The following is a 71828-nucleotide window of genomic DNA, read 5'->3' as shown; positions in this document are numbered from 1 at the left end:
GTACACTAACGACCAGCAGCTCTAGTCCAGTGGCTTCCACTGCAAGACGTTCCCGGGCCCTCCGTGGAAAACACGGCCCCCGAAGAGCAGGCGGGCGCTAACGGCTTGGACGAGCCTGGATGAGTTTGAGGCGGGTCGGGACCAGGACTAGTCTCTTTCCCCTGCTCAGCTTTTCCACCCACATTGGCTGCTCCTGCTGCTGGCTGCCATGAACCGTACTTCTCTTCCTAGTGATCACACACTTGGACTTCAAGGCTCAGGCCGAGCAAAGGCGGAGTGAGGTTGAGGTGAGGGGAGGTGTTCGGAATAGGTGACCTGAGCGGGAATGCTGAATCTCCACTGACCGGCTCTCCAGCAAGCTACTTGACTCAGTTTCTCCATCTGTCCAATGAGGTGTGTAAAAGTCAATACCTCTGAGTTAATATAAGGAGGAAACATGCTTAGGACAATGGTTGGCATGTTGTGAATATTCTACAAATGGAAACATCTATTATTTTTACTTTTTATTGCTGTACTGGGAATGGAACCCAGGGGCATTTTACCTCCGAGCTACAACCTGAGCCCTAGTTTTTAGTCTTTTATTTTTGAAACAGGGTCTCACTGAGTTGTAAAGGGTCTCACTAAGTAGCTGAGGCTGTCCGAGAACTGCAATCCTCCAGTCTCCACCTCCTGAATGCTGGGATTACAGGCATGCACAACTATGCCCGGATTATTTTTATTTTTATTTTTTATTATTTTTTATAAACTTTTTTTTTGATGGGAGTTGAACCCAAGGGCATTCTTTTTTTAATTTTTTTTTTTATTTTGGTGGTACTGGGGTTTTATTTTTATTTTAAAAATGAAGTGTTACAGCCAGGTGTGGTGGCGCATGCTTGTAATCCCAGCATTTGGGAGGCTGAGACCTGGAGGATCGAGGTTCGCGGACAGCTTCAGCTGCTTAGTGAGATCCTCTGAAACTCAGTGAGACCCGGTTTCAAAATAAAGGATAAAAAAAAAAAATTGGGAAAGGGGTGTAGCTCGGAGGTAGAATGCCCCTGGGTTCCATCCCCAGACCTGAAAAAAAAAAAAAAAAAAAAAAAAAGTGTTACGTCCTTTGTGGAGACCTTCCCAAAGCTGGTAAAGTTAACAAGGCAATTTTAATTGTTCATTTCTTATATGTATTTCTTGTTTATACAGGGGAATATAGGGGTTGAAGATATAGCCCAGTGGTAGCATAATTGCCTGGCATGTGCAAGACCCTGGGTTTCATCCCCAAAACCTCAAAAGAGGGGTAGCATGGTTTGATTCCTACTATAGCCAGGCATGAGATGCTTTTCACTTTCTATAATTGACCCGGCCACCAGGGTTGTATATTCTCATTTTCACAACAGAGGCTCAGAGAGGTTAATAACTGGGCTAAGATCACACAGCTAGTGAACATCAGGAGATCAGCCAGACTTTGAACTTAAAGCCAACACCCAAACCCAAACTTCTTCCAGTGTCCAATGTTTCCTATAATTTCTATATTATAACTATTTGTCCATATGTCTTTTCCTTGGGGAAAAACAAGAAGATGCCTTTGATTCATTTTTATAAGTATCTAAAACACACCCGTAGCTGGGCGTGATGGCGCACGCTTGTAATCCTAACATTTGGGAGGCTGAGACAGGAGGATCATGGTTTGCAGAGAGCTTCAGCTACTTAGCCTGTTTCAAAATAACAACAGGGATAGGGGTTTGGCTCAAAGGTAGAATGCCCCTGGGTTCAATCCCCAGTCACACACACACACACACACACACACACACACACACACACACACACACTCCATAATGCACCAATAAAAGTATACATTTATTTATTTATTTATTTATTTATTTATTTATTTATTTATTTATTTATTTGTGGTACTGGGGTTCCTGGAAGCCCTTCTACCTCCAGGCTACACTCTCAGACCTATTTTTTTTTTATATTCGGAAACAGGGTCTCTTAAGCTAGCATGGCTGGCTTTGAACCTGCGCGATTCTCCTGTCTCCACCTCCCAAGCACAGGGATTACAAGCGTGCGCCACCACGCCCATCAAAAGTATATTTTTAAAAAAGAATTGACATATAAATTTAAGACACCTTAGTTAAGTTTGAATTTTAGATAAACAGTACTCTTTTTAGTATTAGTATCCCACAAACACTATTTTACTTATAGTAAATATTATCTCTCTTTTATACTGATGATTGAACTCAGGGGCATTCTACTTCCAAGCTTTCCTTCCTGCCCCTTTTACTTTTATTTTTTTAATTAATTAATTTATTTATTTATTTATTTATTGCGGCACTAGGGATGGAACCCAGGGGCAGTCTACCTCCAAGTTACATCCTTAGCCCTATTTTTCATTCTTTATTTTGAAACAGTGTCTCACAAAGTTGCCAAGGGCCTAAGTAGCTAAGACTGGCCACGAGCCTGATCCTCCTGTTTCAGCCTCTCAAGACTGGGATTACAAGCATTCACCACCATGCCCAGCTATTTTTTTTTTTTAAATTTTGAAACAGGGTCTTGCTAAGTTGCTGTGATTTGCCTCGAACCTGCAATCCTCCTACCTCAGCCTCCTAAGTACTGGTTAAAATTATTTTTATATGAAAATTTTGTGGTACTGAGGATTAAACTCAAGACATTCTACCTCTGAGCTATACCCCCAGCCCTATTTTTATTGTTTATTTTTGAAACAGGGTCTCACTAAGTTGCAGAGGGCCTTCCTAAGTAGCTGAACCTGTGATCATCTTGTCTCAACCTCCCAAGTACTGGGATTACAAGCTTGAACCACATGCCAGAAATCCCCCCCCCCCACTGGGGATGGAACACAGGGGACTTCTACCTCCAGGCTACACTCCCAGACCTATTTTATTTCTTATTTGAAAACAGGGTCTTGCTAAATTGCTGAAAGCCTCCTGTCTCAGCCTCCCAAGTACTGGGATTAAAGGTGTGGGCCACCACGCTCAATTTAGGAAATTCAAATTTAAGTGTGAATTCTGCATTTTTTTTTTTTTTTTTTTGTGGTACTGGGGGTGGAACCCAGGGGCTTTCTACCTCCAGGCTATACTCCCAGACCTATTTTATATTTTATTTGGAAACAGGGTCTCACTACATTGCTGAGAGCCTCACTAAGTAGCTGAGGCTGGCTTTGAACCTGTGCGATCCTCCTGTCTCAGCCTCCCAAGCGCGGGGATTACAAGCATGCGCCACCACGCCCGGCTTGAATTCTGCATTTTTATTTGCTAAATTTGACAACCATATTCTATACAGATTTGCCTCGAAAGAGACAGCTTCCCCAAGGAAATTCCAGATTCCAGAAAGGCAGCTAAGGTGCCTCCCTCACAGACAACTGCTCTGATGCTGAGTTGTCCTGGTTAGGCTGGGAGTGGGGTTGGGGACTAAGATGGTACCCTCGCCATCTGCCATTAGCTGAGCCTTATTCAATTAGATTAGCACTGGTACCTTTAAGCCAAAGATGCAGCCACTGATGATCTTAAAGCGCCATCTGGTGGTCTTTTTGGGTAGTGTCCAGCGGCCTTGGCAGGGGAGCAGAAAAAAGCTAAACCAGGCAGGGATGAGTTAAAAGTGGAAGCTGGCCTAGAAGCCAACGGGACAGGGGAACACAACCCTTCCTGGCATTTCCAATGTGGTGCTGCTGTTCTGGACGCCTGGGAGCTGATGGCACTCTCCAAAGACCTTTCCTGCCACGGGCTTCTTTCCCAGGATCCTCTGGTTTCTAGCGGCTTCCTGATCTTCCCCAGGCAGAAGTCCTACCTGCTGCCTTAAGGAGAAAGGGCTGAGACCATTATGGCTCATTGCTTTTTGTTCTTAGGGCTGGAGCGAGACCTACGGCCTCATGCTGGATAAGCGTTCTACCACTAAGCTCTCTTCTCAGAGGCTTATCTGACATCATTATCCTCCTGGGGAGAACAAAATCTTTGGGGCAAATGATAAAGGGGTTTTCTGCTACACTACAACACATTCCAAGAACCTATGCTGGAGCTGGGTGTGGTGGGGACACGCCTGTAATCCTAGTACTTGGGAGACCAAGACAGGAAGATCGCAGGTTTGAGGCCAGCCTCAGCAACTTAGCGAGACTCTCAACAACTTAGTGAGACCTGTTTTAAAATAAAATATAATAAAATGAGGCTGGGGGTGTAGCTCAGTGGCGGAATGCCCCAGGTTCATCTCTCTCCCTCCCTCCCTCCCTCTCTCTCTCTCTCTCTCTCTCTCTCTCTCTCTCTCTCTCTCTCACACACACACACACACACACACATGCAGGCATGGTGGCGCACATCCCTGTAATCTCAATATGTAAGATGCTGAGACAGGAGAATTGTGGGTTTGAGGTCAGCCTCAGCAATTAAGTGAGGCTCTCAGCGAGCTGGCGAAACCCTGTTTCAAAACAAAAAATAAAAAGAGCCGGGGGTGTAGCTCTGAGGTAGAATGCCCCTGGGTTCAGTCTCCAGAATCACACACACACACACACACACACGAACCCATAAAGTCTGTGGCAAATACTCAACATATAGCAGGTGCTTAATAAGGTTATTTCCCACCATGCCTGGCTTTACTTCTGCTTTCTTCTAAGACTTTTCTAGATTTGGCCCTTAGATTTAAATATTTCGTCCATTTTGAGTTATTTTGTACACGGCCTGAGGCCAAGTTCCAATTTCATTCTCGTTTGCACACGTATATGGTTGTCTAGGCACCTCGTTTCCCCCCATTGACACCTTGCGATAGCTTGGAGATGGCTTGAATGTGTCCCCCAAAAGCGAGCACACTGGGAGCGTGGTCCCCAGAGCTGTGGTGTTGAGGAGGGAAGGCCTAGTGGAAGGTAATTAGGTCACTGGGAGCCCCATCCTCATGAATGGATCCATGTTGGTCTCAGCGTAGGGTGGGTCTCAAGAGTGAGTTCCAAGAGTGGGTTGTTATATAGAGAGTGCGAGCCTGGTTGCTGGCTTCCTTTCTCGTTGTTAGGTTGAAAATAGAGCTAGGGTGTTTAGGAGGGAGGCAAAAACACCAACCGGGTTATCAGAGGCCGCTGTTTTATTCGGACCGGCACCCTCTGGAGAGTCAGCCGGCCATGGGGGAAGGGACCGACGGGCCACACGTCTGGAGAGTTGCGCATAGTCCTGATCTGCTGGCTGAGTCACGTGGCGGATCGGAGGCACTGATGTTTTATAGGCGTGCCGATTCTCTCACGACATCCTGAGTCTCGCGATGTTTGGAGTCTTGAGGCACCTGGAGTCTCGCGACCGCTCCTGGCTTCCGGGGTTCCGCTGCGAGATCATGTGGGGGAGGGACCCGACTTATCACTCACCATGTGCTCTCTCTCTGTCTCTCTCTCCCCCTCGCTCTTCCCTCCTCCCATAATGTCTTCCGTCATGTTGTGATGTAGTCAGAGGCCGTCACAAAGCTGAGCGGATGGCGGTGCCATGCCCTTGGACCATTGGAACTGTGAGCCAGGAAAACCTCTTTTCTTTAAAAGTACTCAGCCTCAAGGTATTTTGGTTTAGCAATACAGAATGCACTGGTATAGTATCTTGTTCAAAAAGCAGTTGATTATGGACTTTCCCCCCCTTGAACTCTCAATTCTGTTCAACTGATCTATTCCTCTCTCCTTATGTCAATACCTCACTGTCTGGATTACCGTTGTTTTGTAGCAGCTTTTGAAATCAGGTAACATGAACCCTTTAGCTTTAGTCGCCTTTCCCAAGCATCTCTTTGTTTGCTCTTCTGGGTCCCTTGCAGTTCCAAATGAATTTCAAAAGGTCCCAGCTGGGATCTGAGAGGGATTATATTAAAACTGTAGATCAATTTGGGAGCATTATGCTCTCAATAATATTAAATCTTCTGACTCACAAACATGCAATGTTTTTTCCTTTATTTATTATTTTTAAAATTTCTTTTAACATTTTTTGTACTTTTCAGAGTATGTGTTGCGTTCATTTTGTTAGTTATTGCTAAATACTTTATTCTTTTTGATGTTATTTTAAATGAAAAAAATTCCTTAATTTAACTTTATAATTATTTCTGGTTAGTAGGTAGAAATATAATTGAATGTCGTATATCATATTGAATCCTGTAACCTTGCTGCACTTAATTCTACTAGCATTTTAGTGGATTTCTTGTGATTTTCTGTATAAAAGATAATGTCATCTGCAAACAGTTTAATTTCTTTCTTTTTTTTTTTTTGGTGGTACTGGGGTTTCTGGAAACCCTTCTACCTCCAGGCTACACTCCCAGACATATTTTTTTTAATATTTTTATTTGGAAATAGGGTCTCCTAAGCCAGCGAGCCTGGTTATGAAACTGCGCGATCCTCCTGTCTCTGCCTCCCAAGCATGGGGATTACAAGCGCACGCCACCACACCCTGGCATAATTTCTTCCTTTCTAATTTGGATGTTTCTTATTTCTCTTTCTTGCTTAATTGTCTGGCTAGGAGCTCTAGTACATTGTTGAACAGAAGTGGCAAGGGTGGGTACCTTTGACTCATTCCTGACCTTTGGGAGTATGCATTTATTTATTCACCAGTAAGTATGTTAACTGTGGGTTTTTTTTTTTTTTTTTTTTTTTTGGTGGTACTGGGGTTCCTGGAAACTCTTCTTCCTCCGGGCTACACTACCAGACCTATTTTTATATTTTTATTTGGAAACAGGGTTTCTTAAGCCAGGGGGGCTGGCTCCGAACCTGCGTGATCCTCCTGTCTCCGCCTCCCAAGAGCGGGGATTACAAGCGTGCGCCACCACGCCCGGCCTAACTGTGGGTTTTTAATAGATGGGTTTTAAAACCCATCTTTATTGGGTTGAGGAAGATACTTTATACTCCTGGTGTGTGTGTGTGTGTACATGTGCGTGTGTGTATGTACGCATGTGCACGTGCATGCACTTAATCATGATGTTGGATTTTTCAAATGTTTTTCTTTATTGAGATGATGCTGTGGTTTTTCATTCTATTGGGATGGTGTATTATATTAATTGATTTTCAGGTTAAAGGTTGGCAGTAATGCCCCTTCTATTTCTAATTCTTGTCATTTGAGTCTTTTTTTCTTTCTTGGTCTAGATTGATCAAGAAAATTAGATTGGTAGCCGGGCGTGGTGGCGCACACTTGTAGTTCCAGCATCTGGGAGACTGAGACTGGAGGATCACGGTTCGCGGACAGCCTCAGCTACATAGTGAGGCCCTCTGCAACTCAGTGAGACCCTGTTTCAAAATAAAGAATACAAAATAGGGCAGGGGTGTAGCTCGGAGGTAAATGTCTCTGGGTCCCATTCCCCAGACCCAAAATAAATAAATAAATAAATAAATAAAAATAAAAAAATTAAATTGGTAAATGTTTGTGAATTTTGTTGACTTTTTAAGGAACCAACTTTCGGTTTCACTGATTTTTCCCCTATTGGTTTTCTATTTTCTTTTTATTTCTCTAATTCTTCTTCTTCTTTTTATTTTTGGTGGAACTGGGATTCCTAGAAGCCCTTATACGCCCGGGCTACACTCCCAGACCTATTTTTTATATATTTTTTTATTTGGAAACAGGGTCTCATAAGCCAGCGAGGCTTGCTCTGAACCAGCATTATCATCCTGTCTCCTCTTCCCAAGCATGGGGATTATAAGTGTGCGCCACCACTCCCGGCTAACCTCTGACTTGTGATTAGATTGTTTAACCCATTTTTATTTTTGGTAAAACTGGGACTTGAACTCAAGGGTATTCTACCCCTGAGCTACACCCTTAGCCCAATATTATTTTATTATTTTGAGACAGTGTCTTACTAAGTTGCTGAGGTTGGCCTTGAACCTGCAATCCTCCTGTATCAGCTTTCTAAGTACTGAGATTACATGCATGTGCCACCATGCTCAGCTTCCATTCACATTTAATGTTATTAATATAGTTGGATTTACATTTGCTGTTTTTTTTTTTGTTTTCAATGTGCTTTATGTCTTTTATTTTTGGTACTGGGGATTGAACCCATGGAACTACACTGCCGGCCTTCTCCTCTTCTTCCTCATCCTCTTCGTCCTCCTCATTGTCTCCTCCTCATTATTTGGTGGTACTGGAGATTTTCCGGGCTTGTTCTACCTCTGAGATAGATCCCCAGCCCTATTTTTAATTTTTTTGGTGGTACTGGGGTTCCTGGAAACCCTTCTACCTCCAGGATACACTCCCAGACTTATTTTTTATTTTTAATATTTTTATTTGGAAACAGGGTCTCTTAAACCAGTGAGGCTGGCTTTGAACCTGTGCGATCCTCCTATCTCTGCCTCCCAAGCACAGGGATTACAAGCGTGCGCCACCACGCCCGGCTACTTAAAAATTTTTTAATTTTAAAATAGGTCTCACTAGGTTGCTGAGGCTGTCTTCAAATCTGTGATTCTCCTGTCTCAGCCTCCCAAGTGCTGGGATTATGGGCGTTTACCTCCCTGCCCGGCTTATTTTTAAATTTTGAAATAGTGTCTAGGTAAGTTGCTGAGGCTGGCCTTAAACCTGCCCGTCTTGGCTTCCCAAGTATTGGGATTACAGGCATGCACCACCACACCTGGCTGAAAGTGTGTACTTTTTTTGTGTTTGTGGTGCTGGGGCTTGAAACCAGGGGCATTCTACCCCTGAGCACACACCCCGAGCCCAGTTTTGAAATTTTTTTTTTTTTTTTTTTTTGGTGGTACTGGGGTTCCTGGAAGCCCTTCTACCTCCGGGCTACACTCCCACGGGCTACACTCCCAGACCTATTTTTTAACATTTTTATGTGGAAACAGAGTCTCTTAAGCCATCAAGGCTGGCTTCGAACCAGCGTGATCCTCCTGTCTCCGCCTCCCAAGCGTGGGGATTACAAGCGTGCGCCACCACGCCCGGCCTTGTTTTGAAATTTTGAAACAGGGCCTCCATACATTGCTGAGACTCACCACAAACCTGCAGTCCTCCCGTCTCAGTCTCTCAAGTGCTGGGATTCCAGGTGTGCACCACCAGGCCTGGGTGAAAGCCTGTCCTCCTGATGCTTAAGGACTTAAGCTGGGACAGCCATCAGGCTTAGCCTCCTCCCTCTGCAGGCAGAGTCTCTATTAGATTCTGCCCCGTGGTCTTTTGTGTTCTACAACATTGTAATGTGGTCATGGCAGAATCTGGCCCAACATGGCACCTTTTCCTGGACAAAGCCCCAGAGGAAAACAAGGTGAGGCCTGTCAGAGTCGACTGGACAGCATCTCCCTTGCTTTCTTTATCCTCTGCTGCCTGGGATGCTGTGTTTAGGCTCCATTATTGTGGAATTTTAGTTCAAAATGTTTTGCCACATAAGGTTGCATCGTAAACTCAGCTACCAGCCTGGCGTGGTGGCGCACGCTTGTAATCCCAGCATTTGGGCGACTGAGGCAGGAGGATCGTGGTTCGCGGACAGCCTCAGCTACTTAGTGAGGTCCTTTGCAACTCAGTGAGACCCTGTTTCAAAAATAAAGAATAAGGCTGGGCGTGGCGGCACACGCTTGTAATCCCTGCGCTTGGGAGGCAGAGACAGGAGGATCGCACAGGTTTGAAGCCAACCTCAGCTACTTAGGCTCTCAGCAACTTAGTGAGACCCTGTTTCCAAATAAAATATAAAATAGGTCTGGGAGTATAGCCCGGAGGTAGAAAGCCTCTGGGTTCCACCCCCAGTACCACCAAAAAAATAGGTCTGGGAGTGTAGCCCTACTGGGAGTGTAGCCTGGAGGTAGAAGGGTTTCCAGGATTCCCCAGTACCACCAAAAAATAAAAAATAAAAAATAAAAAATAATAAAAAATAAAAATAGGGCTGGGGGTGTAGCTTGGGGGCAAATGCCCCTGGGTTCCATCCCTAGTGCTGCAAACAAACAAGCAAAAATAAAATAAACGGAGCTATCTCTCCCTCTTTTCCTATCTGACTTTCTAACGTGATTGAATGTCTTACTTCACCCTGAAGGTGGACTGGGGCTTCTCAAGCTTCGTGATAGTAACATTTGGGGTCTGCTAGCAGTTTACTGTGGAGGCTGCCCTGTGCATTGCAGACGGTCCAGCAGCAGCCCTGCTTGTTACCAATTGGATTCCAGTAGCCCTTTCTCCTAAGAGGTGATGACCAAAAATGTGTTCAGACATTTTCAGATGTCTCCTGAAGGACAAAGTTGCCCCTGGTTGAGAACCACTCGGCTAAACTGACTCACGGGCTAGTTCAGCCCCAGAGCCTGAAAGCTCCACTCCTGCGTGGATCATGGTAAATCAGTATGACTCCCGAGGTACTGGGTTTGTTAAAGAGTGGAACTCGGTTAGCAGAGATGTCCAAAGTGGCCATCTTATCTTGATAGCTGTCATGACCACGATGCCAGGTGAAAGTGTGTTACCTGTGAAGTCCTTCAGGATACCATAGGAGACTTCTAGAAGAAAGACAGACTCCTCTCATTGCTTCCCATGCTGGAGGAAGTTACAAAACCACACTGTAATCAGGTAGGAACTACAGAGCGCTCTCAAAACACAAGCTCAACCCCTACAATTTAGGAAAGAGACGGTCACCAGGTCACACCGGGGACAATTCACCCATGAAAGTCTGGTTGCTGGAAAACTTACTGTCCAAATCCACCTCTACAGTTCTCACAAGTGGCACCAACACCCTTGGAGACTCCAGATATCTATCATCTATCTCTACCTATCTATCCATCCATCCATCTTTCTTTCTTTCTTTCTTTCTTTCTTTCTTTCTTTCTTTCTTTCTTTCTCTTTCCTTTCTTTATCCTTCCTTTTCTCTTTCTTTCTTTCTTTCTTTCTTTCTTTCTTTCTCTTTCCTTTCTTTATCCTTCCTTTTCTCTTTCTTTCTTTCTTTCTTTCTTTCTTTCTTTCTTTCTTCTTTTTTTCTGTGGGAATGAACCCAAGGGCATTCAACCCCAGCCCATATTTTATTCTTTGTTTTGAAACAGGGTCTCACTAAGTTGCAGAGGGCCTCACTAAGTAGCTGAGGCTGGCTTTGAACCTGCGACCTTCCTGTCTCAGCCTCCTAAGTACTGGGATTACAAGTGTGTGCCACCACACCCAGCCTGAGACTGGGGACCCCAGGAATTCTGTCTGATGACCACTAAATAGGAGCAGGCCCTCGAGGCACCGCTGCTGAGGTCTCCTTCTCTATAGCATTCAAAATGTCCACAGTCCTCCCCAAGAAAAGTTGTTTTCCAGGGGCTTCTGCATCCTCAGCAGGGAATGGATCGGACTAGCCTGAGAAGCCTGTTATGACACCTTGGAACTGGGTGTCTCTGGTCAAAAGGGACTAAGTCCCTTCAGGGTTGATCTAGACTACAAAACTTTGGAGGACTGTCATCAAAGTCTAATGAAGCAAGAGGCACTGTCAGCAAGTTCTCAGTGTGAGGTGATTTACAGGGAGAGAACATTTTCCCCCAAAGGGGCTTAGAGGGCAATGATTCACATAACCGTATTGTCAGTCTATCCAGGAAAAAAAAAAAAAAAAGCCCAGAAATCTCAGGGTCTCACAGTGCTGGAACACAGGGGCATTTTACCTCTGAGCAACACCCTCAGCCCTATTTTTTATTCTTTATTTTGAATCAGGGTTTCACTGAGTTGCAAAGGGCCTCACTAAGTAGCTGAGGCTGGCGGTGAACTGCAATCTTCCTGTCTCAGTCTCCCAAGTACTAGGATTACAAGTGTGTGCCACCACGCCCAGCTTTATTTGCCTAAGTAGCTGAGGCTGGCTTCGAAACTGTGCGATCCTCCTGTCTCAGCCTTGCAAATGCTGGGACTACAAGCATGCACTACCATGCCTAGCCAGAACCCAGGGTTTTTATACATGCCAAGCAAGTAGTCTACCACTGAGCTATATCCCCAGCTTCTTTTAATGAAGAGACAGGGTCTCACTGAGTTGCCCAGATTGGACTGGAACATGCTGCAATCCTCCACCCTCAGCCTCCAGAGCATCTGGGATTACGGGCCTGAGTCACTGCACTTGGGAGATAGAGCCTTGTCTTAATCTGTGGTCTCTTACTTTTCGCCACACGCATATGAAAGTAGGCAGTGTCTTCTCAAGTACCTTTTCTTCTTTTCCTTCATAGACTGCCTGATAGCATGCACACGGGCTGTCACATGTGTGGCCATGCTTGTTCTCCAAGCACCTACTATGGATTTTAATAAAATTCCATTGTGCTCCCAAAGGCGGCGTGTAGGTTTTCCACACACCACCTAGAATTCTCTCATTAAAGTTTTACCTTTCGGGGTTAAGAAATAAGTAAAAGTGGCTCCACAGTACTAGAAACAATTTCTCACCCTCCTTCATGAGGAAAGAGTTTCGATAGCCCTTCCCAACAGCCGGCTGGGATGTGGAGAGAAAGTGGAAAGGTCTGGACGCCATGGAAGAGGATTTGAGGGTACGGTGGGCCGACCTCCGCTGTGGGTCCTGGAGAGCCAGAAAGCATCCGGAAGGCCCTCTGAGGACACGCTGGCCCAGGGACAGTTCTTTGTGATCTTGTGAGGCCCTGGTTCCGTCGGGCGAGGCTCCACGGAATGGAGAGGGGGTGAGCTTCCAACACAGAGTAGCCCAGAGAACACTCAACAGAGGGTGTGGGGAGCCGCGTCTCCCCCTTTGTATCTACTCCTCCAATTACTCCTGGTGTAGATAACTTGTCCTGGAAGTCTGGCACCAAAAACTTTGGCTTTGTTCCCAGCAGAAATTCTGGACTCATGGAGAGAAGGGACTGATCCCTCTTGTGTGTGTGTGTGTGTGATGCTGGGGATAGAACCCAGGGGCATTTTGCCTCCGAGTTATACTCCTAGCCCTGTTTTTTATTCATGACTTTGAAACAGGGTCTCACTGAGTTGCAAAGGGCCTAAGTAGTAGCTGTGGCTGTCTGTGAACCGTGATCCTCTTGTCTCAGCCCCCTAAATCCTGGATTATAAGCATGCATCACCACGCCTAGCTATTCTTTATTTTGAAACAGGGTCTCACTAAGTAGCTGAGGCTGGCTACGAACCTGCGATTCACCTGTCTCAGCCTCTCAGGTACTGGGATTACAAGCGTGCACCACCACACCTGGCTTTTTTTCCCCCCCTATTTATTTATTTATTTATTTATTTATTTATTTATTTATTTAGCAGGTCTGGGGATGGAACCTAGGGGCACTTGACCTCCGAGCTACACCCATTGCCCAATTTTTTATTCTTTATTTTGAAACAGGATCTCACTGAATTGCAGAGGGCCTCACTAAGTAGCTGAGGCTGTCCGCGAACTGCGATCCTCTGGTCTCAGCCTCCCAAATGCTGGGATTACAAGCGTGTGCCACCATGCCCGGCTTTTTTTCCCCTTTTTAAATCTCCAGGTTGCTCAGGCCTCCCAGTGACCTGTCACCCCACAGGAGTGATGGATCAAAGTTGAGTTTTCTTTTTCTTTTTTTGTAGTACTAGGGGTAGAACCCAGGGGCTTTTCTATCTCTGGGCTACACTCCCAGACCTATTTTTATATTTTATTTGGAAACAGGGTCTCACTAAGTTGCTGAGAGCCTCTCTAAGTAGCTGAGGCTGGCTTCGAACCTGTGCAATCCTCCTGTGTCAGCCTCCCAAGCGCGGGGATTACAAATGTGCGCCACCACGCCCGGCATCAAAGCTGAGTTTCCTTAGCAACTAGAGCCTCATCTCAGCCACTGCACGAGAGGTCCCCTGCCAAACTCCCTCTTCTATTTTCTTTTTCTTTTTTTTTTTTTTTTTGGAGGGGGATGGAACCCAGGTGTCTTCTACCTCTGGGCAACACCCCCAGTCCTATTTTATTTTTTATTTGGAAACGGTCTCACTAAGTTGCTGAGCGCCTCACTAACCTGTGATCCTCCTGTCTCAGCCTCCCAAGTACTTGGATTACAGGCTTGCACCACCACGCCCAGTTCCAAACTCCCTTTTCTTTGAATAAACACAACAGAGACCAAATGAGAAGTAGCTACAGTTTAATACAAACCTGCACCAGAACACAACGTGCCGGGCTGTTTTGTTTTTGCCTCATACGGTGGCCAGAGCACAGGATGGTGTGTCTCTTGGGGTTGACACTATCTTAGCACCATGACATTTACAGAGGAGTGAGGAACCCTTGGGTGCTGGGGTGCCAGAGGCCCCATCCTGACCCCAGGCTGTGCCTGCCGCCTGGGCAGCTGGACGGGGTTTGGGTTTCTGCGTGCTTCTGTGGTTTCTGGGTCAGTATGGGAAAAGCCCCCATGTGGCATTGGCTTGACAGAGGCCTACTGTGGACTCCTAGCACTACACACACACACGCACACACACACACACACACACAGTAGCACAATTTTCTGGTAATTTTACCCCACAAACCTAGAGAGCAGCTAAGGCAAGAACAACAGTATTTATTCAGTAAGTACAAGACCAGTTTGAGAGCTGCATTCGGAGCAACCAGAGACCCTTTCCACCCCAGCCAGGAGCCGCCGGGGCTGCTGAAGGAGCTGGCTGGAGTCTGCACGGGGCGGGGAGTGGGTGGTGGGGACGACTGTTCTCTTGGCTCCTCGCACCTCCTTCTGATTTCCATCTAGAAGCTCCTGGGCGAGGGCAGGTGCTATGGCAGGGTGGGGCGGATGAAGTGGAGGGTCTACGGTGGGTCCTTCCAAGATGTGGTCTCCCAGACCCCTGGGTCATGCGTCTCTTGGGCGGAGGCACTCAGAAGGTAAAGCTTTGCTGGCCCAAGCAGGGCCCTCTGCCTAGATGGCCCCACCACCGCTTGCTCTTTGGCATCTGCCCAGGACCCATGACCCAGCAAGGGCTGGAAGGGATAAAGATGAGCACTGTGGGGGTCAGGGTCATGCTTCCCCTGATCCGTGGTGGCGTTTCTGGGCCTGGGTCCCTACCTACTGTCCCCACAGCTGCTTCTGCTCCCTGGGTCACCACATTGTCCTCTCAGCCTCCACGTGGGTACAACAGGCGTGAAGGAAGATCGTGGATGCAGCTCAAACCACATGGGGAGCCCCCGATATCTGACCAGTCCTGGCTCAAACCGAGAGTGAGAAACTGAGAGTGTGCATTAGTTTGCTTACAATGAAGATGAGAAAAACCTATCTACTGTGCAAAACAAAACAGGGAGTATGTCTTCTAGTTGGTCGCACTCTCAGGGGGATGGACAACAGACATCACCCACATCTCCTCTCCACAGCTGTGCTAGACAGCCAAGGCCATAGGGCAGTCAGGAATACTTCTGAGACCAGAGGGCCTAAAGCTCTGGGGCCTCAGCTCCCTCATCTGTAAAATGGGGAGAATAATATGTGCATGTGGGCTCCACTGCCAAGAGGAGCAAGCGAGAGCCTGTATATGGAAGCGCCTTGATCCGCAAAAAGAACTCCAGAAATGCGCAGCGTGGGACCAAGAGTCCAGGGCTTCCTGCAAGTGTGGGGTGCTCAAACCAGAGGCGTGACATGGAATCACGTCCCCGAGGGAAGGCTGGGCCCCTTCCCAGGATGCTTGGGATGGACAGAGATCCCCCAGCCTCCAGGGTTCCCATGGGAACCTCTGCAGAGACACAGAGGGCCTGGCTGGACACAGGAGGGGGCGAGGCCACCAGCCCGCGAGGGCGGAGTGTGGACCGCAGCACCTGCGCAGTGATGCGGGTTTTGTGGGCAGATCCCATGGGCTGGAGTCTCCCTCCCAGGCCTCTGGTGTCTGGCCACCCCCTCTCCCACTCCCCCTCTCTCAGCAGGCATGAAGCCTCTTGCTAATCACACAGGAGGAGTGGCCAGGCCTTTGTCCAGCATAGGGAAGTTGCAGGACGGTGTGTGTGTGTGTGTGTGTGTGTGTGTGTGTGTGTGTGTGTGTGGTTAGTGCTGGGAGTGACCAGGGGCAGAGATGGAAGGGGCCATCCTGCTGCCTGAGGGCCCCCAGGGCGGCACCCAGGTCCCCTCTCGGGATGAAGGAGGGAGGGGGCGCCGACGCAGGGCCTCTGCCCTGTGCTCTGGTCGGTGGCGAGTGCAGCATCTCCTAAGGACCACATCTATTCCTGTTTCTATGCTATGCTAGTGACACGAAGCACCGTTATTTCCACAGGATGCACAAACAAGTCAAACCAAACCACTGCGCAAACCAAACGTGCAAAACAAAACCATTTACACGCGCCTGGCACCAGCCTCACGCCCCCTGCCCAGCTACCCTTCTGGGCCTGGGGCTCCCAGAGGGCGTGGGCCTGAGCGTAAGAGGCTGGCCAAGGGCACAGGGTGTCCAGCCACACCCAGGGTGCCCGGCTGCACCAGCGCAGGGCTGGGGAGTTAGAGACGGGGCGTCCTGGGCTTGGCTGGTGTCTGACTTGGGAAATGTCACCAAGAGGCCTAGGGGGCGGGGGAGGGAGGCCTGTACTTGACACTGGTGGGCGGCCAGGGGCAGGGCACGCAAGCCTGGGCCTCCCCAGGGCCAGCGCAGGAGGCAGTGGTGAGAGGAGGGGCTGGGCCGGCTACGCATGGCGTCGGCTCTGTGCATAGTGTGGCTTCCGGGGACCAGAGAAGCCCGCAGAAAGGAGCACAGCAGGAGGGACAGCTAAAAGTGCCTGTTAGGGGTGGCCGAGGCCCAGTGACCGTGTTCAGACGTGGGAGGGCTCCCCAGGTCCTGGGCCCCCGCAGGTGGTGCGTGCCAGCCCAGCCTCTCCTGCCCCCGCTGCTGCGGCCGGAAGGTGTGCTGGCGGCGGCCGTGGCGCGTCCTCACTTGGGGGGCTGGCCAGTGCCTTTACCATATGCCGCTCGACCTGCCTCCCGGGGGCGCGAGGATCCGAGCCGAGGCTCGCTTTGGAACGTGATCGTCGATCTGAGAACCTGTGGGGTGGAAGCACAGAGGGTGAGCGGCGGCTCCTGTGTGGGGAACAGGCCACAGACACCATTGACGGGAGCTCACTAAGCAAAGAGGTCGAATGTTATCCCACTGAATCCTCAACCACCCTATCCCATTTTGCAGATGAGGAAACTGAGGCTCACGTTACGCAGCGTGTAAGGGGTAGAGCCAGGACTCAGGTCTTCCTGACTCAGTACCTACTTTACTAACTGCCAGCCTCGCTGATCCCAAGCTGGGCCCACGGTCCTGTCATACACACAAGCCACAGATCAGGTTGGTGGCAGGCAGGCCTCTGTACCCGGGCCATGGTGAGCAGGGAAGGGAGAAAAGGGAGGGCATTCCAGTGCTTCGCCAAGTGACAGATCATACCCTCAAAGCCCCACCTCTTCAAATCTCAAGATTTACTTAGGAAGGGAGGGCCTAAACTCAGCGAGACCCTGTCTCAAAGTAAAAGTTGGGCTGGGGATGTAGCTTAGTGATAGAACACCCCTAGGTTCAGTCCCTACTACACTGCAGGGGGGAAATAGGGAAGGAAAAAAGGAAATAAGGAAAGACAGATGAATGGATGGAAGAAAAGGAAGGAAGGGCCTAGTTTCCAGGGCGCACAGTGGGCCTGAGTCTGGCCCACCTGGAACACACAAGGTGGGTGGGTCATAGGCTGCCTGGGGGTGGGGGGCAGAAAAGGCCACTGGCCAATCAGGCCCCACAGCCTTGGGTCTTTTTGATTTTGGGGCTGGCCACTGTAGGTAGCCATGCTAGGCAGCCCTGGGGATCCACACGTCCTGGACCCCAAGGCCTGGGCGTGCCTGACGAATCCTGCAGACACAGCGCCCTCCGGGTGTATGGGTGGAAGAGGACTCTTCCCCACAGGCCACCAGCGCCTCCAAGGGCACAAAGCTGGGCATGGAGACCTCGGCAGGCTGGCTCCCTACACAGCCCTCTGGTTCAGCCTCTGCCTCTCACATGGGGAGGTCTGTGTTTGATCTGAGCCCCCCGGGGAACTCGGTGCTCTGGTCTTGCTCCGCCCTATGTTCCCGCACCAGCATAACCCAAGCTGAGTGGATTCTCTCTGGGTTGGTCCTGAAGGCGATTCTGCTGTGATCAGGGAGACCCAGGTCGCCTGCCCCTTTCACATGGTGCTCAGTTTCCACTAAAGCCACCAGAAGCACTGAGGCAGCCCCAAGACCCTGCTCATTTTCCACTGATGTTACCACTGATGAGGCAAAGGCCCCCAAGAGCTGCACAGTGAGGTCCCTGGGCACAGACACCATGGCCCAGAGCCCACGCTCAGCTTCTGGTGTCAGTGGGAGATCTCGGCATTAAAAACAGGAGCCAGGCGTGGTGGCACGTGCCTGTAATCCTAGTACTCAGGAGGCTGAGATAGGAGGATCGCAGGTTTGCAGCCAGCCTCAGCAACTTAGTGAGGCCCTCCACAACTTAGTGACACCCTGTTTCAAAATAAAAAAATAAAGATAGGGCTGGGGGTGTAGCTTGGAGATAGAATGTCTCTGGGTTCCATCCCCAGCATCAAACACACACAAAAAAGAACGGGGGACAACATATGTCCAAGGAATTCAGAGATTCTGTGGACAATCTGGGTCCAGAACATGGCCCAAGGGACAGAGAGATCAGAAATAAAACTGGAGCCGGGTGTGGTGGTGCACGCTTGTAATCCCTGTGCTTGGGAGGCTGAGACAGGAGGATTGCACAGGTTGGAAGCCACCTTCAGCTACTCAGTGAGGCTCTCAGCAACTTAGTGAGACCCTGTTTCCAAATAAAATATAAAATAGGGCTGGGAGTATATCCCGGAGGTAGAAAGCCTCTGGGTTCCACCCCCAGTACCACCAAAATAAAATAAAATAAAATAAAACTGGGAGTCAGAGGTCAAGAGAAATATTTTACTTAGCATTAATGAACTACATAGAATACAATTCCTGGCTAAGAAGTGAGCACGGTCACAGTGAGGCTGGAGCAGCAAGACCAGAGGTGCTGATGGAAGGACAGGCCCTGTCCCTGCCAGAGGCTGGGGGAGGGGCAGTGGGGAGCAGGTCCTGAACCAGGGTGAGCTGACCCTTCTGGACCCAGATCATGCTCTGTGTGTGCAGCCCTCAAGATACTTTAAGGGGCCAGGTGTGGGGGACCTGTAATCCCAGTACTTGGGAGACTGAGGCAGGAGGATTATAGGTTTAAGGCCAATCTCAGCAACTTAGCAAGATCCTGTTTCAAATAAATAAAATGGGGCTGGGAGTGTAGATTGCAGGTAGAAATGCTCCTGGGTTCAATCTCAAATATATATATATAGTTTCAAAGAACAAAGGGGCGAGTTGTAGAGGGGCCATGACTGTAGCTGGTCAGCCTTCCTCTCCCTCCTAACACTTGAGAATCTCTGACAGATGACCCGGCACTCATCACTGAAAGCGGGAGGAGGCAGGGAAAGGATGTTGAGGACAAGCCGGCCGGCCGGCCACTGGGCCCCACCACGCCACGCCCTTACCAGAGAGACTGAAGCTGGATTCGTGAAGGTCGCGCATGCCCCCGTGCCGGGTGACCGGTCGCGTGGGAGTGTCTGCCAGTGGAGTCCCCATCTCTTTTTTCCCAGGATGCACAACAACAGCGACGTCCCCCAGGTAGGGAGTGCGGTCCACGCCCCTCACCTTTAAGGTCTGGTGGAGGGAGGGAAAGGACAGCGGCATCAGAGTGGAGTGAAGAGGCGGCAGCTTCAGACACTGCTCAGGACCCAGTCACCAGGCAACAAGGCTTCCTGTGCCTCCAGCCTGGAGCCTGGAGAGTTCCTTTCTTGTTCCTCCTAAATAGCACGTGTGTGTGTGTGTGTGTGTGTGTGTGCATGTGTGCACATGTGCAGAGTGTGAGAGTAGAGGGTAGAGACTCACTGACTCCTTACACAGTGGTGGAATCCTTATGGGCCAGTTTAGCTGGTAACTTCTGGGGTCTTCAGCCTTCAAGGGCACCCCTTACATTGGACGATGCTACCCCTTAATGTTAGGCTCCGAAGAGACTATACCTTTTACTGCAGTCTGACAACTTTGTGTGAATAGAGGCTAAATATAGTTGCTTTAGGGAGAGAGACCCCAGTAGCAAGTCTAGTTAATTCTAAACTCATACGACTGTAAGGGTTAAGAGGTAATATTCGGCTGCCTGTGTTCCAATCTCAATTCTGCCACTTGTAAACTGTGTGAACTTGTGCAAGTTACTTTTACTTAAATTCTCTGTGCCTGCTTCCTTTTTGGTAAAATTAGTTTTGTGTGTGTGTGTGTGTGTGTGTGTGTGTGTGTGTGTGTGTGTGGTACTGGGGATGGAACCCAGGGCAGTCTACCTCTGAGCTATATCCCCAGCCCTATTTTTTATTCTCTATTTTGAAACAGGGTCTCACTGAGTTGCAGAGAGCCTCCACAAACCGCGATCCTCCTGTCTCAGCCTCCCAAGTATTGGGATTACAAGCGTGCGCCAACACGCCCAGCTCCAAAATTAGTATATTTTAATTGTTATCTCCATCACAGAGTTGTTATGAGAGGTGATGAACTCTTAGAACCGCCCTGGCCTGGATCACTTATGGTCTTCACCGCGCTTAGTGCTGCAGCATGGGCTCATGGTCCACCTGTTTCGGGATGTAGCCGCAACTGTATCGGTGCTCAATGCTTATCGACAACTTCACTGGGAGAAATGACTGATGTGGGTAGATTTTTGAAGGCTGTTTTTACATGTTGCCCGACAGTGGATTTGTAGCTAAGATTCTCTCTCAAAGTGGAAAACCTGCTCAGAGCTGTTGGGCCTTTACTAGGCTGTACTGCGACCTCCTGGCATGGAGGCTGTGGCCTGGGCCTTGGCAGGGGCAGTTTCTGAGAGCCTTGCTTCCTCGACTCAGGACAGGCTACTCGCTTCCTGCAGGTCCTCACTCTAGGGGGCGCTCATTTGTAATTCTTGGGCAATGAAGGTTTTTTTTTTTTTTTTTGGTACTGGGGTTGAACTCAGGGGCATTCTACTTTTTTTTTTTTTGGTGGTACTGGGGTTCCTGGAAGCCCTTCTACCTCCGAGCTACACTCACAAACCTATTTTTACATTTTTATTTGGAAAGAGGGTCTCCTAAGCCAGTGCCCGTGGCTGGCTTCGAACCTGCGCGATCCTCCTGTCTCTGCCTCCCAAGCGCGGGGATTACAAGCGTGCGCCACCATGCCCGGGTAGGGGAATTCTACTTCTGAACCCCCCTCCAGCCCTTTTTATTTTGAAACAGGGTCTTGCTAAGTTGCTGAGGCTGGCCTTGAACCTGCAGTCCTCCTGTCTCCAAATACTGGGTTTACAGGTGTGCGCCATCATGTGTCCAGCCAGTGAAGGGCTTTTTTTTCCTTCTTGTGGTGCTGAGGATAAAACCCAGGGGTTTTTCTACCTCAGGGTTACACTCCCAGCCCTATTTTATATTTTGTTTGGAAACAGGGTCTCACTAAGTTACTGAGAGCCTCACTAAGCAGCTGAGGTTGGCTTTGAACCTGAGCGGTCCTCCTGTCCCAGCCTCCCATTGGGATTAAAGCATGTGCCACCACGCCCAGCAGTGAAGTGTTTTAAGTTTCTTTTTTCTGTATCCCTGTGTTCTGTTACCAAAGGCATAACACAGAATAGAACTACAACTGGCCCCTTTCTGGGGCCTTTCAGCTGTCAGTATAATAAATGCTTTAGAAAGGGCCTCTGGGTTGAATTAACAGTAACCCCAAGGAACTCATTAGAATGTTCTTCCCAGTTTTATCCCATCAACCTGTTTCCTTAGTGGGTCATATGCTAACTCTATAGTTAACTTTTTGGAAAACTGCCAAACTGCTTTCCATGGTGGCTGAACCATTTCCCGCTCCTTCTAGCAATGAGTGAGGGTTCTGATTTCTCCACGTCCTCGCCCCCACACACTTTCCTGCGTTTTGATTCCAGCCTCCCGTTGTCAGACCATCTTGTATGGACGCGCCACTCTTCTGGATCTTCCTGGCATCTCCCCCAGAGGGAGGGCCGAGGCCTGCTGAGTCCAACACCATGACCTCTAAAGCCATACCTGTCCACGCCCAAGCCTGCTGCCCTGGAGGAGCCCTGGCTCTGGATTTCTTCTCCTGGTGGCCTCCGAGAGCTTAGGCTCTGGCTTGTGCAGTGCACGGCAGCCTCCATCTTTGGTCCTAACATACCTGCTTTCTCTTATGCATTAGATCCAGAGCCTTCCGTTTCCATAAGCTCCTCTCAAGAGTGGGAGGGAGCTGGCATGGTAGCACATGTCTATAATCCCAGTACTTGGGAGGCTGAGACAGAAGGGTTGCAGGTTTGAGACCAGCCTCAGCAGCTTAGCAAGACACTGTTTTAATATAAAAAAAAAGGACTAGGGGGTGGCTTGGAAGTAAAATTCCCTGGTTTAAACCTGAAATAATACTGAAAAATACTAAAAAAAGAAAAACCTGAATAGAACCAAGCAATGGCTGTTACTCTGAGCCCTGCGCAAGCGTATCAAGAGGAACTCAGCAGTCACAGACACACACGTCCCTTGTGCCTGGAACTCAGGATTCTGCTTGCCTTCTCATTTAAAATTCTATCTGGTAATCAAAGATGGGGAATGGAAACCAGCCTTTTCTGACTTCAGCTTTCCTCCAGCCCAGCCACACACCCCTCTTAACACTGTCGAGATAGCAATAGGATCCGGTGGGAAAACAGTATCTCCGAGGTGTAAAACAGTCCTGTAGGAGATGCCCCCAGCAGGGCCCTCCACCCCTTCCCACACAGCTTCCTGCCCTCCTTCCAGCTGCCCACCTCACCTTCTCTCTCTGGACCAGCTTCTTGTAGACGGTGTCCGGGAAGGACCGCAGGGGACAGAACTTGCCGGTACCCTCGGCGCACATGAAGACGCCGTTCTCGTACACGACGCGGCCCCGGCTGATGGTGACCAGCGGCACACCATGGCAGCGCATGTTCTCGTACAGGTTGAAGTCCCCTCCCTGCACCTGGGTGCTGGCTGAGATGGTCCTGGTGAGAGCAGAAAGCAAGCTGTGAGAGGAGGCCAAGAGGCCACAGCCTGATGGGAGGGACAACGCCCAACAGGAAGGGGTGGCTCCCAAAGGCTGGCTATTTATCTTTTTTGTTTGTGTGATACTGGGATTGAATTCAGGAGCATCCTACCTTTGAGCTCACCCCAGCCTTTTTTATTTTTTGTTTTGAATCAGGGTCTCATTAGGTTGCTGACAGTCTCGCCCAGTTGCTAAGGCTGATCTCGAACCTCTGATTCTCCTGTTTCAGCCTTCCAAGTACTACTTTAGGTGTGTGCTACTATACCTGGCAAAGGCTGGTTATTATGGGCTGAGTTCTGTCCTCCCAAAATGTGTATGTTAAAGTCCTAACCCCTGGTACACTGGAAAGTGACCATCTTTGAAGACAAAGCATTACTGAGGAAGCTGGGTAAAACGAGGTCATATGGATGGGTCTCCACGCATCTGACTGGTGTCCGTCTGCAGACGTGTGGGCACACGGAGGAGCCAACCACGTGGGCACAGAGGTGGAAGACGGCCACCAGCAAGCCAGGGCGCATCTCTCTAGGCTATCTGCTTTTGGAGTTCTCTCATTCAGGTTCTTGAAACTCTAAAGTCCCTTCAGCCCTGGAGACCAGCAGCGAACTTTACTTGGTGGCTTCTGGGTCCCACACCACGACGTCGGCATCAGCACCGGGGATGATGCGGCCCTTTCGGGGATACAGGTTGAGGATCTTGGCCGCGTTGGAACTGGTAACAGCCACAAAACGGTTCTCGTCCATCTTCCCTCCAACCTGAAACATTGCAAAAATGTCAAGTCAGCAGGGTGGATGCCTCTGTCCTAAAGGGGACAGCGCCATGGGCACCGTCCCAGGTGAGCCGGCGACGGGGCTGAAGGGCTCTGCGCTGCCTCCCTGATGCATCCACCTTCTGTCTGTAACCAGCTCCCATCATCATCCACTACAGATGAGTCAGGGCCTCCCCTCATCTGCAAAAGGGTTCACTGTCATCCCCCATATCTGTCAGGGATCTGCCCCAAGACCCCAGTGGAGGCTAGAAACCAAAGGTGATACTGAACCCTACATGGGCCATGGTTCTTCCTATACATAAACATCTAGGAAAAAAGTTATAAATTAGGAACAGTAAGAAATTAACAACAATTAATCATAAACTAGAAGGATTATAAATTATGCTGTCAACAAGTTGTTTCAGACTTATGAGTCATTTCTGGGATTTTCCATGGAATCTTTTTGAACTGAGGTTGAGGGCAGGTAGCTGGAACCGTGGGGATGAGACTGTGGATAAGGAAGGACCACCGCGGACCCCGTGCCCTGGAGAAGCCGCCCTTCAAGGGGTTTGCTCAGCCAATTCACGGGCCTTCTCTGAGCTGGTGGCTTAGTCTTAGGGACTTCAAATCTCTCTGGGGCTCATTCTGTGTTGAATCTAATCTATGATAGATCAAGGCCAAAAATACTTATTCTTCATGGGCAGAACAGGTGGTATTCAAATGAAGTCCCAGTCCCTATCTTTTTTGAAATGCAATTAGACAAAATATGCCAAGAGCCTGAAAAGTGTATATATCCTTTGGCCCAGAGATCCACTTCTAGGAATCTGCCCTAAGGAAGTAATTAGGAATACTAACATATACTCATGAGCAACGTGGTTCTCTCGAGCATTATTTCTAGGTGCAAAAATCTGGAACAGATGGAAGCTCTGAATACAAGGAAGGACTAAATAAAAGTATAGTGCTTCAATTGGAGAAAATATTATTCAGCCATCAAAAAGACATTTTAAGACTTGACTGATACTGCAAGACACTCAACATATACTATTATATGAAGAAAAAAAGACAATTTCACTTAGGAAAATAATGTTTGGGTATATGCATTGAACTAGAAAAAGAGGTACCAAAATATTTATAGTTTAATTTAGGTGTGGAATTATAGGAATTATTATTATTTTGTGGTATTGGGGATGAAACCCAGGGGCATTCTACCTCCAAGCTACAAGCTACACCCCAGCCTGATTTTTTAGTCTTTATTTTATTTTATTTTATTTTATTTTTGGTGGTACTGGGGTTCCTGGAAGCCCTTCTACCTCTGGGCTACACTCTCAGACCTATTTTTACATTTTTATTTGGAAACAGGGTCTCCTAAGCCAGTGTGCGCGGCTGGCTTCGAACCTGCGCGATCCTCCTGTCTTTGCCTCCCAAGCGCGGGGATTACAAGCGTGCGCCACCACGCCCGGCAAGTCTTTATTTTTAAACAGGGTCTCACTAAGTTGCAGAGGGCCTCACTCAGTAGCCAAGGCTGTCCGAGAAACTTGATCCTCCCTTCTCAGCCTCCCAAGTACTGGCATTACAAGTGCGCACCACCATAAGTTTCTCTAACGGTCTTGCCACCTTCCTAACCAGGAGGCTTTGTTTGTTTGTTTGTTTGTTTTTGTACTGGGGCATGAACCCCAGGCCTCTCCCCTGGGAAGCACATGCTTTACCACTGAGCTTCACCTACAGCCTTTTGTCTTGCTTTTGAGTAAAATAAGGAGCCAGGGCTGGACCAGCCCTCCTAAGGATGGCTTTTGGCAGGATCCTGGGAGGCAGCTTCCCTGGGCTCGGGGGCAGGGCTCCGAGACACATACCACCCCTCGCTCCCAGATGACGCTCATGCGGTCCTGCACGCCGCTCACTCCGTGCGGGATCTTGGTGAAGTCCTCCTTGCCCATAGCCTTCTGCTTGGTGGTGAAGGGCCGGTGATCTGATGCCACAATGTTCAGAGTGTCACTGGGGAGACAGGAGAAAGTGCCGTGAGGGGAGCCGGGCCCCAGAGGGAGGTGACAGGTCCAGGGGAGAGCCTGGGCTTGGGGACCAGGCAGAGAGGATTCCAATCTTGCCTGTGTGGCTTAGTGACCTGAATGAGGTGTCTCACCCAAGCAAACCTCGGTCTACTCACCTGCGGGACAGGAATATGTGCAGAGAACATCACAGGAGATGCCAGCGAGAGCTTTGGGGCGTTAATTTAATTTAATTTTATTTTTTGGTGGTACTGGGGATGGAACCCAGGGGCCTTCTACCTATGGGCTACACTTCCAGATCTATTTTTTAAATATTTTTATTTGGAAACAGGGTCTCTTAAGCCAGCTGAGGCTGGCTTCAAACCTGCGCGATCCTCCTGTCTCCGGCTTAGGATGGCAATTTTAAAGAGGGTGGGCAGAGGACAACTGAACTTAGCTAAACAGGAGTGGCGGAGGTGGCTGTGGTGTCATGGAGTCACGCGCCAGCCCCTCTCATCAGTTCCCCTGGCATCTGGTCCCTGTGGCAACAGGCAGGTGCTTGGCGACGCACTCCTGAGTTCAGCAGTGAGCTTTGCTTACTAACTAGGAGCTACAGCCTTCCTTAGATGTGGGGGCTCTAATGGCGCAGAGGGGACCGAGGGACAAGACAGAAGAGGAGTCTGATGTAATAAACCAACACGGTCTGAAAGTGGATGGTTCATCACCAATGCTACCCATGACCATGGCCCTCCGGTGGTTATTCAGGCTGGTTGGGGGGGGGGCACAAAGCACCGCCAAAGGAGGGAGCAGGCAGTGACCGATAGGCAGAAGTCTCTGTGGGCGAGGGCTCAGAGGCGGTGAGGGGCAGAGGAGAGAGATGCCAGGCCACCCAGACCAGTACAGCCCGCGGGAGGGCAGGAGGCTGTGGCTGGAGCAGTGGGGACCCCGTTGGAGCACACAATGGGGGTCTCATGGGCCGCCGCCAATGTCTGCTCACAAGGGAAGTGTGGGGAAAGGTGGGGCAGGAGGCATATTCCTGCGGCTCTCGGACAATTCCCAGTCAGGCTGCACACAGGGCTGTCCCCACCGGGCCTGGCAGGGCTCAGCAGTCGAGCTCTTGCCGAATGACCAGTGCTTGGCCACACCCGCGGTGAGACAACTTGGCCCTCTCTGAGGCAGGCGCTCAAACTCCTCTGGGCTGCAGAGACAGAGGAAGACTCTTCCCAGGGAAGAGGGTGGGTTCTAAAGCCCCGTGGCTCCCCATGCTCTCCGCACCTGCAGAACCCACGAGAGATGCTGGGGTCTCCGGGGTTTCATTGTCTCCTCAGGGGCCCACACACACCTGGGCAGGGCTTAGATCAGGAGAGGTCCCCATCACGGGGACTGCAGGTCAGGGACCCGAGCATGGGCTGGGCTACGTCCTGTAACCAACAGGTCCCACTGACCACCCAGCTTTCTCAAAGACCCCCAACAAGTAGGCACCACCAAGCCAGTGTGAATAAATGTGGTCACTTTCCAGAAAGGCTTTTGAGGTCTTCCAGTGTAGCCCTGAATCTAGGAGATAGAAAACATCCCTCCAAAGTTTTTTTTAATATTTAAAACATGAGCCTGTAACCCAGTATTTGGAGGCTGACACAGGAGGACTGCAGGTTTGAGGCCAGCCCCAGCAACTTAGAAAAACCTTTAGCAACTTACGTTGATCTTGTTTCAAAATTAAAAATACAGTGGGCTGGGATTGTAGCCCAAAGGTAGAATGTACTTGGGTTCAATCCCCAGTACCAAAAAAAAAAAAAAAAAAGTTTAAAACATGACTGGATTTTTAAAGATGTACTTTCACATTTTGCATGTTCAAATAAAATGTCTTCTGGTCCCTTTAAAAAGTCTGATTTTAAAATAAAAAACAGCCGGGCGTGGTGGCGCACGCTTGTAATCCCCGCGCTTGGGAGGCTGAGACAGGAGGATTGCACAGGTTCGAAGCTAGCCTCAGCTACTTAGTGAGGCTCTCGGCAACTTAGTGAGACCCTGTTTCCAAATAAAGTATAAAATAGGTCTGGGAGTATAGCTCGGAGGTAGAAAACCTCTGGGTTCCACCCCCAGTACCGCCAAAAAAAAAAAAATAAATAAATAAAATAAAATAAAATAAAAAACAAATACTTACATGTATAGATTGTATTTTTTATTCCTGTTCAGCCTAAGAAATCATAATAGATAATGATCCTAAAATAGATAATGACAGAGCAGCTTGTATTCTCTTATAGAAATGATAACTGGCATCTGGGTTTTCTATCAAGTATTTTGTATCTTATAAATTAGATCAATATTATACTATAAAAGCAAAATTATAGTCATCATACATTCTTATAAATAATAAAATGTTAAAATTCTGTTCCAAATCTATACAATAGGATGCATTTATAATATGTTCTGGTTTAAAAGGAATTCAAACTATTCTTCTAACACATGAAACTGCAACTTAAATGACTAGAATTTATTACAGTAATTAAAACAAGTGGGGCAAAATCAGCTTGATATAAAAACTCAAGTTATTCAATTAATAATCTTTTGTTTCCTTGTCTCCTTCAATTTGTGTGGGCTTGGGGCCCTATAATTTGGGTGGGTTGAGGAACTTATTTTTTTTGTTCTTGCAGTAAATTTGCTTGTAGCAAGCAGAGGTATTTCAAAAGACCCTCTGATCTTGGAACTAAGCCCAATTATTATAGTGGGTCCTTAATAATTGAATGTGTGTATGTGTGTGTTGATAATGATGAAATAAATTGGTTTTCTCCAAGGAAAAGCATTTTAACAAGGAAGAGCATTTTCTCCCTTCATATATATGTGTGTATATAATATATATGTGTGTATATATATGTATATGTATGTGTGTGTGTGTGTATATGTATATTATATATATTTTCGAACCCAGGGGGGCATTCTACCTTTGAACTACACCCCCTAATCCTTTGTATTTAAAAAAAATTTATTTTACAGTATTAGGGATGGGACCCCGTGCTACACCCCCAGCCCTATTTTTTATTCTTAGGGTCTCACTAAGTTGCCGAGGCTGGCTGTGAACCTGCAATCCTCCTGTGTCGACCTCCCAAGTACTGGGATGACAGGTGTGTACCATCACACCTGGCTTTCCCTTCACATCTTTAACCTTAGAACTTGTCTGAATCTCTAAGAGTTGCTGCTGCTGCTTGCATCACACCCAAACTATGGGACAGAGAGTAGCTTCTGCCTCCGGGCGGTGCAGTAACATCGTGTCTCTGCCCTGAGACTAGCTGCTTCACCCCACCCGAATGGCAAGCCACCTCCTCATGCTTCAGCCTGTTGGCATGATGGGGTGTCGAGTGGGAATATGCCAGTGCTGGCAACCCGGACTGAAAGCCAAGGACAGGGAAGAATAAGTGCCCCATTATCTAGAGACCCCCCCTTCAGTTGGGGCCATCACCTCCCTCTGCATCACCCTTGAAGCGTATCTCTGTCCCTGCCCCGGGACGGGGAGGGAGCCTGTGTCCACAGGATGCCGAATCTGGGCGTGGTGCTCTCCCCTTCTATTTCAGGGGTCCAGTACGGCTTCTATACCCCCCATCAGTGTACCCCAAAGTCAGGGAGAGCATTTCAAGGGACTAGAAGTGACAGCCGCGTCTGGGGCAGTGGCTGGGGCCTCTGAGCTCTGGGCCATGTGGGTCTGGGAGGGTGGGCCAGCCCCGGGAGCTTCCTCGGGGCCCCAGGACAGAGCAGGAAGAGGCCAGGCTTAAGCTGCCTTGCCAGGGTCCTTGCTAGTGCCGGAAGCTGGGACAGATGCACGCCTGCAAATGGAGAAGAGCCCGTTTTTCCTCATCCGCTTACCTCAACCCTTCCCAAGCTGAGCTGGGGAAGGAGGGGAGGAGACTGACTTTTCTGTGTATGTGTGTGATGCTGGGGACTGAACCCAGGGGCATTCTACTTCCGAGCTATACTCCCAGCCCCCCTTTTTTTTTTAATTTGGAAACAGGGTCTCGCTAAGTTGTGGAGGGCCTCACCAGGAAGCTGAGGCTGGCTACAAACCCAGATCCTCCTGTCTCAGCCTCCCAAGTACTGGGATTATAAACATGTGCCACCCTGCCTGGTGAGACTGACTTTTAAATCTGACAGGACTTCAGTGGCCAAAAGTGAAGAGAATACAATGGCTCCTTCCCAAAATGTCACTGGAGGTGAGAAAGAAGCCACAAGTGGTTCCTGGGCCCAGATAAAACCTCTTCCTTCCTGCCTCTTCCTTCCTGCCTCACTGAATCCAGACTGCCTACTGCACCAGCTTCTTGAGATTGGGCTCGAGTGGGAGAAATGGGGGTAAAGGGGCGCTGGAGGAGAGGGGGCTCTGGGTCGAGGGGACAGAGGAGAGGAGAGAGGAGGCACACGCAGGAGGAAGAGACACATGGAAGCAGAAACACAGGTGAGCCACGAGAAGAGGGGGAGGTGAGGGCGGAGAGAAAAAGCAGCCCATTTATTATTGGTGGAGTGAGTCAGGTCAGGCCACAGCTGCCACTGGGCTTCAGAGACAGCTGTCCTGTCCTCTGACGGGTGGGCTCGCCCTGCTCAGCTTTCGGCGTGCCCTCCCCGTCCCACCTCAGTGGCTCTCGCTCCAGGCTCAGTGGTGTGGGAAGCCCAAGAGAAGGGTGATTATCTGATGGACCCCGGAGAAGATAACAGAAGCAAAATCATCCTATGGGCATGAGAGAACCAAACCCTGGCCAGACTTGTGTCCTGGGCCTCGAACATTCTGCTTTAAGATCTACGCGGCCTTGCCGGAAGGTCTTACTTGGCCAGCAGGCTCATGAGGTAGGTGGAGGTGTTGGTGTCCAGTCTCAGGGGAGGCACCGTGACGTAGGCGGCCGCGTGGGACCAGTCCTGGTGATAGTAGTGTAAGCCCGTCAGTGTGGCATGCGCGGTGGTGGTCTCGGCCAGCACCACCTTCCCTGGAAGAAGAAGGGGCAAAACTCTAAGTATGAAGCCACCGAACTCGAGAATCACAGGTCTGAGCCTCTCGTTTACAGGTAAGGGAGCCTGGTGGAGACAGGAAGGGGCTTGCCAAGCTCGCTGGACCACTGACTGCATGGCTGTGTTGGAGCCCAAGGTCTTCTCTGCGGTCCTGCTGGTTTGGGCAAGGCAAATGTTACTGAAACCGAAGAGGTCCAAATGTCATCTGAAAACTTAGATAATTTCACCAGACCCTGGCAAAGTGACGGCCGTTCCTGTAAAGCTGTTAGCACACACATGTGCAGAGGAAACTACTGATTCCGAGGGACAGGGGAAGACAGGCGCGGTGCTGTTCTCAGGAGCCGGGCCCCACAGTGTGCGGGCTGCTGGGCCCCGCCCCACGCCACGTGCGCCTGAGCCCGACTCACCTTGCATCTTAGCAGCTGCGATGACATCACCAGCGGAGATGCTGGACACGTTGACCAGGTAGATGGGACAGTGAGTCTAAACACAAGAAACAGCAGGAATGGGAGCAGCGACCCGCAAACAGCCCCACCCCGTCTGTCCTTGCGCAGGCATCTCCCCTGGTGGCTCATCCCCACCCTCCATGCCAGGACGCTGCAGGGCCCCGGCTGCGGGCTGAGGAGCTGCAGGAAGCAGGGACGGGGCAGGCGGCAGCAGAGCCCGGCACCTCGTGGCAATACTGCTGCGTGTGAACCTCACACTTCTCCCATCCGACCGCTACAACTGTAACTTAAAGGGAGGGACTAGTTTTCCTATTTTAATTTCCTGTTCATAAGAGACAGTCTCGTATTACATCCTACATCTAAAACTGCAATGCCAGCTAATTAAAGGCTGCCTTATCAGTAGACAGAGTGTACCCTGGAGAAGAACAAAATACAATGGGGCCAGACAAGACCCATCTTGTGAATGGACGCCTGGACTGTCACATCGACGAGCTTTTTCCCTACTAAGTGACGTGACCATAGTCTGTGGCTTAACTCCTTTGGGCATAAAGGAGCTGCCTTCTGCTTGTTTAGACCTTTCCTTATTCTGGGGTAAATTTCCATTGGGAAGTAATTGCTAAAATAACTACTGCCATAACAGTCAGGCCCTTGTCCAGCTGTAGGACCTATAAAGAGCTAATGGAAACTTTGTTTCCCTGAATGTTCTTTTGATGCTTTCTTTGCTTATCTGGTTTGATGTGATTGATGTAAATAAACTAATGTTGGGGTGGGTTAACCTAAAGCCTGTCTTCCTCCCCTATATTCCTAGAAGCATTCTTCCCTGCTTATATCCTTTGGGAGTAGCCCAGGCCATTCCAGGGGGAAGGGTTCCAAGTGTGAGCCCCCATTGGAATCACTGGGTGGGGAACTTGTTAGTACAGATCGCTGGGTGTCACCCCCATTTCCGGTTCAGCTCGTCTGCCTGGGGCCTGAGAGCCTGCGCTCCTAACTCCCTAATGCTGACAGAGATCTAACACTGCTGGTCCAGGGACCACACTTTGAAAGCCACTGTTGGATTTTCTGAGCAAACTGAACCTTTTAGTGATGGTTAAGGAGAAATGATGGCTATGGGCCCCTCTGTTTATATAACATTTCCCTTCCTTGGCTCCTCTGATCCTAAACCATCCCGTGAAATACCATCGTTCCAATTTTATATAATAAACCAGCAATCACGGTGATGGAGGGACGTGCATGTGGCTGAGAGCTGGTGTCAGGCAGAGGCCAAAGCTAGAGCTTCTGGCACTGACTCCTGCAGGTTTCCACCAGCAGACTCTGCTAGTACCTTCTGAGCCCCAGGGAGGCTTTACCCTAACCCACATGGTCTAGCTGTGTAGGTTTAAATTATGGCTCTCCACGCCACAAGTCTACCTATTCCTCCAAAAGAAAGAGATTCCAGCTGTGGTGAGGCTGGGGTCTCCTCCCCTTCCCAGGCCTCCTTTGAGAGTCATTTCCACCTGAGCAAGGAGCCTCTGCTTCAGCTAGCTTAAAAGGGTGGAGCAGAGAGCTGGAGGTTAGGTAGAATGCAGAACTCCAGGAATGACACTGGGCTCAGCAAACAGGGCTGGAGTCCTGGGCAATGTGCATGCCCAGGACCCTAGCCCTGCCCAATGAGACCACTCAAATGAGACTGCTCGGGATCTGCTACTTACCCTGTTTGCAATGGTGATGACTCTGTGAGTGGCTTCGGCTTCCAGCTGTTAGAAACAAAGGACAGGAAGGAACCCAGCTTCAGCAGCTCCTGAGGCTCAGCTGCCTCAGAGCCCTCCACACAGAAAGCTCCGACAGGGACACCAGGAGGGGCCCCAGGGCCACAGGGCTGATCGCAAGGCCTGCCTGGGCAGGGGCCCCAGCTCCAGCCACTGCGGCTCCCAGGAGGGAGAGTCCTGGGACTCAGGGTACCAGGCACATCCCTGCTGGATGCTGCTCTGGGCTTGGTTAAAAGGCAATGACTGAAAGTCAAACAAAGAACCCGGAGTCCTCGCTGCCTGGCTTCTGGAATGTTCTGTCCACAGCCCCCTCAGATGTGCAGTAAAGGAGCAATTCTGTGCTTTGGTACTACTGACATGTGGAGCTAGATAATGTGGTGGGCGCTGTCTGCATGCTCACTGTAGGGTGCTGGCGGCATCCCTCCCCTCTACCTACTAGATGCCAGTAGCATCCCGCCCTCTCCCAGTTGGGACAACCCAAAATATCTCTAGACATTGCCAAATGGCCTCTGGGGAGCAAAACCCAGGTCCCTCCCTTTAACCAGCGGATGCAGCTGGCGACTGTGATTGCTGTCACTGACTCCCAGGGAAAGCCTGGGCCTGCACGGCCTCGCAGGTTCTCATGGGCACATCCCCACAGCACTTCCCTGAATGCAGTGCATTTCTCTCTACCAATTCTGAGATACCCAAACTGGACCAATATTCAAGGTAGTGGAGGGCAGGGACAGAGCCAGGGCAGGACCGAGGCGAGCCGCCTTGGCTCCTGGGTGATGGTGAGACCAGAGAGCCCATCTCCTGGACACCCAAACACCACTGTGCATTTTGGCTTTGAAAAAAAGAGAAAGCATTATCCCCCGCAAATGGTGGAGGATGTTGAACAGGCTCACGGGTCAAGGAGGCATTATTTGCCCAGTGTGGTCCCTCCATATTGACCAAGGAACGTAGACTTCCTTGGCAGGGAGACTATGGGGAATTCGTGTCAATACCCTGCAAGTCAGTGTGCACGGATGAAAGCAGAGGGCTGGGAAGAGCAGGGCTTTTCATTCCCACCTCAGAACGTAAGCAAGGGAAAACGCTCGGACAGATGTGGGCCTCTTGATTCTGGTGGGAAGGGTCCAGAGTATCCCTCAGTCGAGGGCCTCAGGCCTCAAATGACGAGCCCTGGCTGGTAATTTGGAATTTTTTCTGATATCAAGAAGCCCTTTCCGGAGTGTTGATACTGTCTCCCCGACAGCCTTGAAATTAGAATCCAAGGGGTGGAGCATGGTTCCAAGAAAGCTGTTCATTGGAAGTTTCTAGGTAGGAATTTCACCCGTGAGAAGTGATATAATTTATATTTTTGACATCTCTTCTATCCTAAAAGATTCCGAGTCTCTGGGAAAGAAGCTGACAAATGCCACGGGGCTCGTCCTCACCTCCTCCGGACGGCTGATCTCGATGCCTTCTGGGCCTGTGATGCCCAGATCTAGTGCCTCCTTAGCACCCTGAAATCACAAAGATACAAGAAAATACTGAGCCCATCTCTTGCTGTGTTATCAACTCATTTTGCCTGGAGCTGTCATCAGGTGTGTGACGGGTGGTGCAGAACTCCACTGTGAGCCCTCACAGGGCGCCACCCCATCCGCCTCTACACCCTCTGCTGTAGACTTGCCTCGGCCACAAGCTCCCCATTTTCGGCATGGACCCGGGCGATCGCCCCGATGTCCTTGCATGCGTGAAACACTTGGTACAGCTCGTTGTCCCGAAGCATGTACAAGTCCTTGTAGGTCATGAACATCTGGAACGAGTTGACACCCTTCTCCCTCACCAGTGTCTCCATTTCTGCTTTCACCTGGAAAGTAAAACACAAAGGTGATGTCAGGTAAGCACTGTGGTCCTGGAGGATGTGTGTGGCCAGCCCCCAGCTCAGCTGGTCTTCACGGTACGACTGCTCTTGACCTTGCAGTGCCCGACTCTCCTCCCACCCCCAGGGTGCTGTGAGGTCACCTGAGCAAATGGTGTAAACTGTAAGCATGGCACAATGAGAAAAACTATATTCTTTTATTTAGTTTTTGTTTTGAAACAGGGTCTCACTAGGTTGCCGAGAATCTCACTAAGTTGCTGAGGCTGGCCTTGAACCTGTGATCCTCCTGTCCTAGCCTCCCAAGTGCTGGGATTACAGGCCTGTGCCATCATGCCCAGCTAGAAACTATATTCTTGGCATGGTTTCTTTCCTATCACATAGACATGTCCAGTGTTGATGCCTCCAAAGATGTCTTTTTGGTAAACACTAGGATAATAACTTTTATTCCTGTGGCCTGTCCTCTGGTCCCCAGAGTGAAGTGGTGTTACCAAGAAGGCATACTTGGGCTAAAAATCCAGAGACTCTGGGGGAAAAAAAAAAATCGCAGTAGGAACAAGGCAAAGCATGAACAAAGCTATAAAAATAAAGACATTCATCCCAATATTATTTATGTTGGGGGAAAAAAGCAGAAGCAACGCTGGTCTGCTGGAGGAAAACAACTTGAGCTTCATTTACTTTCCAGAACGCCAGGCGGCCGTCACACTGCCGGCCATGAAGACCGTGCGCACAGCGGAGGGCGCTCACACGTGGGCAGAGCCGTCGCCACGTGAGAAGCATGCGGGGAAGGACTGGCAAGCCAAGAGCCCAAACAGCCACGGGGATGACTTGAGCTTCCTTTCTTTTCCTTCTTTTAAATCTGCAGTTAGAAAATAATATTCATTACTAAAAAAGAACTTGCCGGGCGTGGTGGCGCACGCTTGTAATCCCCGCGCTTGGGAGGCAGAGACAGGAGGATCGCGGTTCGCGACCAGCCTCAGCTATTTAGTGAGGCCCTCTGCAACTCAGTGAGACCTTGTTTTATTTATTTATTTATTTATTTATTTATTTATTTATTTATTTATTTATTTATTTTAATTTTTTGGTGGCTCGGGGGTTCCTGGAAACCCTTCTACCTCTGGGCTACACTCCCAGACCTATTTTATATTTTTATTTGGAAACAGGGTCTCTTAAGCCAGCGCGGCTGGCTTCGAACCTGCGCGATCCTCCTGTCTCTGCCTCCCAAGCGCAGGGATTATAAGCGTGTGCCACCACGCCCGGCGAGACCTTGTTTTAAAACAAAGAATAGCCGGGCGTGATGGCGCACGCTTGTAATCCCCGCGCTTGGGAGGCAGAGACAGGAGGATCGCACAGGTTCAAAGCCAGCCGTGCGCGCTGGCTTAGGAGACCCTGTTTCCAAATAAAAATGTAAAAATAGGTCTGGGAGTGTAGCCCGGAGGTAGAAGGGCTTCCAGGAACCCCGGTACCACCAAAAAAAAAAACAAAACAAAAAAAAAACAAAGAATAAAAAATAGGGCGGGGGGTGCAGCTTGGAGGTAGAATGCCCCTGGGTTCCATCCACAGTACCGCTAAATAAATAAATAAACATAAATAAATAAATAATAAAGGAATTTAAAAAATTAAAAAGAATTTAAAATTCTAGATGTATCAAAGCCTTCACCACCCCTAGCAACTTAGGGATGGCTGGCCTGGCTGCAGAGTGGCTGGGAATCTGCAAAGATCTTCTATTCCGGGCCAGTTCCTGGGGGAGTGAGGCTCTGAACAGAGGTCACTGCCTAGAAGGGTGTCCAGAAAGGAGATCCCCGTCATCTAAGTGTGGTTGGCACCCTAAGCCTGGTACCAGCAGGAGGGGCCTTCATGCTATAAGGTTTTAGGGCTCCAGGCTGTCCATAAGTGCCAGACCAGAAATATGGAAGAGGCCATGCATGGTGGTACATGCCTGTATCTTAGTACTTGAGAGGCTAAGATGGGAGGCTCACAGGTTTGAGGCCAGGGTCAGTAACTTAGTGAGACCCTGTTTTTTTTTTTAAAGGGCCAGGCATGGTGGCACATGCTTGTAATCCCTACGCTTGGGAGGCTGAGACAGGAGGATTGCACGGGTTCGAAGCCAGCCTCAGCTACTTACTGAGGCTCTTAGCAACTTAGTGCGACCCTGTTTCCAAATAAAATATAAAACAGGTCTGGGAGTGTAGCTCGGAGGTAGAAAGCTCCTGGGTTCTATCCCTAGTACCACACACACACACACACACACACCCCAAAAATAAATAAAATAAATACAATTAAATTAAAAAGGAAAGAAAAAACAAAAGAGCTGGGGATATGGTTAGGAGGTAGGACACCCTGGTTTAATCCCCAGTACCACAAACAAAAACAACAAAAACAAGCAAAACAAAAAAAGAAAAAGAAAAAAAATAATGAAGAGACTGGATGAGCCCCCAGCTCACTAAACCCGAGGGCAGAAGCAGAACGAGGCTTTGAGTGACCGTCTCAGAAGCAGGCGCTCGGACCAGGGCCCCCACTGTGCACTTTGTAAAACATCTTACGTGTGCTGTGCTTACACCGCAGCGACATCCATCAAACTACTGGCACAAGGGGCTTCATAAATAATTAAAGATGGAATGACTATGCAGGCTGCTTCCCTGGGTAATAAGCAGTGAAATGCAGCGACGAAGCAAAATCTAAATGCCTCTGTATCTACTTTTAGGAAGAGAAAGGAAATGGGAATTCAGGAAAAGGAGACCGGGTTCTGGCCCTGGGGCTCGGGAAGGGAGAGGACAGCTTGGGATCAGAAGCTGAACTGAGGAAGGGCTCAGGAAGCCAGCCTCCGGAGGGAGATGCCCTGTAGGAATGGCGCTGGTCCTCAGGGCTGTTTGGACCAGGCGGGGCTGAGCAGGAGGTGGCGGCCCTCGGTTTAGAAACCTCGGCTCAGTGCCATCAACAGCTAGTACGACCAAGATGCCACTCTGCGCCTGAGCCCCGCTTAGCCCGGCACTCCCCATTAGGTGTCGGGGTAGCTTAGTACAGGCAGGACTTGCTTAGATCCTGTGGTCAGAGCACGGAGCCAGCACTCCTGAGGCCTGGCCTTTGGCCTGGGACTCTTGCAGCTAGGGGCGTTCTATCTGCTGGAAAATGGTCTCCTTGCATTAATTAAGCAGGATAGGTTTAACCTCTGCCCTTATGGAATCCCAAGTGTTTCTTTCAGGGGGCTCAGGCTGGTGGTGGGAGGTGTGTCCATAAGGGTAGGCCCCAGATGGCCCAGCCCCAGTGGCTCCTCTATACCCATAAAACCTTGGGTGCCTTCTTTGGGAGGTCTCCCAGCAGCGGTACCTTGGGTGCCCACCAGGTGATCCCCACGTGGAGGGCGTAGTCACAGCAGACCTTGGGGTCAGCGAGACCCCGGCACTTCTCATAGGCCTCCACGAGGGAGGTCTCCTTGTCTGGAAGGACGTGGCCAATGACCATGGTGGTGCCGCCAACGAGCGCCGCCTGGGGGAGAGGAGAAAAAACAGGTCAGTTTTGCTGGCATCCAAGTCACCAACATGGTTGGGCCCGGTCCTCAGGAGACACCCAGGACAAAGGGGCAGTGAGGACCAAATGCAGCAAGGAATGGGTACTCTACGGGGCTGCACAGAAGCCAGCGTGTGACCTTCATCATTACTGTGAAGCCGGCACACAAACCTGCTTCAAGGTTTCCGTTGCACTCTGAGAAAATCACATACACGTGAGCCCAAGGCAATTCTGTTTTTCCAAGGAGACAATCCTCCCCACCACTCCCGCATGATTTTTTTTTTTACCAACTTGAATATAAATATCCAAGTATAATGTAATATAAAGCACAGTCAAATGTCTATTTATAATATTGACTAATTTAGCCGGGCATGGTGGTGCACGCTTGTAATCCCAGTACTTGAGAGGCTGAGACAGGAGGATTGCAGGTTTAAGGGCAGCCTCAGCAAATAGTGAGATTTTCATCAACCTAGTGAGACCTAGTTTCAAAATAAACATAAAATAGGACTGGGAATGTAGCTTGGAGGTAGAATGCCCCTGGGTTCAATCCCCAGTTCAACAACAACAACAACAACAACAACAACAACGGTAATAATAATATTGACTAACTTATTTACATACATATAATGTATAAATTATAAATTTGGATATATTGTTTTTATTCTCCCACATTTCATAGAGCAGTTTTACTCAAACTTTCCACATGTATCTTTAGTATTAGTCTTTATCTTCAGTTTTTCCAAGCATTATTAGCTAGCTAGCTTTTCTTTTCTTTCCTTCTCCCCCTTCCTTGTTCTCCTTCCTTCCTTATTCCTTTCCTCCCTTCCTCTCATGGTACTGGAGATTGAACTCAGGGAACTCTACCACTGAGCTACAACCCCGGCCTTTTTCCTTTTTAAGTTTTAATTTTCAAAAAGGTCTCGTTAAGTTCAAGGCTGGTCTCGAACCTGTAATCCTCTTGTCTCAGCCTCTCAAGTACCGGGATTACAGGTGCATGCCATCAGCCTGGCTAGCTTCATTTCTATATATTTGGTCTGAAATAAGAGCACTTTTTAGGTGTGAGTCTGATTCATCAGTGAAAAACAATCCTATTCACAATCTCCATTAAAACAGTACTTAAAGGAATCTTTAAAAAGCAGTCACAAAACATACTTCCAGGAAAAACTACTAAACCTATATTAAATTCCTCCTAACTTTTAAAAACTAATTTGTCCAGGTGATATCCACGAACTTCCAAAACTAGCATTGTCCAAAGGCAAGTTTTGCTATTACAATGAAAATAACTTGCCAGGTCCCCATAACACAACGGTCTTTGTGACGGCTCTAACATAAGGCGGCTCATTTTTTTGGACGAACTGAAGTTAGGGAGAGGCCTGTCCTTCTGTTTGAGTTCCTGCAGTGATCTGGGCTCAGGGCTTCAGGCTCCATTCCTGTTCTGCCACTTCCTAGCCGGGTGACCACAGCCAGGCCACGTCCTTGAAGTGCAGGGTTTTTACTCATACTCTGGGAAAGCTCCTAGGTTGGACAGTTGTAAAAGTCAACTTACGGAATGGATCTGGTAAAGTTGTTGTTCTGGTGTGTGTGTTTAATAATTCGGAACTTAGGTATTTATCTTTGTTTCCTGTAGGGGTGAAAAACACCACAAAGTTGTCTTCACGACTTAATGTTTCTCTGTTCAATTAAGTCCTTGATCACAATTTGGAAATATTGCTGTAGAATAAGCCTCTGAAGAAGCTGGGCGTGGTGGTGCACTCTTGTAATCCCGGTACTTGGGAGGCTGAGACAGGAGGATCACAGGTTCACGGCCAGCCTCAGCTACTTAGTGAGGCTCTCCGCAACTTAGTGAGACCCTGTCTCAAAATAAAGAATAAAGCTGGGCATGGTGGCGCACGCTTGTAATCCCTGCTCTTGGGAGGCAGAGACAGGACGATCTCACAGGTTCGAAGCCAGGCTTGCTGGCTTAAGAGACCCTGTTTCCAAATTAAAAAAATATAAAACTAGGTCTGGGAGTGTAGCCCGGAGGTAGAAAGGTTCCATCCCCAGTACCACCAAAAATTAAATAAATAAATAAATAAATAAATAAATAAATAGGATTGGGGGTGTAGTTCAGAGGTAGAACGTCCCTGAGTTCCATCCCCAGCAAAACACACACACACACACACATACACACACACACACACACACACACACACACACCTCTGAAGGAAACCAGTTCCATGGTCAAACAACAATTAAAAAGAAAAACAAAACCCAGAACTCTTGCAACCATGGTTGTCCATGTAGAACAGGCTGGGGCAATGAGTATTTTGTGCGCTGTCCTGGGGGACTCCATGGTTTGACTTCTCGCATAGCTTAAAGCAACCAACAGAGGGTGGTAGATCTGTGGAACAAGTAGGAAGAGGGAAGGGGCGCGGGGAGGTGGGGGAAGGGTGTGGCACAGCCCGAGGGGAGGGGAAGCTAGGCAGATTGTAGCTTACTCCTGGCTTCTATTTCTGACTCTGCTCCATCCTGCCAGGCTGATTCATCCGCAGAGCAGGCGGTTGTACTCTATTTTGTCCTGCAATGCATTTCTTGCTCTTACACGTGCACGCGGGGGTGTCTGATATATTGGGATTTTACACATTAAATTGTTTTATTTTTCTGTGGTTCCAGATTGCTTTCCTTTGCACCCCCTCACTGCATCTGCAGCTTTGGAGAGCAAAGAAGAGAGCGGAGGAACAGCACAGTGTGATCACAGAGCCAGGGTGGCCCTTAATATTTGGGAGCCCTGGTGCAAGAGTAGGAAAGGAGGTGCATGTGCCACATCTCTATGTATTCAAAGGGGGTAGCTCTAGCTAATAAATCATTGCACAAAGCATATTCTGTCCTCTTACTCTGACAAATAAATCTTTCTAATGACCTAGAGGACTAGGCTTGAATTTATAATTTTTAGGGTCTTTGAAATTCTGAGCTATACTGCAGAGAAAGCTCAGCCTCTGGGCCTGCCCAGCCCACAGGTCTAAGCTCTGCCCATCGCCTGCAAAATCCTGCCCTTGGGTCTCATGTGCACACACTTGTGGTCTGGCTCCCAGGAAGGCAGATTCAGGCTCGTGGAGACTCTGAAAAGGTTGGGGACTTTGTCAGGGGATTCCTGGGACCCTGAGTGGTCTAGGAGTGGAGTGTGCTAAGGGGGGTTCTGGGCAGACACAGCTCCTGGGGCCCATGGGAAGAGATACTAATTGTCAGAAGACCCAAGCAGCAGCATCTAAAGTCCAGCACACAGGACAGAGTCCATTTTCCAATGGTTCTGGAAGGTGTTTAGAGCATGGGGCAGTGGTCTTGATGACCCTCAACAGTTGTAAACCAGGAGCAGCCATGTAGCCCCTCTGTACCTCGGCCACCAGGACACAGAAAGGATTTGGGGACACAAATGCAAGGGCATCTTCCGTGAGCTGCCCCAGGCCTCCAAGCAAGTTCGTGGAATCAGCAAACCCTCCCGGCTGCGGGCTCAGGAGCCCAGACCCTGGATGTGCACACCCTTGTCTCCTCTCAGAGAAGACACACAGAGCTGGCTTTTAAGATATGTGCAGTTCCAACCTCTGGATGAACGCTGCAAGCTCTGTTGCCACAGGACCGTGATACCACAGATGTGACAGACCTTTTCAGCCTCGGCCCATACAGAACAGCTCAGACAGATCATCAGTAGAGCATGGCCGGTCCTGTCCCCAAGGCTCTCAAAAGCATTGCATTCAGAATGTGGTTGGGGCTCAGTGGAACAGTGCGTGCCTAGCATCCAGGAGGCGCGCGCGCGCGCACACACACACACACACACGGTATTGGTCAGGTGAGTTGTGAATCTTTAATGGAAGTCATGTTCATGGAGGCTAATTTATAAGATGGGAAAGGGTTATGTTATGAGTGAAAAAGGAGGTATCAGTCAATATGTGTACTCAAGATGTTTAGAACTATGTTTAAACACACACAGCCCCACACAAGCTAAATAAGCGGGAGGAAGTATACCAAAACATTAACCATGGCTGTTTGGGGTTAATGAGATTCTGAGTTATTTTTTCTTCTTTTCTAAAATTTATTTAAGAGAATGTATTACTTTCTTTTAAAAATGTTTGTGGTTCTGGGGACTGAACCCAGAGGCATTCTATCTCTGAGCTACACCCCCCCCCAGTTCTACTTTTTTTTAAAATTTGGAAACAGGGTCTCATTAAGTTGCTGAGGGCCTAAGTTGCTGAGGCTGGTTTCAAACCTGTGATTCTCTTGTCTCAGCCTCCCAAGTACTGGGATTACAGGCACGAGCCACCACACATCACACAATTTAAACTCTGTCCAACTAAGCTTTCTCCACTGTATATGTGAGTACTACTTTTGTCCAAATACAGGACTTCACATCTCTTTTAAATTAATCTAGACGTTAGGACTATTTCTTTAACTGAGAGTCACAGCCCATCACCATACACATCTGGCAGGGTACAAAACACAATTATACCATTCCAAAGGGTTACTCTTATTTTGCTTTTGACATTTATGACACACTGACAACAGTAAATCTGGTTTTATTGGATGAGCAGTATTGTCACCCCCATCTGTTCCCTAAAAATACTTAAAAGTAATCCAGTCTACTTAAAAGTAATCCAAGGAACAGCTTCCAGGGGATACTCTTCACCAAGAGCAGGAACTTGCACTAGAACTCAACCTGAACCTTTTATAAATATCATCGTTAAGTGCAGAAGGTCATCCGACCACCATGGAGGCACATGGGGGTCTCCGTGCCAACCAGGGACCTGCTCAGCAAGGTGAAAAGAAACTCCACATACTTATGCCAACTCAGATGTCATTTATTTGCCCACATCATGAGGATGGAGAGAACGATGTACTGGCCCTCCCTGGTTTTATTAGGGTAGAGAACTTTGAAGGGCCATTCGCAGCTGAGCATAGTGGCATACACTTTTGATACCGGTACTTGGGAGGCTGAGACAGGAGGATTGCAGGTTTGCAGCCAGCCTCAGCACTTGGCAAGGCCCTCTGCAACTTAGTGAGACCTTGTTTCCAAATGAAAAAATAAAATAGGGCTGAGGGTGTAGCTTGGTGGCAGAATGCCCCCTGGGTTCAATCACCAGCACTCCCACCAGAGTAATTATATCTTTCACACTGCCGCGTATCCAGTCTTGTAGTACTGAGTTTCCATACCAATGGCCTTTTCTCCTATAACACTACCACCTCCAGTTTGGCTGTCTTGCTCTAAGGCCAAGAACCAAAAAAATCAAGGCACAAATTTTGTGCTTGGCCACTGAGTAGGCACTCAAGTTCGGGGTCGATCCATGGGGTTGTCCCTGTGGGAGGAAGAGGGATTTCCTAGAATGAAGTCTCATACAGGTGCATGGAAAGGGGTGGGTGCTTGAGGAAGTGACTTGATTCAGAAAAGCAGGATCTGCTACTATCTAGATGTATGGATTGAGGGAAACTTGATAGTTACAGGGGGATACTGCACTGAGAATCAAACACAGGTATTTGGATTTGCTTTGGTTTGGATAGAGTTTGAAGGTGTCCCCCAAGGGCTTGTGTGTTGAGATTCAATCTTCACGGTGAAGTGTTAAGAGAGTAGGAACTTAATCTGGCCATAGTGCTCAGAGACTTTGTGAGGTGATTAAGATTAGATAAGGTCATCGATGTGGAGTCCCCAGGACTGACTCTGGTGACTTTAAAGGAGAGGAGACCAGAGGTTATACAGACACACGCTCATGTTCTCTTGCCTTCTGATGTCCTATATATATTGCCTCAGGACTCTGCCAGCAAGAAAGCCATCACCAGGTGCAGCCTCTCAGCCTTGGAACTCCACAACGGAGAGCCAAGGTAACTTTTCTTTATAAAGTATACAGCCTCAGGTATTTCGTTATAGCAATAGAAAGCAGACAAATACAGATGTGCCTTATAAACTAGTATGAAATGCAAACGCTGCTACATCCCTTAATGCAGCTGGGGAAGCCATCAATTGTTCAGATGGATCTGCTTTTCCGAAAATTGCTAAACCCCTTCTTTTTCCTTTCACATTAAAATTATTTTCCATTTTTAGCTTGTACCCGCCCTGGGTACAAGAGGGAGGAAAAGTACCCGCTTGGTAGTTTTGCTCTTGCTTGGGGGGTAGTTTTCTTCACCTTCAGAGTCTGTCTGCTGCTCCTGGACCTCTGGGAAGACAGCTCTTAGCACCACCATGCCTTCTGATAGCAGCGGCCTCCAACAGAAGTGCCCAAGCATCACATGGAGAGAGATGATGCACATGCGGTACTTAGAACCATGCCTGGCACGTGGCAAACATCTCTTCCGTCAGCCAGGGTCAGTTTCATGGGCTTTGTGCTTGGTTTAATGCTCTGTAGCCACTATCTGACAATTCATATGTGTGTGTATGTATATATATATACATACACATACACACACACATTTTTAAACAAGAAGGTCCACATTTTCCTCTTGTACTGGTCCCTGAAAATTCTGTATCCATTCCTTCCACTAGCTCATCACCGACACTGACTGACACAGAATGAGCCAAGGCCAATTCACCAGGTCAACACTAGGGGCCAAGGACCCTCCATTACTCCTCTGACAAGGCTGCTGGAAAGCTGACCACCACTCCATCCTCCTTGAGTCTCCTCTACTCTTTTATTAAATGCTTTTTTTTTTTTTAAAGAAAACAGCCTCTTCTGGGGCATCCAGGGGCTGCACCATCGGGTCTTCGAGGCCACCCTCACTGTCCCTCTGGCTACATACAGCTCTTAAGCCTCATCTTGAATGATAATTGGCAGCCTTGTTGAGCATGTGCTGCAGCTGATGGCTTTCTCTAGCTTGCACATTTGCAGTTTAATTGCACCCCTAAACTTCCTTTCACTTTCCCCTTTCGTTTTCTGGGTCTGCAGCCTCTACCACATCTTCTAGGGCGAGGTGCCCCTTCCTGACCTCCGGGTGCTCTTCCGCTAGTGTTACGGCATCTAAAACTCGCACCTCATTCTTCCAACTTCCTTCAGAGAAAACGGACATTCCATCCACAATATATGTTAGGAAACTCACATTCCCCCCATACTTAACCGCTTTATTTAAAGGCAGAATAGTATAGTGACACGAATCAGACTTCAAGGCAGGCAGATTCGGTTTGAATCCCAGCCCCATCACTCATTAGTTTAAGACTTTGAGCAAGTTACTTAATCACTTTGTCCTCCGGTTCCCTATTTTACAAATAGGGATAATGACATATCCCTTCTGGGGTCATTATGAGCTCTGAATGAGACAGTGCCTGTGGAGCCCTAGCCCAGTGCCCGCAGAGAGCGGGAAGTCAACTGTGGCGGCCGTTGACGCCAGGGTACACTGCGCGCTCTGCCGGGTGCCAGGCACTGCAGAGGAAGTGAGAAGCGCGAGCACTTGACAGTGGGTACAGCCCACCTGGCAAACAGGAAAGGCTCATTCATAAATAGAACCAGATACTAGGGGAGGAGAAGGCACACGAGGTCATATTCCCCAATGACGGGGGGAGAACATCAAGGTCAAAAGAAGACAGAGGAAAGACAGGCAGGCTGTGCGCCGGAAGGTGTGGTGCAGCCAGAGGACAGAGGCTGGACCTGCTTGGTTTGGGATGAGGTGAGATGATTAGGGCCAGGTGTGTGCACCTTGGATGGAGGTGGCGGCGATGTGGGAGTTTAGGGAGTGCAGGCCTAGGAGCACACGTACAGACAGGGCTCTGGCTCCCATCTCTGGCCACTTCTATGTCCCAGGGAGGGAGGCTGTTGGGAAAGCTGTGATGATCTTATTGACCTCAGCTGTAAGCAGCCACAGCGGCTTCAGGGCAGAGCAAGAACCTGAAATCAGACTTAGCAAGATCCCTCTGGCTGTGAGCGTTAGCTCAGTGGCAGTGTTGGGACTATGGGCTTGAATTTGGAGACTGGGATAGAAGGGGCATGCTTCCTGGAAGAAGCACATTAAAAAAACAATTTTATTTTGAAATGGTGTCTCACTAACTGCAGAGGGCCGAAGTTGCTGAGGCTGGTCAGGAACCTGTGATCCTCCTGTCTCAGCCTCCCACGTATTGGGATTACAAACATGCATAACTACTCTCGGTTAAGAAGCAAGTTTTGACAGTGGAGGAGGAGGTAAAAATAGGTAATAGGGGAGGTGAACACTCAAGTAGCTAAAAAGTAGTATCTGGAGAGGGAAGATCAAATTTGGTGGTGGGTGGGGAGTTTTTATACATATTAAGATAGAGATCATTAAGAGACACTCAAGTGGAGATGAAAATTGCTAATTACTAGTAACATCATTGAGCACCTAACTCCATGCCTGTTGAGTTCTCATAACGGCCTCTGACACGGGTGCCAGTACCTCCCTTGATCAGATGAGGAAACGGGGTGCTATTCTATTAGGTTGGGACACTTCTTCCCACCCATTCAGGAGGGGATACTGGTAAAGAGAGGCAGCCACATGGGGAAGGATTCAAAGGAAGACATCTGGGTGTGGTAGCACACGCCAATAAATCCCAGTACTTGAGAGGAAGGTTGCAGGTTCAAGGCCATCATGTGGTAACTTAGCAAGGCCCTATTTCAAAATAAAAAATACAGTAGGGCTGGAGGGTATAGCTCAGAGGTAGAACGTTCCTGGGTTAACCCCCAGTGTGTGTGTATATACGTATGTATGTATGTATGTATGTATCATGTATCATCTGTCCTCCCCGCCAACATGTGTGAGTGCAACACACACACACACACACACACACACACACACACACACACTCACACACACATGCACATAATGAAGACAAGACCAGGAGGGAGAATGGGAAGGAATCTCCAAGGAACCATAGGCCTGGGGTATAGAAGTCAAGCCACCCTATTGCTAAAGCATAATCAGTCACTCCCTGGGTTCACTGGCTTGAAAGAAAAGGTGAGCTTCCAAGTTAGGATGCAGCCCCTTCCTGGGGCCCTGAGTGCCTGCTCCCTACAGTAAGCAGACAAGACTCCTTGTGTGTCTCAGAGACAATGAGCACACCTATTCAGGAAGCCCCAATCTCAGCCTGCCCCGGCCCCTGCTTGACAGGAAGACTCCAGGCACACGCCACACTACCTGCAGCTGCTGGGAAGTTAGAGAAGGCTCTGTGACGCGCTGTGGAATCCCCACCTGCCTCCCGCTGTGGCCTTCTCAACAGAGCAGGCCCGATGGCCAGGCTGTGGAGAAGCTGGTCCCACTGGTCAGAAGGAGGGTGGGCATGGGCTCCCATCCCGACCTTCCCCGTGGCCACAAACCCCTGTACCAGGGGAGCTGCCTTTCTCCATTGCACAGGCGCAGAGCTGGAGGCAGAACCTTCAGCCACAGCCTGGAAAGGCTCATTGCAAGGGGACCTCACAGGCAAGACAGTTCCAAGGTCTGGGGTTCCCACTCCTAAGGGCTCCAAAGCAGCACGGGGGTGCTCCCTGAGCGAAGCTTTTGGATTAGATGCAGAAAGGAGCTCCAGAGAGTTGCAGAGCAGCCTAAACACCGTCCTTTTGGCCACATGCACGGAGCCCTCCAGGGTTGGTGTACCTTCACAGACACCACAAGTGGCAGACCCTGCCACCGTTGCAGCTCGTTAGAGACCAACCCAGGCTGTGAACCCAGGCATTTCTACTCCCAACTCCATACTCTCCTGTGCTGACTGTGAGCCCGAGCCTGCTGAATCAGTAACTAAGCGCAGAGCCTCCCAGCCTGGGGCCATCCCATGCCAGCTGCGGGGCCTCCCAGAGGGTGTGCTTCAAACAGACCACCGGCAAGGAAATACACGCGACAGCCCTGACAGCATTTTCTCATTCTGGAAGTACGAATACATGAATAACAATTGGTGGAAAAAATACGAAAGCATGCACGGTTTTTATGGTGAGGCACGCATATTTCCGTGGGTAAGTGTTTCCTTTTAACTCAAGAATGAATTGATTTTCAGACTGGTAGACTAGCAAGTTCCAAGGACACAGGCGCTGCCTGCTGGCACAAAGTGACTGAAACCTTCAGACCACTTTGGCAGTAGCTCCTGGGTTTAACTTCAGGAATGGAATTAACACTTACCGATGGCCCATCACGTTCAGGGTTCTTAGTATTGTCATATTTGATCCTCAAAATGACCCTAAGAGCAGAGACTCAACAGATATGCACACGCTCATATTCAGAGCATAGGCAATAGCCCAAGGTGGAGAAGAACCCAAGTATCCATCTATGGATAAGGAGATGAGCAAAGTGTAGTCTATGCACGGGGTGGAATATTATGTAGCCTTAAATAGGAAGGAAATTCTGACACGTTACAACATGGATAAGACCTAAAGACATTAAGCCCAGTGAAATAAGCTGGTTGCAACAGGAAGACTACTGTGCAACCCACGTATATAAGGGTCCTAGAGTAGTCGGATTCACAGACACAGGCAGTGGTTGGTGGTTGCCAGGAGGGAACAGGGAGTTGGTATTAAGTGGGTACAGAGTTTCATCTGGGGAAGATAAAAAGGCCCTGGAGACGCTGGTAGTGGTGGCTGTACAACTGTGAATAGGCTTAATCCCACAGAACTGTGTATACTTAGACATGGCAAATTTTATCTTTTATGTTTTTTTACCAATATAATTTTTAAAAATACTCTGTAAGGATAGGGGCTCACGCTTCTCATTTTACAGAGAACACAAGCCACAGGAAATCACTTGGGCTGACTGAATGAAGATCCATCCGTCCGGCATGAGAGCTCTGGGTTGCTTTATGCTAAGCTGCCCTTCCGAGCTCAGGGCAGCCCCGGCCGGACTGAGGGGCCCCTCGCTCCAAGATTCCCCCATCAAAGAATGGAGAAAAGTCCACATGAAATGAGACCTACAGGCAGCTTACACACAGAGGAGTAGGTGTGGCCGGGGCTTGAGTTACGAGGCTAAAGCTGAGAATTGTGCCAACATTTAAAATTATAAAATGAGGAGCTCCAGGCTTCTCCCTAATTTTACCAGAATGATTATCTTCACTGCCGAGCATCCAATTTAAATTCATTGTGTTTAATACAAAGCCCCAGCACCCAGCAGACTGTCTCCCGACTTGAAGTTGCCATGGAGATGAGAGATGATCCTCAAAGGGAGGGATGTGGCAGCGGGAACGTGGCTGCCAGCGTCTGCGAAGCCAAGGGCCTGCGGAACCCATTCGGAAATCGAGCTGCACAGACAGGCCCTTTGTCACCCAATTCCTCAGCAAAGGCTCCTTCTGATCCCAAAGTGGGGAGGTTCCTGGGCCCATGGGCCACGATGATAGGTAGTCAAAGTCCAAGCTGCCCACAGATGTCAGGGAGGCGGGATACATCCGCACTCCAGAATACAACATGAGCACCCCACTTACTCGCTGTCCCTTGTCTGCTTCGGCCTCCTCAAGGCCCTCCTTTTAGCCCCACAGCTGAGCGGTGGCAGGGCCATGAGGCTGCTGAGGGAGGCTGCCAGGAGGCCCCCTGAAACCCTGGAGGAGTGGGTGCTGGAAGGCCGCGGGAGCAGACAGACCTGCCCTGTGCTTATTAGCTTGATGGCTTGTTTCACTCTGAGCCCCAGCTTCCCACCTGTGAAGGGAAGATAATACAACCTGCCTGAATGGGGCTCCGAAGATGGAAACAAGTGCGTAATGGATATAGAAACACCCTGAGCAGGGGCCCCAGGTTCAGGCTGACAGCTCGAGGGAAGCCCAGCTACAGAGGAAGATGGCAGGAGGCGGAAGCCAAAACTCCAGGCCCCATGGGCAGCCACATGCCACCAGGGGCCATCCCGAGCCTGGAAGAAGCTGAGCGTGCCCCACAGAGAATACGGCACTCCCCACATGGCAGAAAAGATGGTCTCTGACAGCCACCGTGTCGAGAGCACAGAGATTCGGAGCCGGAGCTCTCTCCTGGACACAAGTTCCAGTGCGTGCTGTGGTGGCAAAATGGAAGGAAGACAGTAAACTGGAAAAGAGGAGCTACAGCCCAGGCCTGGCCAGGAAGAACGGACACCCCAAAGAACGGAAACTGATGGGGAGGGGAGGGGAAAGGGGCTCTGTGGCTAGAATTTCAGTTCATAAAGTTTATACCATCTAGTCTGCTTAGAATCCCCCAACCAAACCCCTCTTCTCCCCTGATCTTAAATGTTAAGGCCAAGAGGTACAGAATGAACTCTCTCCCAAAATGTCATCATACTGTACTATATTTTTAATTTTTTTGTGGTACTGGGAATGGAACCCAGGGGCCTTCTACCTCTGAGCTACACTCCCAGCCCCATTCTTTTTTTTTTTTTTTTTTTAATCTTGAAACCAGGTCTCACTAAGTTACTAAGGTTAGCTTTAAGTTGCTGAAGCTGGTCTCAAATCGGTGATCCTCCTGTCTCAGTTTCCCAAGTTCTGGGACTATAGGAGTATGCTGTCACTCTTGGCTTATACTTTAAATTAAGACGCAGTGCCGGGCGTGGAGGCGCACGCTTGTAATCCCGGAGCTTGGGAGGTGGAGACAGGAGGACCACGCAGGTTCAAAGCCAGCTGCTCTGGCTTAAGAGACCCTGTTTACAAATAAAAATATAAAAATGGGTCTGGGAGTGTAGCCCTGAGGGTTTCTAGGAACCCCAGTACCACCAAGAAAGAAAGAAAGAAAGAAAGAAAGAAAGAAAGAAGAAAGATGTAGTATCTCAAGACCATACATTTATATAAATATCTGTAATCATATCATAGATTCTTTCCTTCCAAGTAACTTGAGAATATATATATATATATATATATATATATATATATATATATGGTCTCACTAGGCTGATAAGAGTGTCATTATTACCCCCAGCTTGAGTTTTATTTTTTATTTTTTATTTCCTAACACTTAACCACCTGGAAGGGACCACGCTAAGCATAGCAACTATTTATCAGGTGCTTGGTTCATGCAGTTTCTGGATTACAGCCTGCACTAAAAATGGTTGCTTTCAAGGACATAGATTATCCCAAATAACGATGAAAACAAAGAACAAAGTCGGAGGGCTTACCTTACCTGCTTTCAGGACTTACTGTCAAGCTACAATAGTCAAGAGACTGTGGTATTAGTGTAAAGACCAAAGAGAACGTGGTGTTGCTGTAAAGCTGGGTGTGGTGGTGCATGCCTATAATCCCAGTACTTGGGAGGCTGAGATAGGAGGGTCACAGCCTCAGCAACTTAGAAAGACCCTCAGTAATTTAGCAACACCTTGTTTCAAAATAAAAAAAAATAAGGCTAGAGGTGTAGCTCAGTGGTAGAATGTTCCTGGGTTCAATCTCCAGTCCCACCAAAACAAAACAGAATAATAAAATACAGACAGATCAAAAGAACAGAAAGCAGAAAGGGAGTCCGGACATAGGCCCATATATACATGGCCAACTGTCGTTTTCTTTTTTTAGTGGCACTGGAGATTGAACACAGGGGTATTCTACATTTGAGCTATACTCCAGCCCTATTTTTTTGAAACAGGGTCTCACTAAGTTGCAGGAGACCATGCTAAATTGCTGAAGCAAGTACCGGGATTGCAATGCGTGCCACCACATCGGGCATGGTCAACAGTTCTTTTAAACAAGGGATAATCTTGAAATGCATCATAGGCCTAATTTTAAGAGCTAAAATTATAAAATATGTAGAAGAAAACTACTATGATTTGAATGTGTCCCTCAAAAATTTATGTGTTGGAAACTTAATCTCTAAATTTATGTGTTGATGGCTTTGTTTTGTTTTTCTTTTTGAGTTTTTGGTACTGGGGATGGAACCCAGCGGCATTCTACTCTGAGTGACACCCCCAGCCCTATTTTTTATTCTTTACTTTGAAACAGGGTCTCACCGAGTTGCAAAGGGACTCACTGAGTAGCTGAGGCTTCCGTGAACCACCATCCTCCTGTCTTAGCCTCCCAAATACTGGGATTACGAGCGTGCGCCACCACGCCCGGCCGTGCTGATGGTTTTGGAGGTGGGCCTTCATGATGGCATTGCTGGCTTCGTAAGAAGAGGAAAAAAGACTAGAGCTGGCACACTCGCTCCGTCTTGCCTGTGATGCCTTTGATCATGTTTTGATATAGCAAGAAGATCCTCACCAAATACTGGTGCCATGTCTTGGACTTCCCAGTCTCCAGACCATGAGCTAAATAAGTATTTATTCTTTACAAATTACCCAGTTTGAGCCGGGCGTGGTGGTGCACGCTTGTAATCCCCATGCTTGGGAGGCTGAGACAGGAGGATCGCACGGGTTCGAAGCCAGCCTCAGCTACTTAGTGAGGCTCTCAGCAACTTAGTGAGACCCCGTTTCAAAAAAAAAAAAAAAAAAAAGGTCTGGGAGAATAGCCTGGAGGTAGAAAGCCTCTGGGTTCCACCCCCAGTACCACAAAAAAAAAAAAAAAAAAAAAAATTACCCATTTTGTGATATTTAGTTGTAGCAACAGAAAATAGAGTAAAAGCCAGTAAGAGTAAAAAAAAAAAAAAAAAAAAAATAGAGTAATTGCCTCAGCAATTTAGTAAGTCCCTGTTTCAAAATAAAAGATAAAACACAAAGCTCAAGCTGGGCGTAGTGACACACGCTTGTAATCCCTGAGCTTGGGAGGCGGAGACAGGAGGATGGCGCAGGTTTGAAGCCGCGCGCGCTGGCTTAGGAGACCCTGTTTCCAAATAAAAATGTAAAAATAGGTCTGGGAGTGTAGCCCGGAGGTAGAAGGGCTTCCAGGAACCCCAGTACCACCAAACAAACAAACAAAAAAACCCCCAAAAGCTCAAAAGTAAAATTCCCCAGGGGTTCAATCCTATGAAACACACACACACACACACACACACACACACACACACACACACACACGACAGTTAAGAAAATGAAAAAGTTATGAGTAACAGATTGGAAGAAGATATTTGCAAAACATATATCCAACAAACCAGACTATATAAACAACTCTTACAATCAGATAAAAAGACCAACAACTCAATTAAAACATGGGCCAAAGCATAAACAGACATTTCCCACCGTAGATAAATGGTGGCAAATGAGCATGTAAGAGAATTCAACATTAGTGATCGGGGATGAGCAAATGAAAAGCAACGAGAAACCGCCGCACATCTGTAGAGTGGCAAGTGGCGGCAGAGATGTGCGGCAGCTACTGCTGGGATATAAACTGTTGAGACCACTCAGGAAACCTGTTCAGCAATTGCGTAAGGAGCTAAGCATACACCCACCACGACTGAGGCATCATCCTTCTAAGTAACTGCCTAAGGGGAATGAAGCTACGACCACACAAACGTGTACATGGATGTTCACAGTGGCTTCATCTGTTACAGCCCTGGACATAACGCTGAAGAAGGAAAGAAACCAGACCAAAAATGGAACACGTCCTATGTTATTCCGCTCATACCGAAAGAACAAATTGATCCACAGAGTGACGAGCAGGGATCAGTGATGACCTGTGACAGAACGGGGAAGGAGAGGGGTCACAGGAGGGAAAGATTCAGGGACATGAAGAAACTGGGAGTGGGGAGGATGGCTACTTATATTAATTGTGATAGCTGTTTGGTGTATAAATATGTCAAAATATCAAACTATATACTTTAAAATAGGTAGCTTATTATACTTTAATGACACCTTAATCAAGTTTTTTTTTTAAGGTATGGTATAGTTTGTTTTTTTTAAAGTCTTCCCAGGTACCTAATCATGACTTTTCTTTTATATAGAGGAAGTCTACATAACAGAATAAAGCTCAGCTGGGCGGTGTGGCGCACACTTGAAATCCCAGTACTTGGGAGGCTGAGACAGGAGGATCACAGGTTTGAGGCCAGCCTTAGCTATTTAGTGAGGCCCTCTGCAACACAGTGAGATCCTGTATCAAAATAAAGAATAAAAAACAGGGCTGAGCCGGGAGTGGTGGCGCACACTTGTAATCCCAGTGCTTGGGAGGCGGAGACAGGAGGATCGCATAGGTTCGAAGCCAGCCTCAGCTACTTAGTGAAGCTCTCAGCAACTTAGTGAGACCCTGTTTCCAAATAAAGTATAAAAATAGGGCCAGATGTGATGGCGCACGCGTGTAATCTCCGCACTTGGGAGGCAGAGACAGGAGGATCGCGCAGGTTCGAAGCCAGCCTTGCTGGCTTAAGAGACCCTGTTTCCAAATAAAAAAAATATAAAAAATAGGTGTCTGGAAGTGTAATTTGGAGGTAGAAGGGTTTCCAGGAACCCCAGTACCACACACACACACACACACACACACACCAAAAAAAAAAAAAAAGTATAAAAATAGGTCTGGGAGTATAGCCCGGAGATAGAAAAGCCTCTGGGTTCTACCCCCAGTAAAACACACACACACACACACACACACACACACACACACACACACACACAGGGCTGAGGGTGTAGCTCAGAGGTAGAATGTCCCTGGGTTCAATCCCTAGGACTGCAAAAAAGAAGCAGCAACACATAGCAAGCTAAATTTTATTTTTAAATTATTGAGACTAATGTACAGAGTTTAAATCTAAACAGGAAGGTAATTATTTATGGGTTAGGGGTTGGATTCACTAATCTCTAATGGTGGTCACAGCTCTAAAATCGTGTGACCGTGCAAGCCAGAGGATATCTAAGTGCGTGCACGTGTGTGAGACCAGAGGAGAACGCGGTCGGTGAGGAAGCTCTTGCTGTAGCTGGTCCTCAGTCCACAGTCTCATCTTCATAGTCACTAATTAAGCATCCCTATAGCTTTTACATTTTAATTAAGAAGAACTTAAAATAAAGAATCAAGAGGAGAGAAAAACATAGCTGGGGGCAGTGATAACCCAAGGAGATGAGGAGGAGCCACCCGGGGAAAGATCAACATCTATACACAGTTCAACCTGCTGGGGAGCCGGGCCAGGACGTGGACCGCCCGTTCATACAGGACTAGGCAACTTCCCAGGTGACCTCCGCAAGCTTCGGGAGAACAGGTATTTTCAAATGTGATGGTATTGGGAGTTTTCCATAAGACCATATTTAATTTTTTTTTGAAATAGTAAAAATTATGCTGGCTTCAAGAAAAGGAAAAAAGAAAAAAAAAACGAAGACAAATCCATCATTCGTAAGTAATAGCTATCACTGAAGTGCTCATTACAATGCATGGTATCTTTTTCATCTTCCTTTTTTAAACTCCGGAGGGTGAGGGCCAACCGAACAGGGCAAACCTCTCAGGACTAGGTCTGAAAGGTTTCTAAGATGCACACAGGGTGTGTTCGTTTCTATCCTGAACCCAGGATGTTAAAAGGCAATGATCTCTCTGCTTTGATACATCCCGTGCAGATGCTCTTCTTCTGGGAACACGGAGCTGCTCCATCTCCAAGAGAGGTTATTTACAACAGCAGATGCTACACTAGATCTCTCAGAAAGAGTCAACCCGGCCTACGTTTTGGACTGCCAATTAAATATAGAGGTGGAATGAGAGTTGCCGGCTAAGTTATGTTAAGTCAGATAACTGGCTGGAGGCAGGACATCTTTAAATAGCTCTGGATGTCTGCAGAATTCATAACTGGCCATGTCTGCTTTTAAGAGAAAGAGGAAAGAGAAAACATTATCTAGAATTTATCACTATCACTATTATTATTATTTTTTTTTTTTTGGTGGCACTGGGGGTGGAACCCAGAGGCTTTCTACCTCCGGGCTATACTCCCAGACCTTTTTTATATTTTATTTGGAAACAGGGTCTCACTAAGTTGCTGAGAGCCTCACTAAGTAGCTGAGGCTGGCTTCGAACTCGTGTGATCCTCCTGTCTCAGTCTCTCAAGTGCGGGGATTACAAGCGTGCGCCACCACGCCCGACTTACTATCACTATTAGATTCCATTTGAAATCTAAAACAAAGTCAACCCTAAGAGTAGGAATGGAATCCAGGTTTTCAGTTTCTATTTGATGTTTAACAGTTTAATATCTATGCTCATGAGGAAATGGCACAAATAGGCTTTCAAGAGGGTCTGTCTCCGGTCAACATAATCTATTTTAATGCTCACATAATGCTTAATAAGCACTAAGTACTATGTCAAGTTCTTTACAAATAGCAACACAATGAATGCACATAAATTACCATCACAGTCTCCATTTCCCAGATAAGAAAATCGAGCAAGAGGGAGGCATTAACTTGCCCACATCACACAGCTAGCGGAGGTGGAGCTGAAACTCAACCTCGGGCAGCCTGCCCCGGGTCTCAGCGCATACCCACCACGCTGAGCTGACAGCCACCGCGTGGATGTTTACCGTATGTTCAGAGCACGGGGAGTCGCAAGTTAAATATAAATCATGGTCTGTGCCCTCAGAACCTGCAACCTCGCTGACAGACAAACGTAACACGGAACTCAACTGCAAGCTGAAGACAACAAATGATTTCAGCTGCTGACAAGTGGGATCCGGAGCTAAATTTGCTGGGCAGGGAAGCCGGGGTTTGGTGGACAGGTGGGGAGGCCGGCAGCTGGGAGTATGGTATGGGGCCACGCTGAGAAAGCCATCTCCCTGATGTATGGGTGCGTGCAGGGAGCAGCTGGCCGTCAGGGTTGGATGGCGGGGACGAGGTCAGATTGGGGTTGCCCACCCACGGTGAAGAATTTATCCAAACTTGACATCTCAGACAACAGGGAGCCGCTGTGGGTCCTCGGTCAGGGATAGGTCACGAGGCAGAGAGCTGTGAGGTGAAGGTGGTGGCAAAGGTGAATTTTGATTTTACAAATGGAAATGTGAAATCTTAAACCACTGGGGGTGGGATGGGGCCAGCCATCTCAGCCTGTGCCATTAACATCCCCCAGGCCAATACCACGCTGGGAAGCACTCTTCTCATTAGGAGTTGGCTTCCCCTGCAGACTGACTGTAAGATCTCCTGTGGATGCTGATTCCGTGTTCATGGGAAGCTGTCTCTATGACCAGACAGCCCCTGGCACAGACAAGAGGTTGTCTCTGGCCCTTCAAGATCTTCTGCTTCATGGCACCTCTATCGCTGCCAACTTCTCTCACCATGACGACTTCTGTGGGGCACAGACAGAAGGGCAGGTGCTGTGCCAGGGACGCTTAGCAAATGCAAGGGTTGCAGCCTGGGCGGGGTCTGGGGCCGACTCTAGGACCCCAAATGTGAATGGAAAGAGAGAAATAAGATGGGCGCGGGTGAGGCAAGGCAGCCTCACACTTTCAAAGGGCTTGAAATACCAGCTCTGGCCCACAAGGTGAGGGTCACACAGGCACTGAAATACAGCCAGGGCACTGGGCCATTCCAAACAGCCAGCAACAGCCAAGAAGCTTCCTGAATAATCTTCCTGCCAGTGATTGGAATCACCAAGGATGCTTTAAAAACAACAACAACAACAAAATACCAATGGGAGAGGAGACAGGCCTAAAGTCACTGATTTAATTGGCCTGGGCTGGGGCCTGACACCGGCATCTGTTAAAAATTCCCCAAACAGTTCTAATGTCATTTGCTTCCAGGAGTTGAAAACTTATTGGCCTAGACTGAGGTTCTGAAAATATTTTTGGAGGCAAGAAAGGCATATAAGCTTTTTTTCAGTTGTTCATGCCTGCTCCCCCTATCAGCATCTTAGTGCAGACGCTGGTGCTTCTGGTTCACAGATTCCCAACGTCCCACCGTACAGGGGGATGCTGGACAGATTGGGGGGGGGGGGTAGCCTCGGGTGCAACTAGGAGGCGTTGGATAAAAATAAGGGGGTGGTGGAAGTGCCCAAGGGGCACTTTTCAGGATTTTTTTTTTCTCCTGAAAAGGAGGTGGTAAATCAGTAAGTTGGGAATCTATGCCTAGTTGTAAAAAAGGAATCTTTTATTTTCACTTCACCATGAGAAACATTAGTGGATGGTGGTCAAAAACCCAGGGGAACATTGTGTGTGGTACAGTATTAGATTCGTACAAAAGAGTAAAACATCTACATAGGTGAAGCATTGACACAAGGCCCCACAACCAGATTGTAATCCCAGACTTTTACCAACACAGTTGGACCACTGGATCTCCTGCTTAACCCCTTACTCCCCCCCCCCCCAAGCTTCCTTCTACGGTATCTGTATTCTTAGCAAGCAGGTAGTCCTAAGCACTGCTTCTGGCCTTGGAGGGCTAGGCCTACAGGTTGAAGGGTGGGGGAGGTGGGGCCTGGGGCCTGGAGGACGATCAGGTGACCAGGCTGTGAGCAGGAGAGCCAGGCAGAGCCTGCCGCAGTCTCTGAAAGAGGCAAAGGCAGTTGCTGAAGTGCTGGAGAGAAATCCCTTTAGACAGAGTACAATGGAGACCCAGATGCTCTCTCCGCAAAGCCCAGCACTCACTATGTTGTTTTTCCAGCCCAAATCAACAAGCATGCAGAAGCCGAGGGGGTGCAGGGTTCAGGACCCACCGGATCTGCGTGACAAGCACAAAAAGATGCCAGTTGACCCCTCCTTCTCTCCGGGCTAATCGCTTACCTAGGGATTATTATTCTATTATAAACCCAGATGCTCTGAGTGAATCAGCCTTTCCTGGTGTGAGCTAAGCAGGCCGGTGGCAGTCTATCAGTGCACAGCCTCTGCAGGGTGGTGTGAGTAATTAGACTTACACATTCCCATCAGCCAGCACTTCAACAGGAGAACATTTTCTCTCCCCAGAAGATTTTCAGGAAAAAGGAAGTCAAAGCATTGGGTTGTAGGAGCAGCATCATGGGAGTGGAGGCGAGGAGGGGGCAGGGGTGGAAAGTCTTTTTTTTGGAGACTTGAGGCAGGATCTACTTCAAGTCCAGGGAGGGCTGTGTTATTTACATGGAGGACATTATGAGCCGGGGCACAAAGACAAAGCTCAAGGTGGCTTGAAGGTCCATGGTCTAAATTCTCTATAACCAGCGCCTGACATGGGGTGGGGGCTGAGGCAGTCCAAACCTGCCAAAACTGGGAGGTCTGGGCATTTTAATCACACAGGGGCTGGCAGATGCTTTCTGGAGGCAGCGGCCCCCATGGATGAGAAGTCTGGAAGATCAAGAGTTATCCACGACCTTGCACAAAGATACCCGTGCAGAGCTCTTCATCAGCTATAAAGAGCTGAAAGCTCTCAGGGGAAAACGTGTCACTCCTGGCTAATGAGGCCCCTGCAGATGACAGTGTGGAAAAGAAGACTAAAAAGGCCAGGCTGCCTTCTGCGAGGGTACAGTGATGGCATGGTATCTGGCCCTGGACTAAAGGTCTCCCAAAACAGGGACAGTAACCAACAGGCTATAATTTTTGGTACAAGGTCTGAGCACACTACAGAATGGATGCCGGCATGGACCGAAGTGGTTGTCAGAGTCCCGTCAATGTTAAGGACTGTGACCTCTCTTACACTACTGCTTAAGTTGACACAACCAGTTTGGAAACCGATTTAGCAGTATCTACCAAAGCTGAACACACATCTACCATACTATGACCCAGCAATTCCGCTCCTAGGAATATTCCCAGAAAAAAATGTGCACATACATGTTTACCACAAGGCAGGCAACAGAACATTCATAGCAAGTGTTTGTAATAACCTCAAACTGGCAAGGACCCAAATGCCCACTGGCGGCAGAACGGATGAACACCGTGTGGAGCATCACACAGAATACTGTAAAGCAACAGGAGTGAGCAAACTACAACATGCAACAGCATGGATGAATTTCTGAGCGCAAGAAGTCAATGCAAAGGGTATATGAGTGCTTGATCTCACCTACACAACCTACCAGTCAAAGACCTAAAATCCATTGACTTGTGCAATTTATTTATTTATTAATTAATTTATTTATTTTTGGTGGCACAGGGGGTGGAACCCAGGGGCTTTTCTACCTCCAGGCTATACTCCCAGACCTATTTTATATTTTATTAGAAACAGGGTCTCACTGAGTTGCTGAGAGCCTCACTAAGTAGCTGAGGCTGGCTTCGAACCTGTGTGATCCTCCTGTCTCAGCCTCCCAAGCGCGGGGATTACAAGCATGCGCCACCACGCCTGGCTAACTTGTGCAATTTAAAAAGGTGAATTGTATGGTATGTGAGTTATATCTCAGGCTGTTATTTTTAAAAAGTCTATAGTATTATAAGTCAGAATGGTGCTTACTCATGGTGGGGACCAATGACTGGCAGGCTTCTGGTAACATCTCATTAATTGACAGGCAGCTGGTTACAAGGTGTGCTCAGCTGTGATAATTCTGCATACGTACTATTAGCGCGCTTCTCTGTAAGCACACTATACTTCAACGAAAATGACAATAACCACAAACAGAACAGGTCTGGCCTGACTCGGTGCATGGGACAGTGAGATGGACATGCTGACTTCCTTCAGAAGGGTTCTGTCTGCTACCAGGATACCTCGCAGGACCCCAAGTTTATGAGAATGGGACTCTCCATTTCATTAAAAGTCATCAACCAGCCTGGCATGGTGGTGTGTGCTTGTAATCCCAGTACTTGGGAGACTGAGACAGGTTCAGCTACTTAGGCCCTCTGCAACTTAGTGAGACCCAGTTTCAAAATAAAGAATAGAAAGGCAGGCTGGAGGTGTAACTTGGAGGTCTTAGAATGCCCTTGGGTTCAATCCCCAGCACCACCTTCCAACACACACACTAGTCATCAACCTACAGGGACCAGGGGAGTTCCAGGGGACAGAGCAGGAGTCTGCCCACTGCCTCTCTTCCTTGGCCTCAGCTAAGTGGGCAGGTATGGCCCCAGAGGCCAAGGAGCAGCCTCGCCTCTGCTCACACTGGGCTGTGGCTGTGGTAACTCCTCACAACTCGGCCTTCCAAAGGTCTAATCTGCAGAGCCTGGACTGGGGAGGATGTTTCCTCACCTCAGGGAGACCTTTAGGCCATCTGCCTGGGTGGCTGGGCCCAAAGGGTTATGTCCCCAGGGCCAGGCTCTCCTGCCCCTGAAGCCCCAGCCAGGCTCCTCAAAGGCGGCCTCATTAGTCGCTGCCTAGCAGCAGAAACACCTGACCCCCCCCACCCCCCCCCCGAAATGAATCACAGGGGGGATGCCCTGGGCACGGGGGAAGGGTTCCATGAGAAAGAGTAGAGGTGGAATGCATTACACACCGCAGGGCCACGGGGGATTTGGGGCTATGGGACTACACAGGGCATAAGATTACAGCCACAGGGCCAGGAGCTGGCGACTCCCTTTCACCCAGGGAGGATTACAGGCCAAGCCCTCTGTAAATCAGGTTCCATAAGCAGCTGTTGCCAGGGTCAGGGATTTGTGCCCTGGAGATTCTGACTCAATTCTGTATTTTAAAACACTTTTGTAGATGGGTCTGCTGCCTGCTGGTGTGAGGCCCACACGGATAAACAACATTCGTTCATTCGATCAATACATATTGGTGGGCAGCTGCTCTAGCTCATCTGTGCAGGTTCTGGGACAGTAGAGGAATATGGCCGGGCCTTGCCCTCCATGAGCCATGGTCTGAGGTCTGAGGAGAGGCTGGCATGTGACCGATCATGACAATGAAGAGGACTGACAGCAGTGACAGGCTTCTGGAGCAGAGAGGCAGGGCAGAAGAACCATTCGTGGCTCTTTTGGTGAAATGGAGCTTCCTCCTGATTTGGATGTTTTCCAGGTCTGATCTTTGTATTCTGCATTCAGTCACATACAGTAGCTGAGGCCCAGATGTAATGTTAAATGTTAAATGGTTGTCTAAGATAACTCAACTGAAGAGGGAACCCACCAGTACCTTTCAAGCTGTTTTTAAAAATAGTGAATAAGCTAGGAGAGATAATAAAAGAGAACTATGTTTCGCAATTTCTGCCATCACATCCAGCTGGAGAGGTGACTTTATAATACATCACAGACCTTGGAGATTTAATTTAGCTTATCATATATAAAGAAGTCCACCAAACCCACCGTTCCCTCCTATACAATAATAAAAACCAGCAGATTCTCTTCATCCTCTAGATCTGTATTACATGACATAAAAATACAAAAACAGCTGGGTAAAGTGGCACATGCCTGTAATGCCAGCTGTTTGGGAGGCTGAGGCAGATGACAAGTTCAAGGTCAGCCTCAGCAACTTAGTAAGACTATCTGAGTGGTAGACTACTTGCCTAGCATGTGAGTCCCTGGGTTCAATTCTGAGTAACAATAAAATAATTAAACACACACACGCACAAACACACACACATGCACAAACACACACACACACACACACACACACACACACACACACACATTCCTGGTGTCTCGGTACATGAGTAAGTGACACAATGAACAGAACAGACTTAAATGTCTTCCTTTTAAATTGTCTTTGATAGCTGGGCGTGGTGGCTCACACTTGTAATCCCAGCATTCGGGAAGCTGAGTCAGGAGAATCACCATTCACAGACAGCGAGGCCCTTTGCAACTCAGTGAGACTCTGTTTCCAAATAAAGAATAAAAAATAGAGCTGGAGGTGTAGCTCAGAGGTAGAATGCCCCTGAGTTCTATTCCCAGTACCAGACAAAAATAAATAAATAAATAAATAAATAAATAGTCTTTGATATATAGCCGAAACTCTATCCTAGGTATCAGTTGCCCCCAGAGACACCCTTACTCTTGTAGCAATACACAGGGAGCCCCAGAAGCAGAATAAAGCAGCAATGAGGATGGCTGGGGATGTCTCAGTGGTCGAGCACTTGCCTAGCATGCTGGAGACCCTCCGCTGGATCTCCAGTACAGGGGTGGGGATTGGCAGCCAAGAGAAAGCCATCTTTGGCAAGTGGGAGCATTACCTTGGTCCCATGGTAGAAGTCGTCCACACAGGTGGCATTCATGAAGGTCTGGTGGAAGTGGGTGCTGGTGTCGATGCCTCCAGGGATCACCAGCTTCCCGGTGGCGTCGATCACCTTGGCCCCACCAGGGATCATGAGCTCCCGGCCCACCTGCTGGATGATGCCATTCTCGATGTAGACGTCAGCCTCGTGGGTGCAGTCGTCGTTCACCACCTTGCCTCCCTTGATGAGGATGCGCACGCTGGCTGAATTGGCAAGCATGTTCCTACAGGGGGTGAGAAGGGCACTGGTCAAGGTCAGAGTCCCTTTCTCACTCACTAATGCCCACCCCTTCCTGTCAGAGCCAAACTCCATGGTTGGGGCAAGTAGGGGTAAGGAGGAAGTTACTTCTCAGTCTGAGAAACCTGGTCCTGCAGCCAGCTAGGGTCATAAGCTTCCCACTGACCTCATAATGGGGCTGACCAGGAATCATGACACACAGCCAAGTAGCTGATGGGGCAGCTGGGGCCCACAGAAAACACCATGTTTACCTTCCCGAAATGCTGTAAGAGTTTAAAAGCATTGTCATATCTACTCTCCCATTCTAGTTTCAAAAGAACCCGAGGAATTGCATTTTACAGATAAGAAAGCTGGAATAGTTAAGGAATTTATGGCTACCAAGTAGCCAAGTCAACCAACATGACTTATATGACTAATGTCTCCATTACAACCCGTGATGGAGACACCAGACTTTCCTGGGGCGAGTCCCAGAGAGCCGAATTCTCCAAATCTACAGCTGTCTAATTCATGACATTCTTTAGATGGATTCTCTTGGTCGATACTCTTCTGTTGGCCCCCAGAAGGCTATCAGCCAGCTGCACAGTAAGCTTATCTGTGGAGCTGCTGAAAAGTACCTATGGCCAAGCACCACCCTCAGAGACTTGGGGTTTAAATGAAGTCTACTTTTATACGTGGTAAATGCATCCTTCTCAGGATCCTCTCTTCTGAGTGTTTTGCCTAGCTCCGTGTCTTCACAGGATCAAGTGCTTCCTTAGCACTGGCTTCTGCCCCACCAATGCACTAGGGCCATCAAGACCAAATCCTCTCTGTCCTCATCCCCTCACCACCAGCCTCCATGAAACCACATCTACTTGCTGGGACATTTAGCAACTCCATGTCCAGGATAGTGTTCAACTTTTTTTCTTTTTTTCTTTTTTTGTTGTTGTACTGGGAAAGGAACTCAGGAGCATTTTACCTCCAAGCTACAACCCCAGACCTATTTTTTATTCTTTATTTTGAAACAGGGTCTCACTGAGTTGCAAAGGGCCTCACTAAGTAGCTGAAGTTGTCCGTTAACCGCGATCCTCCTGTCTCAGCCTCCCAAATGCTGGGATTACAAGTGTGCGCCACCATGCCCGGCTCAACTTTTCTAATCCAGCAAATTACTATGAAGAGAGTGAAGGAAGTATGTTTTCTCTTGTTCTCGTCATTTCAATCTGCCACCAGCAAGTTCTCTGAAGGCCCTGTTGCAAGGTGTAGTGTCTCAGGATCTGCGGAAGGGACACCTCTTAAAATGAGATGTGCCAGATGGACTGCGCCTGCTCTCCTGGACACAGCTGGCTTGAACAATTGGCTTCTTTGCCAAGTGGGAGTGGGTGGAGTGCACTGAATCTGAACACCAAGAAAGCTTTCAGCCTGCTAGGTGTTTCCGCCCTTAGGAAAGGGTGGCCCTTGGGGCTGCTGCTCAGGGTAGTCCTGGGAACAAGACAGGTGGCTTGGAGTGATAGTTGCAATCTGTGAGCATCTGCTCCTTGCAAGCAATCATTCTGACCTGTGGGGAAAAGAGACCTGCTCCCTTGGGTGAAAAGGCACCAGGCAGAGAGGCGATGGGAGGGTTGAGAGGGAGACTGAGGAAGAGGTGGATCCCTGTGGCCACAAGCCTATTGTCTGGAGCTGGCACATTTCAAAGGATCTTGTCCCATGATCTGAAATCTGGGAGTCTCAATTTCATAAGAAATTAAAGAACTGAGCGTGGTGTGGTGTGCATGCTTGTAATCCCAGTGCTTGGGAGGCTGAGACAGGAGAATCGCAGGTTCCCAGCCAGTCTCAGCAACTTGTGAGGCCTTCAGCAATCTAGTGAGACTCTGTTACAAAAACAAAAGAATAAAAAATAGGGCTGGGGTGTAGTTTGGAGGTAGAATGCCCCTGGGTTCAATCTCCAGTACCACACACGCATAATAATAATAATAATAATAATAATAATAACATTAATAAAGAAAGAAAGAAAAGAAATTAATAGGTTGGGTTCTCAGGTGGTGGGTGAACATAACTACTTCGGCCCAATTTCTCTCTGCCTCACTCTCTGTCTTATTCCAAAGCCAATCCCAGGTGTGACTATGACAAGCGGGGTCCAAGTTCTCAGTTTCTTACAAGAGGGGAGTGATGGTAGTGGCAGGGGTTGCTGCAAGAATATGCACCCGATCCTCTGAGCAAACGCGTACTCCTTTCCTTTCCAAGCAGCTTTAAGGGGAGAGGTGAAGTGGGCGTGCTCATGCCAGGACACCGCGGCCTAGTCATGTTGACACTGGCTGGCTCCCATGTTCACAGCATCCACCAAAGGGTGGAGAATCTGGACGGGTGATAGAGCAGTGATCTACAGGGAATCTTGTCTGAGCTTTGCTGCTGCAATCAAAAGTCATGGGCATCATCATCCCCAATAGAAGTAAGAGCAATGGCTCTCAGTAAATTAACCGTGGATGCCCAGCATTTTACATACATGTATTCCGTTTACACAGCAACCCTGCAAAATGAGACCAAGGTGGGGGGAGTTTTAGCCGCATTTGAAGAGGGACCTGAAAATTTGAAAGTAACTGGTAACAGGAAGCCCATTGAGGGTTGTACAATTCCAGGAAGAGGCAAGGGCTTCAGAGCCAGGTCTGCCGGCTCAAGGGAAGGTTAGCAGAGTGAACTCCAGGCAGAAGAGGTACAGCTGGTCGTTAAGTTCTTCATAGGTTCCTATGTTTTCAGAATTTTATACACTAAACTTATGTTATCTTTTACAATCTCAGCATTTATGTTAAAAAAAATTCTTCTCGTTTTAAGTTAAAAAGAAGTCAGAAGGAACTGGGTCCAGGTGGCTGATCCCTTCACACCATCCTTTCTGGGAGGAAGAGCCAGAGGGGCTCACCTGGCACCTCCTTCCCTTTGCAAAACCCTGGGCTGCCACCACCTCCCACATATCTCATTCTCAAAGTGGAGAGAACCCTATGAGTAATGGTCATTAAAACACCTCCTATGGCTGGGCGTGGTGGCGCACGCTTGTAATCCCAGCATTGGGGAGGCTGAGACAGAGAATCTCGGTCCTCGGACAGTCTCAGCTACTTAGTGAGGCCCTTTGCAACTCAGTGAGACTCTGTTTCAAAATCAAGAATAAAAAATAAGGCTGGAGGTGTCGCTCAGAGATAAAATGCCCCTGGGTTCCATCCCCAGTACCGGAAAACAAAAAACAAAAAAACAAAAAACAAAAAACTCTACTCTGCACAGGGCCCTTCACCCAGCTGCCCTATACATTACCTTACTTAATCCTTACAATGCCCCAGACCTTGACCAAGAGGAAGCCGAGGCTTAGAAAAATTAAGGGGACATCCTCAAGATCACAGAGCTAGTTTGTGAGAGTAGAGACTGAAAGCCAGACAGCTGGTCTCTGGAGTGGTTATGAACTGAAGGTTTGTGTCTCTCTACCTTCAAATTCATATGCCAAAGGCCTAACCCCTAGCGCAGACAGCTATATTTGGAAACAGAGACTTCAGGAAAGTTTTTAAGCTTAAATGAGGTCTTTAGCGTGGGGCCCCGAAGTGGTGGGATCAGCGTCCTTGTAAGAGGAGGCACAGAGTGCATTCTCTTTCTCCATGCCCATGGACAGGAGAAAGGCCAAGGAGGTACAGTGGGCCAGCAGGCAGGAGGGAGAAAGCTCGCCAGAAATGGAGCTTTCAGATCTGAGGAAAAACAAATTTCTGTTGTTTAAGCCATTTGTCTGTGGCATTTTGCTATGGCGGCCCTAGCAGATGAATCCAGGTGCCTACGCTATTAGCCTTCAGCCATCTTGCCAATATGGAAGTGGGATAACCCAGCCCCAGATCTGCAGCTGCCCAGGAGAGCCACTTCAGTCTAAACTGTGGCCCAGCCTCAAGCTTCACCCAGTGCCGTGAGCACCATCCTGGCCTCCTGGCCCATTTCTAACTATGAGCAGTGGTGCGGGCGGCTGTCATCAGAAAGGCCTACGGGGCTTCAGCCTTCAGGGTGACCAGAGCTTGGAACCCCCTAGGTCTGCACGGTTCGTTCGGATAATATAGTACAGCTGCTTAGCACTTTCCCTGCTTGTGTGCATTTGGAGAATATCTTTTTTAAATGAACATTCATGTGCACTGCGACAGTCTGTAACTTCAATCCTTTCCATGGGAGAAAACTCTGGCAAAGACAAAGGTCCTGTGCTCAAAAAGCTCAGTCAAGTTGGCGGGAAAGATGCAGGTAACTGTTTCACTAAGGGATTAAAAGAGAAGGTGAGCGCTCCTTGCCTAAAGACCGACACACGAATTTGACAAGTGTTGGTTAAAACTGGGGTCTTTCTTCATGTACCAGAGACCAGAGCTGGTTCTGTGCTCAACATCCTCCCACACATTTCTCTATCTCCAAGTTGTACAAGTCACAGAGATGCCTGGCCCCTGCGATCCCCCCTTGCTGTTGACTGTTGATGTTCATTATGCTTCTCACATCCCCCGTAACCTCATTAGCACCTCATCCCTACAGCTTTCCCTACTAGTCTCTGCTAAACTAAACAAAGGAAACAAGCCCCTGGCATCTCTCTCTCTCTCTCTCTGCAGCAAGCCTGCTGTCTGCGTGTGTGGGTGGGTGAGCAGAATGAAATCGAGGGTGGGTGGGTGGGTAGGGTGGATACCCTGGAGCTCTTAAGAAAGTCCCCCCAAAGGGAAAGATTTGAGGACAACTGTAATATAGGCTCACGGGGGTTGGGATCTGGAATGTTTTCCAAAAGCTTATGTGTTAAGAGCCTGTCCTCAGTGCAAACAGGTCCAGAGGTGGAAGTGGTAGGAAATGGAGACTATGAGGATTGAAACCTCAGCTGTGGATTAATCTTTTTGATGGATTAAGAATTTGAACTCCTGGGAGCCGGGCATGGTGGCACATGCTTGCAACCCCGGCATTTGGGAGACTGAGACAGGAGGATCATGGTTCGAGGACAGCCTCAGCTACTTAGTGAGGCCCTTTGCCACTCAGTGAGACCCTGTTTCAAAATAAAGAATAAAAAAAATGGGGCTGGGGTTGCAGCTCAGAGGTAGAAAGCCCCTGGGCTCCATCCTCAGTACAAAAAAAAAAAAAAAGAAGAAGTTGGACTACTGGGTAGTCACTGTAGGCAGAGTGTGTCTGGATGAAGTAGGCCATTTGGGGGCATAAACTTGGGGATGGTATCTGGCCCTGGCATCTTCCTCTCTCCCCTGCCATGCCCCATGATGTTTCTGCCCTGGAGATGGGCTGGGCTATCATGGACTAACCTCTAAAACCATGAGCCAAACATCTTTCCTGCTCTAAGTCATCATCAGGTACCTAATTTGGTCACCCATGCAAAGCTGGCCGACCCAAGGCTCTTAAGGGTTGTGAATGCCACTGGCTATGCCTCCCTCTGCTTGGGTGGTGATATCGTATCCAGAAGGCATTCTTGTTAGAGACTGTGGTCAGAAGGAAATAGAAGTTCTCAAGGTCAGTATCAGTTTTGTCTATTTATGATGCTCTAAGTCACCTAGTTTATTCTGAAACACAACTACTATGTAGACAGAGCCAGCCTCTGGCTCACGACATGCTATGAACTGCACACCTGTGTGCCCTCCCCACCCCGCACCCTCATGCCCGTGTGATGGTACCTGGACGGGGGCTTTGGGAGATAATTAGGTCATGACGGTGGAGCTCTCATGAATGGGATTATTGCCTTTATTAAAAGAGACGAGAAATCAACCTCTCTCCACATGTGGAAAAACAGCAAGAGAGCTGTACCCTGACCAGGAAGAAAGCCCTCATCAGCACCCAAACCATCAGGCACCCTGGCCCTAGACCTCCCAGACTTCAGAGGGATGAGAAATCGGTTTCTGTTGTTTAAGTGACCCAGTCTGTGCTATTTTGCTATGGCAGCCAAAACAGACTAAGACATTACCTTAGGTAGAAACAAACATTATAATCAAATTATCATTAAAGAAGAACTGGGCCTTAAAGTAAATGTCACCTCTTTTAAAGACATCTGGCTCCATCACACATGCCCATATGTTCAACAAAGAACTCTGATCATCTAGCTATTTTGTCTATGCAAACAAAATAATTAAGAATGCATATCTGTCCTCTCAGGCAGAAATCATAAAAAAAATGTCAGATAGTTAAATATATTGAAAAGAATAATTAGAAGTATAAAATCCCAGCGCTACACAGATTAAGCCAGTTTACCCTAACTTACCCTCCGGCCCCTGAATCTATCAACGGTGACTTTGAACTGAAGGGAACTTGTCCAGAAAGAATTAACAGGGTGGGTGGGCACACTGTAAATATGGAGAAGCTTAAGAATTTTACAATTTATTCAGAAAAGTAGCGATGCCTTCCACAACAAGATGGTGGATATCTTTGCCTTGCCAACATTTATCCAACCGTACACAGCTTGTATCCCCAGATTTCCTGATTCTGTGATATATAGTCCTTATGTTCCTGAACCAGTTACGGGTTAGAGCTAAGGGGATATATGACACTGGGGGCTGGGACTTCTGAGCAGGGTGACACTATAAGCAGGCAGTGAGGTCTTTGATGGGCGAGCCTCTGCAAGTTTAAAACAGTAACTATTACTTCTATCCAGCAACAGTCTTGCTGGATAACAGTCTCCTCACTCTCGCTGCCTTAACACACAGGAAGCATCTTGCTGAGCGACGGTCAAGGTTATGGCAGCAGCTGCTGCTGCTCGTCCACGAAATGCACACATCCCAGCTCCTAGAAGGCACGTACTGTCATTTCTGCCAAGGAAATGCCAACCCCTGCGCTGAGCTTTGGAATCGTCTATTTCTATCATCACCTCCCCTCCGTTCCCGGGGCCTGCAGGGAGGTGTGAGACAAGGGGACCCCCGCACAGTCTGTCCTGCCAGCAGCTCAGCTGGAGGTTGCAGGCGCGTGTGCGCATGTGTGCGTGCACACATACACACACACACACACACACACACACACACGGCCAGGAAGGTGCAAAGGGGACCCTTCTGACATAAAGACCTTAAAAGAAACTTGACAGGGATTGGGTGTAAGATGCAGATTTCCTTTTTATAACAGGCACATTATTTTAAAACTTACATTCCCTCTTTTAATAGAATCCATAGAAAAATGTAAAATTTGACATCACTGTGATATAAGAAGAGAGCTAGGCAAGCACCCTGTGACATGAAGGACCCGTGGCACTTAAGCCAGCCCTAGTGGCAACCAGGGTGGGAACTCCAGGGGCAGGTGGGGCCAGTGCAGGCCGCAGAGGAAACAGGCTGGCCAGCACGGCTTCTCCCCGGCTCTGTACAGAAAGCTTCAACGGATCAAAGGCAACTCGCGCAGTCGCTTGGGAACCCTAACCTGCAGCCATTTTTCTTCTGATCAGCATAAAGGGAAGGGAAGCGGTGAGGTGGCACTTGGCAGCCTCCTCAAGGGGAGAGGGTGTTGCCGCTTAGAGTATCAGAGGTCACTCAGGAAAGGGATTCCTTGTATTTATTTTCTGGCTACTGGGGATTGAACCCAGGGGCGCTCTACCTCTGAGCTACACCCTCGTCCTTTTTGCTTTTATTTTGAAATAGGGTCTTGCTAGTTGTGGAGGCTAGCTGCGAGCAGGCAAGCCTTCTGTCTCAGCCTTCCAAGTACTGGGATTATGGGTGCATGCCCCTACCCCTAGCTAGGAAAGAGATTTTTCTTTCTTGAGTTGAAATACGACAGAGAATCAAAGGTTTAACAGGTCCTAAGAAGCCAAAGGGAATATTTGAGGCAAGTGAGAAATGCTGAGAATTTAAGTTAATGCATTTAATTTTTTAAAAAAGCAAATTGCTTTCTAAAGTTAGAAAACACAAACTAGTACTTAACCGATGTGAAGGATAGTATAATTTTATAATTAACTTCTTAACTGTTCTAATCAACTACTGAGTAGATTTAAAATAATATTTATGAGGCTTGGAATGCAGCTCAGTTGTATAGCATATGGTTAGCAAGTATGAGGCCCCAGTCTCAAAACCAAATAAGTAGAATAAAATAGGATTTACAACATGCAAGTAAGACATATGGGATGACACAAAGACCTGTGAACTCATCTCTCACTGTTCAGGTCCCCACACCTCATTCCTATCTCCATGAGCTTCTCAGAGCTAACCTCTTCCCTAACACCTTTACATGAACTTACGACCAATAACATCTAAGCGACCAATTTTAAAAAACTAGATCACAGCTGTTTTCTCCCCTCTCCCACTTTACCTGCCCTATGACTGAGTTCTTTACTACCCCGATCCTCTGCTTTCCAAAGGAGGAATCTGAAAATCTATTCCATGCTAATGAGGGAGCGGGGCATTTCAGTATTCTCCAGATGCCCACTGGACCACTGAGTGACACTCCACAGGCAGCAGGAACTCAACCTGCCCAAAACCAACTCCAATTTCTCCAGTCACTGCTCCTAGAAACCTGACACTTCCTAGAGTCAACCCAGACCAATGTCAATGCCCAGGAGGGCTGGTCTGAGTGATGGGCCTGATTTTGGTCACCTGGGAGTTTTGTACAAAATATTTTGAGGAATCTGGGAGTAGAACTCAGCCATGGGCAGGACAACGAGAAAGGGTAAAAGGACACTTTCTCCAAGAACTCGTGAGGGACATGAATATCAGGGACCTGGACAAGAAGCTGGACTAGACAGAAGAGTAGCACATGGACCCACCCTAGAGAGGCAGGCCATGGCCAATATATCTACCCCGAGACACACCGGGTTCCGTATAGCCATAAACATGTTTCTGTTAGGTACAAGGGCAAACATGAGCAAAGGGTG

The 71828-nt window shown here is 48.4% G+C and overlaps 1 protein-coding gene across 1 annotated transcript; it reads right to left on the bottom strand.

The window, feature by feature from the left end:
* Nucleotides 1-16691: 16691 nt before the first annotated feature.
* On the bottom strand, nucleotides 16692-63013 carry DPYSL5 (dihydropyrimidinase like 5; the record flags this gene model as incomplete). Its single annotated transcript, XM_080710968.1, has 12 exons — nucleotides 16692-16777; nucleotides 19288-19456; nucleotides 22589-22796; nucleotides 23447-23589; nucleotides 25433-25574; nucleotides 30366-30522; nucleotides 30952-31027; nucleotides 32679-32723; nucleotides 34151-34219; nucleotides 34387-34566; nucleotides 37903-38061; nucleotides 62753-63013. 12 exons carry the CDS (start codon nucleotides 63011-63013, stop codon nucleotides 16692-16694), a joined length of 1695 nt encoding a protein of 564 aa, XP_080567094.1.
* Between the last annotated feature and the right edge of the window lie 8815 nt (nucleotides 63014-71828).

The sequence above is a fragment of the Muscardinus avellanarius genome (genome assembly GCF_963383645.1).
Source record: "Muscardinus avellanarius genome assembly, chromosome: 15".
NCBI classification, from domain to species: Eukaryota; Metazoa; Chordata; class Mammalia; order Rodentia; family Gliridae; genus Muscardinus; species Muscardinus avellanarius.
This window is presented reverse-complemented; position numbering and strand designations above follow the sequence as displayed.